This window comes from Lolium perenne, chromosome 5, assembly GCF_019359855.2.
Source record: "Lolium perenne isolate Kyuss_39 chromosome 5, Kyuss_2.0, whole genome shotgun sequence".
NCBI classification, from domain to species: domain Eukaryota; kingdom Viridiplantae; phylum Streptophyta; class Magnoliopsida; order Poales; family Poaceae; genus Lolium; species Lolium perenne.
In genome coordinates, this window is record NC_067248.2 from 9,595,423 (window position 1) to 9,667,511 (window position 72,089).

Sequence of the window (72,089 nt, forward strand, 5' to 3'; positions counted from 1 at the left end):
ATCAACCTCGTGTTGGTTTTTAGGCCTTGTCTAGGATCGGCTTACGATCACCGTGCGTGGCCGCGAGGCCCAATCGTGAGTAGGATGATCCGATTATGCGGTGAAAACCCTAAATCGTCGTAGGTCGTTTTAGCTTTATCTTGATCAAGCAGGACCACCATATATTCGTGCACCTCGTACGAATCATGGGTGGATCGGCTCCTTGAGCCGATTCACAGGATAACCTGAGAGCCGATCGAGGCTCGTATTTAATGTTTACGTGTATGCCATGCAGGAAACTAAGCGAGGCATCTCCATCACCTTCCTGACCAGGTATAGGTCAGGTGGCACGCCCTTGCATCAGCATCGGACGTGTGTACCAGAGGCTTTGCGGGCCGTCGCTCGGAGGGACCAGGGCCAGCCGCAGCCCTAAGTTGTTCCCGGCTCTACTGTGTTGCCCGTCGCTGCCCGCCGGTGGGTTTTGACCGCAACACATTTACAGCACGCCGGTGGGACACGCTTCGTCATCAACCACATCGCCATCTACATCCGGGATGGCGGACGGCACTCCGATCCACGTACGAGGATCTGACCGACGAGCTCAAGAAGAAGTATGACGAGGTCAAAGCCATCCTCGAAGCCGACCTCATCGGCTCTTTCCACAGAACCCGTTCACATGGCATCAGGTGGAAGGGGTTCTCGCCTGATGGTGCACTCGATGTGATAGACCTCTCTGCCCCGTCAGAAGAACGCACCAGGTCCCTACGTCAGGAGATCAACTACTTGGTGGCTCACTCGCTGCACCGCCACTCTGAGAACCTGGTGAACACTTTGGAGCGTGTCGCTCTCCGGGTGATCCAGGAGATCATGAGGCACCAGTACTCTCCGTCAGGACCGGCTCTCGGGACACACCAAGGAGAGATGCCACTCCAGTCCCGTCCACCGCTGCCATTTGCGTTGGCAGCACCAGAAGTGCCGAATTCACCGGCATTCGTCGTCTACAAGATCGGTGGTGACCCTAATGACTACCAGTTCTTGCATGAGGCGCCCAAGGAGATCCCTCACGGGTATATGTGCATATACGTGCCAGACTGCGGTAACTGGGCGCTCACAAACCAGGCCGCGACATCAGGGACTTCTGGGAAAGCAGGAGGAACGTCAGCAACAGATCTTGAGAAGCAGACGTGGCTAACTAAATATGCCACCCCGACGAACCTCCGAGCTCAGCTCCTGCGGTTGGCTCGGAAGCTGGAAAAGCAAGCATGGCTGGCTAAGTACGCCACCCCGGCGAATCTTTAGAGTTCAACTCCTGCGCAGCCACAAAGACGGATCGGATCAGTACCATACTGAGAGACCAGTTCGGCATGGTGCCGAAAAGGAGGGCAATCGGCTATTCCAAGCCGTACCCCGACGAGTACGAGTTGATCCCGCTACCACCTAAATATCGGCTCCCTGATTTCTCCAAATTCAGTGGATCAGATGGTTCCAGCTCCATCGAGCATGTGAGCCGATATTTGGCACAGCTAGGAACGGCCTCAGTGTCGGATCCACTACGCGTGAGGTTCTTCTCACAGTCCCTCACGGGATCGGCTTTCGGGTGGTACACCTCGTTGCCACCAGACTCGATCCGGACTTGGAAGCAGTTGGAAGAACAGTTCCATATGCAGTACCACTTAGAGGCTTCCGAGTCTGGCCTTGCCGATCTAGCACAAATACGTCAGAAGCGTGGAGAAACTGTAACAGAATACATCCAGCGCTTCAGGAATCTTAGGAACCGATGTTATTCGGTTCGTGTGACTGAAAAGGAAGCAGTCGAGTTGGCAGTGGCGGGCCTTGCAGCGCCGCTCAAGGACATGGCCTCCCAAGCAGACTACCCCTCACTGGCGCACATGGTTCGAAGCGTCGGCATATGAACAGCGCCACCCGGACTTGTACCAGGACAAATTCAAGCGTGCAGTAGTCCTGGTCGAGGCAGAGGAAGACGAAGTTTCTGCGGGAGATCAAGAGGTAGCAGTGGCTGAATGGACTCGGGGGGCAACCCCCGTGTCCTGCAAATGGGTTAAGCCACCAGGTCCGCCCAGGGGGTTTGATTTTGACGTGACCAAAACTGAGCAAATCTTCGACCTCCTACTCAAGGAGAAGCAGTTGAAGATACCCGAAGGTCTCAAATTCCCCACGCTACAGGAGCTGAACGGAAAGCCATACTGTAAATGGCCTAACTCGCTCTCCCATGCCACCAACGACTGCAGGGTGTGGCGTCAGCAGATCCAAATGGCGATAGAACAAGGACGTCTGATTTTCAACCAGTACGCCATGAAGGTCGACACCCACCCCTTCCCCGCCGTTAACATGGTGGAGTGCACTTACCCTGAAGGTTGCCAGCCAGGATCCTCGTTCAGCATCAACATGGTAGGGCCTGGGCACCACTGCAGCAAGGATGGAGACGAGGGCAGCTGCTCTCGTAGCAAGGACACAGAGGAGGCCGCTCCACGCGATCGGCTCCGTCATGATGGCAAGCGCTACGTCACAGAGGGAGAAGTTAAGAACATAAGATATGAGCGACCCCTCTCTGATCACCTCCTCGACAAGTATGTGAGTCAGTATGACCAACGCCGACGATCCAGTGACGAAGACGAAAGAGATCGTCTGGCTAGAGAAGCCAGAAGACATCGTCGGCATGATCGCGATGAGGAGGAGTGCGAGCGCCGTGCCAAAGAAAAATCAAGGGAGCAAGGCGACGAAGATATGCATTGGGACTGCCCCTTCTTCAGACACTGCTGGGATTCAGGAATGAGCCGATTGCCCACAATCGGCAATTGCCCAGAATGCAACCAGAAGAAGAAGGAGGCAGCCAACGTGTCCGTGTTCAAACGTCTAGGGCCCCTCCCGACACAAAGCAAACGCGCTGAGTCCCCTCGGCTGGAGGATCTCGAGGATTCAGAAGACGAGGGACAAGAAGAAGAAGACAGGTACCACCGGCCAAGGTGGTGCCCTGATGGACTCAGCCGTTCCCAAAAGCGCAGGGTTCAGCGATTGCGCGGCTTGGAGGAAGCCGAAAGGTTATACTTGCATACGCTAAGGAAGGCACGACCTGATCTGGCTGCGAAAGTTCAGCGGACCCTGGATGAAGAGGGTCGTCCACGGAAAATGGAGTGGCGCCCCAAGCAAAGGAGAGCCGATGATGATACATCGGCTGGCACAAACATGGTGCTCGTCCTTCCGACGAAGCTTAGTGCTCCAGGATTAAACGACACACTCAAGGTGGACGACAACGAGCGCATCAACATGACAAAGGATGAGGTTGGGCTGGTCCTATCCACTGGCTTGACCGAGTAGCAAAAGCAAACCGATGAGCAAATGCGGCGAGGCCGATCCTTGGGATCGGCCCCCAAAGGTATATGAAGGAAAAGCACAATGCCTTCATCGAACGCTTCAATCAATATGGAGGCCGATTCCAGCAATCGGCCAAAATTATCTTCACCACATGTTCTGCTTACATGCAATGTCGATCTACTGGGCAGTGGTTCACGTCGGTTGATGAGCCAGGGAAAATCAACATTGGTCCTACCAAAGCCGACGTACAAATACGGTGCCTTGGCTAGACTACAGAGCCGATATCTGCAGTTACCTGTCAGCTTCGGCTCGGGGGGCACCTAAACACGATGAATATGTGAACATGCACAGGAGAACATGTGTGCAGTAAAATATTGGGGCCGATAGGAAAAATCGGCCAGTAAAAAAAAATTTCAGCTGATGCAAGGGCATCGACTTTAGAACTAAGAAACGAAGCCGATGCGCAGCCATCGACTCTAGTACAGTTACACAAGACCTACCGGCTATGTGCTCAAGGCCCAGATTTTCGCCAAGATGGTTTTCAGTTCGGCTTCAAGAGCTTCTGTTTCCTTGAAGGGGATGTACGATGAGAGCAGCCTTGGCTGCAATGAGCCGACAACCCTTTGCGCCAAGGTCAGCAGTAACATCAGTTAGGCATGCAAGGCAGCCTCTTTCTCATTAAGCTGGTGGTGTTTCATCTACAACATCGGTGTTCAATAGAAGAAAGCTGGTCTGGGGGCAAGTTTGGCTGATCCTTCATGGTGACTATCTCGGATTACCAGATTACCTGAGGTTAGAGCCTTTTTGTTTGATCTGTGCATCCTTGCCGGTATTCTCGCCTTGATTGAGGCTCGGGGGGCAGCTCGCCCTGAAAAATCTTTGCTCTGGAGAGCCGATTTCGTTGGAATCGGCTGGTTCTGTATTATAACTTGGAAGCCAAGGGTAACACGTTTGGCTGATTCGTCACTGTTCTCGCCTTGGGTGAGGCTTGGGGGGCAACTCGCCCGAAAGTTTCTTGGTTCTGGAGAGCCAATTTGGTTGGAATCGGCTGGCTCTACATCGCAACTGTTCTGAAGAGGGGTGCTTTTGTTACAGAGGTATCAGCTTTAGCATCCAAGCTGATTCAGCGACAGTTCCAGGGTTCTTGTAAAGACACCTGCTCAAGACCAAACCTCCGGCTTACTGCAATCGGCTGTGCTATCGTCATCGGTAAGACTGGCTAATTTGGAGGGATGACTGAATTGGCCTGTCTCGCAGGTTATCGTGAGAGACCGATGCGTTGCCGTCAGTCATTGAACATTGGTTAGGCTAATGGTCGGCAAAGTCAGATGAGGAAAAATCGGCTGAATCAGCATACAGGACATCGGCAAAATCAAAGGAAGTTTTCATTGATAATAAAATTTCTTACAAAGAGAAGCCGATTGTTCAACAAAAGGGAACAGATTACTACTGCCAACCCTATTCTAGTAAATCCCTACTCTAAGGGCTGTTGCTGTCTTCGCCGTCGCTGGGGTAGCTGCCGTCATTGCTGCTGTCGACGAGTTCCTCGTTGCTGCTACTGTGACCTTCAGCAGAGGCTTCTTCCTCGTCATCATCATCGTCCTCGTCTGACCAAGCCCAGCCCCGGATGCGCTTTGGTGGTGGTTCGTCGGAGGAGGTGTCGTCCTCCTGTTCCTTCTTCAGGTCGGAGGAGACGTCTTCGTCTTCGTCATCCTCTTCTTCTTTGGTGACGGAGGTGAATTTACCCCGGAAGGGAGGGTCGTCGTCGTCGCTCTCCGCCTCCAGTGCTCCGTCAACCAGGTACTGGAGGTCATCTTCCCCGTCGGTTAGGGGCATGGCCCCATCTGACCAGACGAGGTCCTCACCCTCTGGCACGAAGTCGAAGTCCCACTCCCGCTTGTCCCAATGCTTGGGAGCACGATGGTTGTACGCCTCCATCTGGTCGTGCTCTGGAACCGCCTCGCTTGAGGAAGAGGATTGGAGAGAAACGGAAGAGGAGGAAGAAGACGACATGGCTATGGAAGAAGAGGATTTCTTGGTGCCGATGACTCGAACAGAGAAAGGGGATGAAGAGGGCTAATCAATCGGCACGGTTAAATAAAGAGGAGCCTAGTAGAGGTTTAATGCCGTTGCAGTTTCCGAGGGGATGGAGCCAGAATTGTCAAATCATACAGAGAAGGTGAGAAGGCAAGTCATCATGATGAAGAATACTGCGACGGTCTGCTCTGCCATGACATGACCCTTCGAAGAAAAAACAGAGTGGTTTTGAAATTATCATTACCAAAACCAGGGGGGCATGTGTTATCACCAGATTTTGGCCAAATCAGGAGGTGGGCCGTAAGGGAGATGGGCTTGGAAGATTACACGTGGAAGATCTCTGAAGCGGCCTTGCACGAAGAGTTTGGGCTAGTTTGCCCGTGTATCTGTATTATAGTAGATCGCATCTTAGATTAAAAGTTAGAGTTTGTCTCGTGCACGGTGGGGATTATTCCCCCGTTAGAAAGTCCCCTGGACTATAAATATGTATCTAGGGTTTATGGAATAAACAACAACCAACGTTCAACCACAAATCAATCTCGGCGCATCGCCAACTCCTTCGTCTCGAGGGTTTCTACCGGTAAGCATCATGCTGCCTAGATCGCATCTTGCGATCTAGGCAGCACAAGCTTTATGTTGTTCACGCGTTGCTCGTACTGAAGCCTTTTTGATGGCGAGCAACGTAGTTATCTTAGATATGTTAGGGTTAGCATTGTTCTTCGTATCATATGCTATCGTAGTGCAACCCTTGCATATCTAGCCGCCCTCACACCTATCTTAGGTGTGGGGGCGGCACCCCGCTTGATCATTATTTAGTAGATCCGATCCGTTACGGTTGCTCCTTGTTCTTCAAGGATTAGTTTAATATCTGCAATAGTTAGGCCTTACAAAGGGTTGGAGGATCCAGCGGCACGTAGGGTGTCGTTTGCTAGTCCTAGACAGGATGCTCCGGGGATCAACCTCGTGTTGGTTTTTAGGCTTTGTCTAGGATCGGCTTACGATCACCGTGTGTGGCCGCGAGGCCCAATCGTGAGTAGGATGATCCGATTATGCGGTGAAAACCCTAAATCGTCGTAGGTCGTTTTAGCTTTATCTTGATCAAGCAGGACCACCATATATTCGTGCACCTCGTACGAATCATGGGTGGATCGGCTCCTTGAGCCGATTCACAGGATAACCTGAGAGCCGATCGAGGCTCGTATTTAATGTTTACGTGTATGCCATGCAGGAAACTAAGCGAGGCATCTCCATCACCTTCCTGACCAGGTATAGGTCAGGTGGCACGCCCTTGCATCAGCATCGGACGTGTGTACCAGAGGCTTTGCGGGCCGTCGCTCGGAGGGACCAGGGCCAGCCGCAGCCCTAAGTTGTTCCCGGCTCTACTGTGTTGCCCGTCGCTGCCCGCCGGTGGGTTTTGACCGCAACAGTAAACAACAAGGAGTCCCTTGTAAGCCTCTTGTATAACTAGCTTGTTGATTAACAGATGATCATGGTTTCGTGATCATGAACATTGGATGGTGTTAATAACAAGGTTATGTCATTGGGTGAATGATATAATGGACATACACCCAAATAAGCGTAGCATGTGATCAAGTCATTAAGTTCAACTTGCTATAAGCTTTCGATACATAGTTACCTAGTCCTTCGACCATGAGATCATGTAAATCACTTACACCGGAAGGGTACTTTGATTACATCAAATGCCATTGCGTAAATGGGTGGTTATAAAGATGGGATTAAGTATTCGGAAAGTATGAGTTGAGGCATATGGATCAATAGTGGGATTTGTCCATCCTGATGACGGATAGATATACTCTGGGCCCTCTCGGTGGAATGTCGTCTGATTAGCTTGCAAGCATATGATTGGATCATAAGAGATGACATACCATGGTACGAGTAAAGAGTACTTGTCGGTAACGAGGTTGAACAAGGTATGGAGATACCGATGATCGAACCTCGGACAAGTAAAATATCGCGTGACAAAGGGAATCGGCATCGTATGTAAATGGTTCAATCGATCACTAAGTCATCGTTGAATATGTGGGAGCCATTATGGATCTCCAGATCCCGCTATTGGTTATTGGCTTGGAGAGGAGTCTCGACCATGTCTGCATAGTTCGCGAACCGTAGGGTGACGCGCTTAAGGTTCGATGTCGCATAAGTAGATTCGGAATATGAGATGGAGACCGAAGTTTGCTCGGAGTCTCGGATGGGATCCGGGGCATCACGAGGAGGTCCGGAATGGTCCGGAGAATAAGATTCATATATGGGAAGTCATTTTCAGGGTTACCGGAAAAGTTCAGTATTTTTCGGTATTGTACCGGAGGTTCTAGAAGGTTCCGGAGGGTACCATAGTGGGGCCCACCTATCCCGGATGACCAACATGGACCGGAGGGGTCGCATAGGCCCACATGGGCCATGCACACCAGCCCCCCAAGGCCCATGTGGCTGTACCAAGTGGATAAGATCAAATCCCATGAAAATAGGGACTTAACTTGGGGGGGAAGTCCCCCCCCTTGTTTTGGCCGACCCAAAGGCTTGGAGGAGGGGCCAAGGCAGCCCCCCACGCCTATATAAGAGGGAGGGGAGGGCTGGGGTGCAGCACATCATTTCCCCAAGCCCTAGCCGCCCCTCTCTCCCTCCTCCTTCTTCCTGCGCAGGCTTGGCGAAGCCCTGCAGGAATTTCTCCTCCACCTCCACCACCACGCCGTCGTGCTGCTGGGATTCCGAGGGGATCTACCACACCTCCGCTGCCCGCTGGAACGGGGAGAGGATGGGCTTCATCGACACCGTACGCGCGAACGAGTACGGAAGTGCTGCCGGATTGCAGCACCGGGGACGATCGTCTACACCAACAACGAGATTTAATCTCGTAGGCTTTGGAAATCTTCGAGGGTTAGTCTCATATCAATCTCGTTGCTTCGATCTTGTAGATTAGATCTTGGGTGTTCCATAGATTAGATCTTGGATTTATTCGTCTTGCGGTAGGAATTTTTTTGTTTTCTATGCTACGAACCCCATCACTATTAGGAAGTACTGGCCGGGGATCTACACTCCGGTCCTTGGGGGCGAGTCCAAGCTAGCCTACAGTTGGGAATACTTTGAGATAGCGCCTTACCCTGGCTTTACTTCCGCCGCCGACGCCGTGATCAAGAAGTTTTGGGTACGTAATGCATACTCTTTGGGTTTCGTTCATATGTAGTTGATAACCCCACCGTGATAACTAATGCCTCTCACACTTTCTGTTATGCTTGATTGCAGCGCAATTATAGGGTGGCGACTGAGCATAAGGAGAGGGCGGACGTGATCCTCCGTAACATGTGTCGGAAGTTGACACGGTAGCAGTGGTACAACCAGAGGATCACGTGCATCGACCACTTCTATGCTGAGCAGGGCGTAAGGTACACAAAGCCTGAGATTGTGCAGGGACTCGCCCCGGCTATGACGATAGAGGACTTCATGTCGGTAAGTAATTGTCAATGCGATTCTATGTACTGCGGCTAACTTGCAATTATATTGTTTGTTCTTCAAATGAGTTTTGATTTTGCAGGTTGTACCACATTGGGCTGATAATAATAAGAGGGCCGCCTTCATGGAGTTGGTCAAGAATTGGGTCGGCGAAAACCCCGATTTCAAGGCCGTGAGCGACCGAAACAAGGTCAACCGTGGGCATCAGGGAACACACAGTGCGGGGAGCAGCAGCACCGATCGCTATCGGGACCGTCTGGTACATATAAAAATGGAACAAGATGCATTTTTTTGATTTTCGATGATATGCATAACATTTGTTTTGTGATGCAGGGGGAGAAGCTCGGGAGGGAACTTGGTGAGATGGAAGCGTGGACGCACATGAAGCTGGTGACGCCCGGTCCGAACGAGCCTCGGCCCGCGCCTGAGATGTACTACGGCAAGGCCAAAGAGAGCAAGGAAAAATACTGCGAGGAGTACGCCAAGCTCCATCCAGAGGTGGAGGACCCTATGACCGAGCCGGTCGACGAGGTGGCGATGATGCTGGCGGGGTCCGGCCAGCCGCATGGACGTCCTGCCTGCCTTGTTGGGGGTTTCAAGCCTCAGAGGAACTTCACGCAGATCAAGGCTACCCTCCCCTCCGGCAGCTACGCTACCTCCTCGCGGACTACATGCCGTTCTCGGGTAGAGGTAGATGTAAGTCATCCACATTTTCATCCTCTGTTTTGACTCTTGTTCCTGAATGGCTATGTTGATGAGACACATTATTTCTGAAATTGTAGACTCAGCTCGAGGAGGCCTATGCAGTAGCTTACGAGGAGTATCTCGAGAAGATTAAGGAGCATGACCTTGTGAAAGATGCCTATGTCCAGTGGACGAGCAACCAGATGGCGGTAAGTTTCAATCTCTATGGTTGCAAAACATCATAAGTCCCCATGTTTGAATCTGAGCTATCTCTCCCGTTTCTTGCAGAGTTTCACTCGGTTCATGATGACTGGAGTGCGAGAGGAACCACTCCCAGAGCCACCTCATCCGGGGCCGACGCCAGTGTTCCCGTCCAAGGAGGAGTTCTATTGCACGTACAAGCGTCAGCGTCAATTGACCCCGGTAAGTTGCTAACTTGGCTAAGTTGCTAACTTGGTGTTACATGGCTAAGTTGATAACTCCCTCCAACATGTAGGGATTGGGAGAATCCGGGAACGACGCTCCTGATGGTACGCCGATGCACCCCGGTCGCTGTTCTCCTGGCATGGTTCTGCTTCCGGTGGCTCTCGTCGTGGTTCTACCTCCCCGAGCACCGTCGAAGTAGTGCGGCCTCGCTTCACCCACGCGGAGCTAGATCAGTACTCGGGTCCGCCGGGTGGTGCACCACCATAGTTTCTACATTGTACTAGCACATGATGACACGCTCCATCTTTGTAGTGGATCCCGTGTATGTACCATGGTCTTGTATGCTATATTTGTGCTATTTGTGAGATTTGATGCTATCTTTGTGAGATTTGGTGCTATACGGTGATATCTTTGTGCTCTATGGTGCTATATATGTTACTGGACATTCAATGTTATAATATGTGCATTTCGTGCGATTTTCTGAGCTAATTGAGCCAAAATGTCAAAAATCTGAAAAAAACTGGGCCGGCTGTGCCGACGGTGTCACCGTCGGCACAGATGGGCCTGTGCCGACGGTGACACCGTCGGCACAGCCGGCCCTGTTCGATTCCAGATCGAACAGCGACGTATTTGGCGCCAAATCTGGGAAAAAAATAAAGAAAAGGTGCCGACGGTGACACCGTCGGCACAGCGTGGCAGTTAACGGCCGGCGCGTCACGGCGAGATGGGCTGCGCCGACGGTGGTAACGGCCGACGGCCACCGTCCAGCCGTCCAGCCGTCAGTACACGCGTGTGCCGACGGTGCCATCCTGTGCCGACGGTGACTGCGCCGCCCCCGACGCGAGCTATGCCGACGCGCAGACGCCGACGGTCACCGTCGGCAGAGACGGTGCCGACGGTGGATTAACCTGTGCCGACGGTGCGGGGCCGTCGGTGCACGGCGTGCCTCCCGTAGTGAAATCATGATAAAAAAAACCTAATTAATATGCTTTCAAGGTGCTCATAAGTTGGGGTGCTTCTCAATAAGCAAAAACTAAGCTGTTTGGTATTTGGTTAGACTTTAGCTTATCTATATCTATATCTATACCTAATAATAAAGAAAATAAGGTTTCTTGCGGTCCAATATTTTTTTAGACAGATTTACCCTTCCTTGTTGTCCCTGGGATAGGTGAGGAAGCTGAATCCTCATCGAAATCCTTCATCGCCTGGCTGCACCCGATCGCTTGAATAAAAGTGGAATCCTTCCACCAATCTCCAGGCAGGGGGACGTAGTCCGGTAAAACGCTGCTATACGGGTACGCGCGGTCGGCCGGCGCCGCCACGGATGCTGTCGTTACGCCAGACCAAGTTTGTGCCTTCCGGCGTCGAAGAGAGAGGAGTGAAAGAGCAAGCTGGGAGAGGATGTCGTCCATGGACAACAAAGTTCCAGTCCCGAAAGGCGAGCTCCCTAATTTTTCCATCCTTTCACATGGCTTGGCGGGCGTTCATAGGACTCCGGTCGAGCTTGGAGAGGAAAACTCGACGACCGCGTTGTGGGGATGCAAGATACATGCTCAACGGAGAGGATCTCAGCGACGAGCGGCAAATCCTCGCCGGCCGAGCGACGACCCCCAATTTTTTCGCTTGGCCTAGAGGAAACCGCGATGGCCACGGCGCGCGAATAGGAGCGCTGCCATGGGAGAACACTTGCACGCTGCAGTGCGCCGCGCTGGGAGGCACCCGAAGCGTGCCACAACGACTACGGGGCCAAGCTGGGTTGTTGCAGCTCCTTTGACAGCATGTGACCTGTGGTTCCTTCGATCCTTTAGGTCTCAGCGTGGATGACTGCACTTTCAAGTCGAGCGGCCCTTTTCCTCGAGGATTGATTAGGTTAGCCTCAGCGCAACCCACCTTAAGACGCACGAGCAGAGTGTGATGGAGACATGGAGTCAAAACAGCAGCTAGCCAGGGCTCCCTTGTACACACGACCAAAGTCCGATCACAACTCTATAGCAAAAACATCCTAGCTAGCCAGGGTTCCTTAGTGATACGTCGCAACTCGGAAGGCGCGGCCACACAATTCTAGGTCGGTGCTTGGAAGACAGCAGTGATCTGATCCGCCCAGGCCATTGCTGGCTACTACTCTGTTTGTACCTGATTTGATTTTGAGCTGATCAACTTTCGTGAGCGATATCTTTCGTCGTGGATCAGATTAAGCTGAAGCAAAAATATAGCCAGGAAACCAAGCCCAACCAAGATCAGCACCGCCGCCCAACTCGCGTTCTTCGTGCCCAAAGCGATGCAGACGCCGGCGACCACGAAGACCTCTGCATTGTGCCGTACTCTCAGCCTGCCCCCGCACCCTCTAGCCTCTCTCCGAGTTTACAAAATTATTCAGTTTGTGCATACCTTCAGTCTTGGGCTCTTTGCTGGTATAATCCGTCTTTAGAGTGCACCGGTTCATTTTTTTCACAATTTCAATCTGGTTTCAGTACTAATAATTTTCACGGGACCTGCAAATCCGGATCGGGGTGTATTCAGTAATTCAATATTTTTTTTGTGTCATGCATTTGGATCTTTTTGCATGGATTTTGGATCGACAACTAACGCTGGGTCTTTTCTATAATTTTTTGTAGTTTCTATTCTAATTCAACATATCATGTATCTGAATAACTGAGGTTCAAAATTCAACATAAAATAGTGAAAATTCTCATACGGGTGTCCTGGTATAATGTCACATCACAATATGGCATCACAAGTTTTTTTCTCAAAAACTAACATCAAACAGACACCATGCATATGTACCTTGCCTACAACCCTAATGATATGTTTGTCTTCCTCTATGTGCGGAGGAGGCATTTGCGGCTTGTTGACAAGGATGCATAATTTTTTCCATCATTAAAATATTTAATAAAGAATAGCCCTTTGTACAAAAAAAGATTGTTTTTTCAAGATTTTTTTTAGGCTGTCAGAGATTCTCGATGAGTGGTATAATGGGAACAAAAAGAGAGCGATAAAGAAAGATACATGAGTGTCCCACATAGCTATGTAACCTTGCCTATGGGTTGTGGGTGCTATAAAAAGGATGGTGCTTCTGTCTTGGGCGACACCAACTGGGACAGACTTGCAATTTGCTCCGTAGCGAAGCACGGGCTTTGTCCTATCTATACCTAATAATAAAGGAGCTAACGTTTCCGTGGTTTGGTCCATCACGTTTTGGTCCGTCCGCGTGGGTTGTACGTCAAATTTTCGTCCGTCCGCTCCCTTCGATCCAACGTGGCCAGATTTCCTCCCGAAGATCACTGGATGCATATCCGTGTCGTGTACGGGCCGGCAAGGTGTATTATTGCCGTGTATGATTATACAGTATAAGGAATCGTGCGGCAACTACCAAGGTTCCGTGATTTCGTGAAGCAGCATAGAGGCGGCGATCGCGCGGCAACTATGAAGGATTCTTCCGCGATCTCGCGAGGCAGCGCAGAGGCGCGATTTCTTTGCCTGCGGAAACCGGAGTCGACGACGCTCGCCCATATTGGCATGGACGTGATCAAGCGCGCACACCGCCGCCGAGGCTGGTACGACGCAGCCATCACCCGCGATAACCATGACTCTCCAGTGTACTCCGCTGGTCTAGCCTCAACGTCAGCCCCGCCAGCCGCCGCCGTCATCCAGTCGGAGCGAAAAGTGGTGGCAGTGAAACGTTGGAGGTGGCGCCATCATGATTCGATGACCGTGGGCGTGCTTAGGTCAAGCTGGCACTCGCAAGCCCGTGGTAAAGGGGAACGGCGGAGGCAACGACGATAACAAGTGGTAGCGCAATCGATCTATCTTGGGCGTACCAAGCTGAATCTTGCCATCGTGATCGATCCAGTTTCCTTAACACAGTCAAGGAGTAATCTGCTATATGTACAATCATCAATGAGTCTTCCGCTGCATCGGCTCAGGCCAATTCTCCCGACACGCATCACACAAGCCGAGAGACTATAGCCTGCAACGTTCCTGCTCGCACCGCGAGGGTGTGTGGCGGCAGCGACCGTTGCCGTGTCGCGGGATGAGGATGACCGGAAAAAGAAAGCGGCGGTGGACGGCCGCACTGCCGCGGCCAGCAGATGGCCATGAGGATGAGCGCGGTGGAGAGAACTGCAGGCTGTCGCTGGCCACGTTGCATCGTTGTTGATCGAATTCGTGGAGAGGTTGCCCATGGTTGTTTCCACCCAGGTCGAGTAAGATGAAGAGATTGACGATGGCCCTGGTATTGATTGTCTGGGCTGACTGCGTTGATGTATCTTCCTCTGCATCCTGCTGCGTGCTGATCTGTGTCCTACTGTCATTGCAGCAGCGTTGGATGCTGTGATTGGATGTCATTGTTCGTAGAGAATAGAGATATTCAGGCATCAATTTGTGCACCATGTGAGGGAAACATCATTAGCAAAGGTTTGTAGGTTCAGAAAGCTTCCAGTCGTGTCTTTGCTGCTGTGGATGGATTGCCCTTGATTGCAGTAGATGACAGATGCCAATGGTAGTTGGATTCAGTACCAATCATATGCCTTCGGGGCATAGCATCTATAATTAATTGGTTAAGTTTCTTCACTACAACTCAAAAATCTCAAGCTGCATGATACCATGCTAAACTACAGATTACAAACAGTGAACTTGCATGGCTGAATTGCAAATATTGAATAGATCGATTTCCGGACATACTCTTCCATAGGAGAGTTGCTGAGTGAATTGAGAGGTCAAGTTTATCTGGAGCACCCATTCTATAGACTAGAAATTATCAGTACAAATCAGGAGCTGGGTGCAGGCATGTTTCAGGTTTGGTTCTATTCGGCAGTCATTGGCATATTTTCATCTGAGAAAACGCAAGGCGTAGGTACTACTTACTTGCTTTTGAATTGTTTGTCAGCTAAAGCAAATATTTTGAAAGCATTACTTCATGTGATCTTGAATATGTGATCCTTTTTTGGCTTTGGCTGCCTCTATCAAGATCAGGTTTTCGAGTATATATTAGACAAGTACACCGATGGGTATACTGCTGACTTCACTTAAAGAGACTCGAGTCCTTGCGTACCACCTTATGCATTTGTTGAAGGTAAATTTTGATGCCCCCTGCCGGTGTTGAAGCTTTTGATTTTTTATGAGAGGGTGTCAGGACTAAGGAGTACGCTTAGATTTTTCCATGGGTATCTATTGTCGGCCACCGGTATCTTATTTGTTGTGCGCTAAGGACTGTACTCACATTGTCTTGGCTCAATTATTGGTTCATGCTAGACCATTTGTTTTTTCTTTGAACATAATCTTTTTTGTTTACATTTTCCATCAGGCTATTTCTCCACCGTCGAGTACTAGCGAATGAACATTCCATGTTAGCCCATCATCACTTGAGAGTGTCATACGCGTTGTTCACACTCATCCATCCATCATCACTAGATTGGTCATCGTCTCCATCTACGTTTATCACACCGTGCTAGGAAGTGTGTGCGGCCTAGCCATCGCTCCTCCATGTTACAGTTGCGATCATGAACTGAGATGTAGTAGGTTTGTTGATTAAAATTTCAAGAAATAGTGCACAACTCTGTAACACATGTTTAGTGGATCAACCCGTAGCAACGCACGGGCACTTTTGCTAGTATATGAAAAAGAGAAAAAAAAACACACACATAATTGCTGGTTTTGAGCTTGTTGGTTCTTATATAGTCCAAAGGATATGTTTTTTTCTCAACCAACTGAGATTTTAATTAAACTGAATTGGTTGACTGAGAGTTTTTGACTTCAGAAAATATGGGTCGACCGCATAGGTTCCTAGCTAATAAACCGTAATCCAAGCTCCCAAGAAAAAATGAAATTTATTGCGAAACAAAAGGAGAAAAAAATGAAGTTGTAAACAATGATATGGAATCGCTAATCCTTAACTGGTCGTGTGGGAGTAGCTAATCGGAATTCAAACAATTAAATGATTTAATCGGTCTGGTACTAATCGGTGCAACCTATATAAATTAGCTCTGAAAACACGTATATATAAGAAATAAATAGTACATCATGCTCTATTTTCTCGGCCCTACATCTCGAGAACCCAAAAGCTCGTTAAAAACATGTAGGATTCTCCTCCCTAACCTAATCTTCTAGGTTACGAGTGAGTGAGGAGCCACCAGCTACCACAACGTTCCTTTTTTATTCCGCTTCTTCTACTTCTTCTACTCTGGTTTTTCAAGTTTCTTTTCTCCCACCACCTACCCAAAGTACCACCTCACTTGCAACTCAACCATGCACCTACCCTAATGAAGGCGGAATCAAGCACCTGGAGGAGCTTCTTAAGGCGGTTCAGCTCTTGGATCCAAGGTCTGGTGTCCAACAACGAGGAACTGGTCGGCGGTGGTGGGAATCAAGCTCATGGAGGCGGGAATCGAGTGGGAGTTTCACAAACCTACTTAATTTGAGCGGGGTAGCGGTTGGAAGGACGAAATGCATTGAAAATTTAGCAGCTTTCTTTTTAAAATGTAGTAGTTACTAGGTAACAAACCTAGTAATCGGGGCGTTAGAGCGATTAATCGGGCTAAACGATTAACACACCGATTAAAGGTATTCGACACGGGCTATTGTTTGAATAGTTATTGTAAGTAACAGTTACTCCGTTTTATTAAATAAGTCTTTTTTAGTTTAGCAAATGTAAAGTTTGACAAAGATTTTAGAACAAATTATTAACCTGTAAAGTCGAAATCAATATCCTTAGATACATCATGAAATGTATTTTCATATGATATCTATATGATATTATAGTTACACTTTTTTCTAAAACTTTCTAAAACTTTTCTCTTTTCAGAAAAGTATATGCCTTAATTACTCATTAAACAGAGGAAAACGCTCGAGGTGTTCCCCCGGAGGATCATGGCTTCGATCGTCCGCCTAGCTGGGTCGCAACGTGGGAGACCGAACGGTGGGTGGGGCCCACCACAATCTTCGACGGACCACCACGCGTCCAGGTGAGGCCAACCTTATCGTTTGAGGAGTATTTTCCTCCATTCGTTTCCCCACCTCCTCCCCATCGCACTCTTCTTCCCCGCACGAGCAGGACTGGAGCTCTGCGACGTCCCCCGCGCCGCTGGCCGGCCCAGCTCTCTTCCTCGCCGCCGGTAGGGCGACGCGCCACCACCGGGCTCATGGCCGGCCTCCGCGCCGCCGCCATCGGTGCGTTCCAAGCCGGCGCGCCTCCCTCTCAACCTCACCTCTGCTCGCCTAGCTCCGGCCACCCTCTCAACCTCGGAGGAATTCTATCTCCGCCGCCGGCTGCTACAAGCTGTCAGGCGGTGCTGCTACAATCGTCGTCTGTCTTGCTACAATTGCTTGTGTGCCCTGCTACAAATGGCCGGCGGCGCTGCTACAAGCTGCAGGTGGTGATGCTACGAGTGGCCGGCGGTGCTGCTACAATCGCCTGTCAAGGCTGCTACAAGCTGTCGGCGGCGCTGCTACAGTCGTCCGTCGAGGCTGCTACGAGTGGCCGGCGGCGCTGCTACAATCGGCCGTCGAGGCTGCTACGAGTGGCCGGCGGCGCTGCTACAAGCTGTCGGTGGCACTGCTACAAAAGTACGCTGGCTCTGCTACGGAAGGCCGCCATGGCTGCTACACCAGGTCGTCGTCGTTGCTACAAACGGCGTCGGCGTTGCTACAAGTGGTCTTCTCCGACGGTGTCCTTCCCGGTGGCGTCTACTCGGCTGCATCCACTCCGGCGGCGTCCTCTCCGGCGACGTTCTCCCCGGTGGTGTCTACTCCGACGGCGTCCACTTCGGCGGCGTACTCCCCGGCGGCGGTGAAGCCATGGCTTTCAGATGCGATGCAAATTTGGGCATGTGGATGGCGGGGACCACCCACGTGGTGGAGAAAAGCCTCCCGTGCATGATGGACATCGGACGGACGCGCGTGACGCGTTGACTTGATCAGACGGCTGGCGATCCGGGGGATCTGATTTCGGATCCCCCGGGAAACGCTCAGCACTGCCCTTAAACAGATGGAGTATTTTTTTCATGGACATACACCGGTCTAGAAGGAAAGAAAAATCAGTCAACGACTGTTATGTGGAGAAAGAAGGAAATAAATACAAAGAAACCCTAACGTACTTGATATAACCACGGATTCAAGTCCTGACAGTTGACTATTGAGGACGCAAGTCGTGCAACAGAAAACAAGCAATATCTATCTAGGGGATACGCGCGGTACCAAGTCGTCGGAGGGTCTCATGGCTGCATCGCATGGCGGCGGCGGCGGTCCGGTACGCCGGCAAAAGTTCTTCAAGGTCCTCCTCCCCGGCAGCCCATTCACGTCCACCTTGGTACGTACCACACCATGATCGCCACAAACATCCCCTGGACATGATCGATCTACAAACCGATTACTACTCTGCATGATCGATCCTGTGGATTGCAGAGCCTGCCGCCCAAGTTCGCGGCGCGCCTGGACATCCCGCCGGGCTTCGCCATGGCCACGCTGCGGGACCCCGCGGGGCGGTCGTGGCACGTGGACCTCGACCGGGACCGGCGCTGCTTCGTGGGCAGGGGGTGGCGCAGCTTCCTCGCCGGCACCGGCGCCTCCGCCGGCCACCTGCTCGTCTTCGAGCACCTCGGCGGCCTCTGCTTCGCCGTCGAGACGTTCGACGCCTCCGGATGCAGCCTCGATGCCCGGGTCGACACCACTGCTTCAAGGAGCCTTCGTGGCGATCACGATCAGGACGCCGACGTGGAGTCGCACAGCAACAACCGCTGGTCCCCGACGGCGCCAGACTCGCCCGTGACCAAGAAGAGGAAGCTTTCGCCGGCGCCGGCCACGGCATCGGCCGCCTGCTCCTGCGACCAGTCGTCGTCGCCCCAACGTGCCGGAGACGACGCGACGCTCCTGCAGTGCACCATCGAGAGGCCGTTCCACCTGCAGTACCTGAACCTGACAAAGGCCCTGTGCGACCGCATGGGGTGGACCACGTCGCGCGCCGCCGAGCTGAGCGTGGCAGGCGGCGGCGGCGGCGAGCGGCGGTGGGAGGTGCGCGTCAAGGTGGGCGACAAGGGCGGCATGATCATGGCAGGGTGGGCAGGGTTCGCGCACGACAACGGCCTCCGGGTCTCGGACGCCTGCGTCTTCAGGCCGCTCCTCCTAGCCGACGGTACCGGCGATCAGCTGGTGCAAGTCCAAGTGATCAGGGGCACCCACTGATTGTCATCTCTTGGAGCTAGGATGGTGTCATTGCTTAATTTGTAGGACCATCATCCAAGGCACAAGTTTGTTCAGCAAAGATCTGTGGTGTTACCATGTTTCACTTGTTTCATGAAATTTGACAACCCATACTGAATATAAGTTGTTTTGTTTGGATGCTTTCAACTGTTTGGAATTCAATAATTGCCTAGCTAACAAAATAGGGGGATTTCACAAGTAGGAAACCCATGTAAAATTAGAATTTTCAATCTTCAAATTAATTTTCACACACGGTTATATGGGCGCCAATTTTTGTCATGCACCTTGGTTGGGTGGCCTTATGCTTAAAGATATTATTGCCCCATCCATTTACAATCTTTTAGCCCACAAAAACTTCACGGCCCATAAGAGCATTACCAACAAACATTTGGATTGCCAAAATCAACACCTTCAATGGGTTGTCCTTGCATAACATCTTTGAGTTTGTAGACCTTTGGACACATATTGGTGTGGTGAATCTTGTTCAAGGCACGAATGATGACATCATTTGGAAATCAAAATCTTCAGGGATATACTCGGCGGCATCGGCGTACAAGGCACAATTCGAAGGCATGGCACGCTCTTATATGCCGGAGGCAGTTTGGAAGAATCGGGCTCCCACAAAATGCAAACTATTCGCTTGGCTTGTTGGGGATATGTCTAATAGCTATATACCCACGACATAGTCTCATTTCGACAAGTCCGAGTGGTCCACATATGACGGTTGGGCCTATATGGCCTTAACGGGCGGCCTAGTTACTGATTGACCTAGGTGGAGAGTCCAAACTAGATGAAGCTAGGCAGCTCCATATGATGTAGCCCATGCGGATTCCTCAACGTTCCCGACAAGAAGTATTCCACGTTAGGATGGAACTTGTAGAGTCCGGTTAGGACTCCTCCATGTAAACCCTAGATCATGGCGCACTTATAAGCCAGAAGCTGTGAGCCCTTGAGGTAGAACCACATTGTAATCGCACCCTTGTTGCTCTTGTAGTGAATTATAGCAGCAATAGGATCTCGTCGTCGTTGTGAGTTCGAAGCCGAGTAACTTGTCTCTCGTCGCCCCAGTAGCTTCCAGTTTTTTGCCCACCTCGCTCTCTACCCGCCGTGAGGTAACATAATATATGAAGTTCCAAATAAATTGAATATAATTGTAGGACACATATTTCCTACATCTCCCACTTGTCCAAAACGATTATTCAAAAATCTGTAAACCCATAGCCTTAACATGCTTACCAAACACCACCTGACTAAGAGGCTTAGTCAGGGGATCAGCAACCATATCAACACTAGGTAAAATTCTAAAGATACTAAAATAACATCACGTATATAATGATATCTTCCTTCAATATGTTTACTTTTGCTGTGAAACCTGGGATCTCTGGAAACCTTAATTGCCGCCTGATTATCGCAATACACCATAACTTGTTTGCGAGCACTATCAATAATCTTCAAAGTTGAAAGAAACTCCTTCAGCCACACCGCCTCCTTAGCAGCTTCCGCCCACCATGTGGTATTAGGTGCCTGTAGCGTGGATCCGGGTGGGATCTGCCTTCGCAGGCATCAACGATCCCACCGCCATCGGGCACATCTTATATGCCGAAAACATCCCCATCGTCCCAGGCAACGAAACTTGGATTCTGGCTAGGAGAAGCCCTATCCACTCCACCATTGTTTCAACAGGTGGCATTCACATCTTCATCGGCTAAACCGGCGATCAAGATGCCGACATGATGCCAAGACCGCACGAATCACCTCTCAGGCCCACCCAAACCGCCATATAGTAGGAGATACCAGGGAAAGACCGATGCAGATTTGCCTTGGCTTGTCAGGTGTTCGAGAAATGGAGGTACCACTTCATTGGTCAAATTATTTCTACTTCACCTTCTGACTCCAGTGAAGGCGGATGCAACAACGAATCTATCCTAGACTCTTGATCAAGGCTCAGATGACTAGGATGGGGACTTAATGACCGACGATGAACACGTTACAACAATCAAGTAGCAGAATTGGTATAAGACGATTACAGCACAAACTTTTTGGGAATTTAGACTAATAGAGTTGCTAACTAGCAGCATTAACCACCATAGGCAGATACGGAAGCATACATAGGAGTACCACAAATTTACCATCTCAATTACAGGAAGACATAGCAGACCAAAAAGCATAAGTATAACCAAATAAAACCAGTACCTTGGTGGTGCTCTCATAAGCTCATCATAGTGTTTAAGTGCATGTAAGCACTTGGCCACCAGACCACCACAATGCCTGACTCGCCCTGATTCTCCAGGTCACACTCAACCAAGTCCAGCCTCAAGAGAGTGACACTCCACCCTTTGCCAGCAACAGCCGCTCCATCCTCAGGACTATTCCCTGTCACATAAATGATATGGTCATAATGAAAACTTATGAAGACGGGTAGAAATTTATTACAAACCGGTACGATATAGCAGATACTCTCTATCACAATTGTGAACAAGATGACATGAATTAAATAACAATGTCATCTCAAAGTAACAAGCAAGATATAGCATATGAGTATTCACTTGAAATCATAACTCAAAATAAGGTCACCCTAAAAGTGAAAGAACAACCACAATGCTTGGCAAGTAGAAAACAAAAAAAAACTTAAAGCTAGTTGACTAGTGCATGAATCAATCATCAAGAAACAGGGACATAATAAATCCCTAATTTACACAAGATTAGAAGGCGGTTATGTTTTGGTGTGCCTAAAACCAAAAAGATGGACTAATATTAGCTGAGCATGCCTAATTGCACTAGATTTTTTAGAGATAAATCATGCTGCCAACACAAAATTAAAATGATGAAGAATCGCGACACGACACAAGATTCATTTTATACAGAAATAAAATTGCATGGAGCAAAAAGACGAACCCCTCCGCACATTGGCAGGGGACAGAAAAGCCGCGGCTCGATGCCCAATAAAGCAACAAAAGGATTACGAGGAGCTCACCGGAGAGGGGTGTAGGCAAGGCCAAGACAACACCACCACCACAGTAGCAACACAATGATTAGCTTAGTGAAGCCCAGAGCTAGCCAAGCCTACTACCGAACACGAAGCATGGTGGGCCACAGCCAGCCCAACAGCAATGCCGGATCCCCCGGTGGAAGACGCTGGCAGCAGCTCCATGCTGCGTGGACATGCATTGTCTGAGACCAACGCCCATTAACGACAACGTCGTTAGCGCAGGAGACCGGTGGTGGGTTCTATGGTGCTTCATTGACCTAAAAAATCACCAATAGGTGTTACGAATTTGAATTGGATCTTTGTGAAGGATCTAATTTCATAAGTATAAACTACTTGAGCATAAGCGCGAATAAAAGAGCATAAGTCAAAGGGGAATAAACCAACTACCTAGGTGGTCCTCTTGTGTAGGATCATTGTAGTATCTAAGCAGCCATGAGTACTTGGCTGCCACAATGCCCAACTAGCAGCATAAGCACCGTAGTGCAGATCTGGAAGCATACATAGGAGTACCACAAATTTACCATCTCAATTTCAGGGAAACATATACCATACCAAATAATCATAAGTACAACCAAATAAACCTAGTACCTTGGCGGTGCTCCTGTAAGCTCATCATAACGTTTAAGCGCAGGTAAGCACTTGGCCGCCACAATGCCAGACTTGCCCTGATTCTTCAGGTCACACTCAACCAAGTACAACCTCAAGACAGTGACGTTGCTCCCTTCGCCCAGCGATAGCCCCTCCGTGCTCATGACTACTCGCTGTCACAAAAATGAAATGGTCATAATAAGATCTTAAGAGGATGGGTAGCAATTTATCACAAACCAGTACGATATAAAGGATATTTCTATAAGTCTAGGACTAGCTCAATGGTGAAATGACAACATGAAATAAGTAACAATATTGTTTCTTAAAAACCAGCAAAATCTATAGCAAGATATTATCTCACTAGAAAGATGGATATTCTCTTAATTGAAAATCGTACCTCAAATACAAGTCATCCTAAAGATGAAAACGCAAGTGCTCAACCACAAGTCCATTTTATGTAATGTATATGCAAGTGCTAGTGGAGCAGTGCTACACTCAATCATCAAGAAACAGGGTACATAATTAATTTTGACATGATTAGAAGGTGATTCTGTTATGGTGTGAGAAAACCCTGAAACATGACAAACGAGTTGAGTATGCCCAGCTACACAAAATTCTACAGAGATAATGAAACCAAAAGAAAACTAAAATGCAGCCGAACAGATATTATGGTTTATTTTTTTACAGCATCAAAATAACCTGGGAGTAGAGTTGTGAACCACGCCGCACAAAGGCGTGGAAGAAAATTACCACAGCTCAAATGAGCACATGTGCGAAAAAAATGAGAACAAGTCACAGGGAAATAAGCCCAGTACATTTGAGGTACTCTCGTACGATCATTGTAGTATCTAATGGGCTGTAAGTACTTGGCCGCCACAATACAAAGTCGTTCAGCTTTTCCAGGTCGCACTCAACAAACATAATGGTGAAGTCTAGGACTACCACAATGGTGAAAAGGACACTATGGAATAAATAACAATGTTGTTTCTTAATAATCAACACTATATATAACATGGATATTCTCTCACTTGGGAAATCGTAGCTCAAATACATGTCATCTTAAAAATGAAGGCTCAACCACAAAGTTCATTTCATGGAATGTCGACAATTGAAACCTTGCTGCTAGTTGACTACTGCTACACTTAATCATCAAGAAAGAAGGTACATGATATTAATTTTCGCAAGATTAGAAGGTGTTTATGTTTTCTTTTGGCCAAAACTACCAACATGACAAACTAGTTGAGCATGCCCAGCTGAAGTAGATTGTTTCTTTAGAGATAACATTGCAGCCAACACGAAATTAAAATGGTGCAGAACATATCTCAGGATTCCATTTCTTACAACCTCAAAAACATATGCAACAAGAACGCTCTTTACACACTTGAGGGGAAAGAGATTGTAGCATCCAACACAATTACTCTCAATCTATTTCTTGCTAAAATTGCTCGCCAAAATTGTATACCAAAACCATACAGTCAACAGAACCTGCAAACAACAAGGTAAATTCACAACCAAACGATTGTGTTGCACAACATGCAACCAAGAAATAATCAATTAGTGCAAGGCAGGCAGCAGGAGGCACCTAGTGGTTCGTTCTTATCCCAGGCGGCGGCATGCGCTCTAGTAGAGGAGGAAGTTACCATCATGTACCCAGGCGCCCTACTGAACCTTCATGCACAACGCCATCAATGCTGCCGCCGACACTTGGGTCTACCAGCACAACTGCACCCAATCATGAACTTTCTACAGAGAGCAGACAACTGAAGCTAGGGTTAAATTTTGCCACAAAGAAAATGAAGAAGCCACAGCCTCTTAATCAGCAAAAGGGATCCGAACAGGTCTAGGAGGATGTGAGGCTCACCGCCATGTGCCGGCAGTCAGCAGTCTAAGCCCATCGTATGAGAGCCTAAGCAGCAATAGCAGCAGCCAAGCCACCCATTTTCCAGCTTCAAGGCACCATCCACATTCAGGATAAGTGGCGGCAAGAAAATCTGTAATCAGGAATGAAGAGAATAATTAGAAGAGAAAACTCGGAGTGTTGATGTATCTAGAAACACTCATGCTACTTCCTTGTGTTGCGGTTGAAACCATTTGATTCATGATAAACTAACAAAGAGTGTAGATATATTATCAACACGAGGACATCAATCTAGGTGCTGCCATTAATTGAGAAACCTAAGAATATAATCTACAAAATTACTACACGTTTATCAGTTTTTCCGGATCCTCGTATGCTAGTTAGATAATTTTTTGCTAAAGTAGCACATAAACCTAAGCAGAAACAGTCCCATTTATTCACCAAAAGAGATGAATGAACTCAAGAACACCTAAATCAAATACTCAACCTTGTGTGCTGTTTACAAGGTAAAAGGCAGGCAGGAGGCACTGGGTCGTTCTTGTCCCCAGCTGCATCCTAGTGAAGGAAGTCATCCTGAACCCACCTAGTTTGCACCTCCAAGGCACGCTCCAATAGTAAGGAAAAGTGGCCACAAGAAATTCTGTGATAAAAAACGAAGAGTATGATTAGAACTCAATACTACTAATTTAATCAAAGCGTTGAGAAACATTTGTTAAGATGTCATTCTCCATGAACAAAGAAGCCAAGAAATATACAAATTTGAGCAATCTTGTATATACTTCCAGATACTATGCATACAACATACTATACATTTAAAAATAAAAGGAGAGGAGAGGAATCATAAGAGCAGCCCTATGCATGCAGAAAAATCGGAGACCTGAAAGCACAAGTGGGGTACTGGTCCACCCTCCAACACCGCCTCCTGGTACGCTCGGCTTGGTGCTATTCAACCCCGGTATGATCTGAACCTGAAAGCAATAAAAGTTGTCAGTTATGTTGATTCATAAGCAGCACCAAAAAAATAACACAAGAGATGCTCATCCATTCCGTTTGGTCTATAATTGCAATATACAATGTAATTCAATTCTTATATGAGTTGCAATATATGCCAGCAAAGCTTAAATACAAACATCTCATGTCTCATCTATTTAAAATCAAGCGATCAGCATATGAATATGACATTTGTAGAACCCGCTTTATAAGAGTGTCATAAGACAGTTGTGAACTTGAGGTTACACCATTTTAGCAACTGTGCACTAAGCCAGAAAACTAAATTAGCAAAGGTCAGGTTGAAACTAGCTCGAACCTTTCTGCGCAGCAAAAATTGCATGGCAGCCAGAATATCACAGATTGATCGGAGAAGGCAGCGGGATGCACCTTACTACGAGTCGTTCTTGTCTCCGGCGTTGTCCAGGTCGCTCTCCTCAACCCGCAAGGCAATTATTCAGTTATAACTTATAAGGCACACCGCATATTCATCTGTGATGATAAACAAAGAGAGCCATTAGAAGAGAAGCAAGTAATTACAGAAAATCTAGAACGGGTCATGAATGAGTAGAGTGGCATATCAAACTCTACGTTTGAAGGTTAATTTAGTATCATATCAAATCAAATTTTTGTTGGGTGGGTAGCAAAAATAAAATATCGAATAATATCTGATGCAAGGCACGCTCCATATTGATCTGTGATGGCAAAGAAAGATAGAAATTATAAGAGAAGCAAGTAATTGCAGAAAATCTAGAGCGGCTAATTAATGAAAAGCGTTTAATTTACAATGATGCATGCAGAACACACTTGGATGATGGAACACCTTTACATCCCAACATTTGTAGTGAAGAAAACTGGAAAGTCGTATCCATGCAAGCATACATGTGACAGTCCAAAAAAAAAGAGATGCTAACTGAGAGAGAAAGAGAGACCTTTCGTATGGTGGTCGCGGTTCTAGTAGAATGATAAAACAGGTGCATCTCGGCATCACGGACGGTGCGGCCATCAGGAGGTCGGATGTACAGCAGCAGCACCACCACCACCACCACAAGTACCGCAGCAGGAACCTGAGACAAGTTGAGGCAATTGCGGTGTAAAGATATGAAGTGGAAGAGTAAAGTCTGTAATGAAGCTTAAATTCGTAAGAAAGCAGTAGGGTTGAAGAGAGTAGGACTACTTCATCCCCATAGTGTTGATGCCAAGCATCAGGACTCGGGGACGGGAGTGTTCTCTGTGCCAAGAGAGATCACCACCCAGCAGTCTACTTGGGCGTGACAGACAAGTGGAAGACTGGCTCCAGGGGTGCATCCAGCGCCAATGTCGATGCCAAGCCATTGAATTTTCTGGAAAAAGCTGGCTGCCCATGGTTAAAACGTTGTGGTTAGACAAGTAACCCATTCAACGAGGAACAAAAAAAAAAGGTCACAGATCTACTTCACTATAAGCAAAACAGGGTGCATACAATACAATCATCACTTTAAAAAGGGCCATTGGATGGATATTCATGGAGATGACAAGGCTTGAACTGCGATGGTAAGTTGAAATTCTAAAAAACTGTAGTGCTTCCTTTCGTGTTAACGTTGGAGATGGCTGGTTAAAATGATGTAAATTCATCTGCTAAATAAGGCCTTCCCCTTGCATAACCCGGGCGAGTGACATAGATGCATATTACTGGGTGCAGTGGGATGACTTGATAAAGATACAAGATTAGCGGTGCGAAACTATAGTCGTGAGGTACATGTACAAAAATTCAATAGAATATCTGTCGTTAATTTGGAGGATTGTTATGCATCTAGCCAAAAGCCAGGTCTGCTGTGGCATATATATCAGGTGAAGAATTAGATGGGCTGCTGATGAGAAATAGTGAGATAAATGCAAGATCGGCCATCCCAGCGTGAATCACAAGCAAGCAACTGTGCAGGATGTGTCCCCAAATCAGTTGTTGAACGTGCATGAAAGTGCAGAGATCAATTCAATTACCTCGCATGTTGTGAGGCGGATGTGAGTACATACATCCGTGGGAAGCAACGTGAGTAGAGACACAGAAAGAGTATTTTCAGTCAAGGTGATACTAGGTAGCGATGGGATTTTCACCTGGCGTGGTCGGGGCGGAGTGGCGTCAGGAGCATGCAGCAGGTCCAACCGTAAAGAGGAGAAGGTCGGTCGGGGAGGTGGTCGCCGGCTGCAGCATCGTGGTCAGGCCACCACCAGGTCGATCCCCCTGCCGGCGTTCCTGCGCGCGGCGCCGAGAGCTACGGTGTGCCCGCCCTTGTTGTCCCCGTTGCTGTGCTGTGGAGGGAGCACTACGGGAAAAATAGGCCTTGCCGTGCATCCTTTCTTTGCCGTGTGTTCCCGCACGGCAAAGATTTCTTTGCCGTGCGCACAGATAAAAACGCACGGCAAAGATCTTGGCCACGGGAAAGATAGACACGAGCGCACGGCAAAGATACGATTCACGGCAATGACGGAAGAAGCCGCACGGCAAAGAAATGTACACGGCAAAGGCCCAACACACCGCACGGCAAAGATTCGGTGCACGGTAAAGGCGTTAGGCATTGCCGTGTAACGTTGGCGCACGGCAAAGCAGCCTTTGCCTAGTGTTTTTAACAAACGCACGGCAAAGCAGCCTTTGCCTAGTGTAAGCGCACGGCAAAGATGTAAAAACTGGATTTCTTCTCATCTCAAAAGATGTGGCGTGGTATAGTTATCAACAAACAAACACTTAGCCCAGTGGCAAGGTCACATGCTTTCCCTACTATGCGTCCTAGGTTCGATTCCCGGATCGACCAACCAATTTGGGCCTTTTTTTAGATAAAACATGTTTGGCACACGGCAAAGAAGCGACCTTTGCCGTGCGGCATCGCACGGCAAAGCCTTTGCCGTGCAACGTTGGCGAGTCACACGGCAAAGAAGCCTTTGCCGTCGATGGCATTGCCGTGCGATCTTTGCCGTGTGTTCCCGCACGGCAAAGGCTTTGCCGTGCATATAGTGCCCTTTGCCGTGCAAATAGTTGCACGGCAAAGAAAGTTTTTCCCGTAGTGGAGGGCGGCCGGCGAGGGAGGGAGGGAGGGGCGAGATCGATCAGGGATAGCAGAAAGCAGAGGTGGTTGGGTTCAGCAACGCAATTAGTTTGAGGGTGGGGAATTGTGGGCGGCATATACTCCGTACTTAGCTGCTGCTTGGGTTCAGCAACGCAATTACTGTGACTCCTCGGGAGCTGGGCCTCTGCATGGCCGTTAGATTTAGATTTAGATTTAGCCCAGATGGATCTACGGCTCGAATCGAGTTTAACAGGGGGGCGATCCACGCAAACGCAATCAGTGGCATCTAATTGGCTCGACGGATTCGGGATGAGTGGCACCCTACCCTTGGGGCCAAATATTCGTCTACCACATTTGATCTCGTCCTCTACCTACCTACCACAACATCCAAGGTGAACACATGTCTATCGTAACCATGTGATGAATTGCAATGTGGCCATACATCCACCTGCGTCATCTATATTATGCGTGTCATTGGAGATAGCTTTAATCTTTAAAAGATTGTTCTCGGCAAGGTTCGTGGGGGGTAGATTCCGTCGAGGCGGCCACGAGTCTTGGGATGACAAGGATTTTACTGTAGGCATTGTGCATACCTCGAATGAAGCGACAGTGGCACATGCATGAGTGCTGCATCAATTTAGCCCGCCAACGGGCTATGCGGAGTCAAACGCGTCGCGCGAGCTCAGAAGGCAACGCCCATACCTAGCTAGAGAAACTTCCATCCCAAATGATAGAATCTAGCTAGCTAGGTGCATGTTCTGTGCACAACCTCTAGCGGCACCAAAGGCGGGAATACCGCCACCGCATGAACTTTGGGGGGGTACACAAACACCAAACGAAATAGTACCCCGTAGTGCCTATAGCACAATTCAAAGGCGTTTGTTTACTGTGTGAGAGTATACGTGGCATCACCGTGCATTGTCGGTGAAGCCGAAACACAACACATGACCGATACTATCAGGAGGCATCCAGGTGTCATCACCATGCATGGTCAGAAGCGGCAGGCGCCACCCGACCAACTTTGCATGGGACTACATAAAAAACACCTAGTAGAAGTAATATAGGGTTTCCAACATTTTTTCAACTTAGAGAGAGTTTTCTCGGATATGTCTAGCGGACGAGAATCTCGTCGTTGAGGCGTGACGAGTTCCGATATGACAAGGATTATAGTGTACCCGTGCGTTCCTTGACTGAAGCGGCAATGGGTTGACGATGGCTAGGGACCTACGGCGGCGGAGTCGAGACCACGACACATGCATCGGTGTGATGTAAATTTCGCGTCGCCGATAGGCTATCTGGAGTCAAACGCAAACCGAGACGGCGCCAATAGAAACGTCAAGCCAAGACGAAAGACTATAGCTAACCAGGTGCATGCTTCATTCGGAACCTCACGACGCCGAATTAATCGAGGGGGTATTACATACACCAAACACAATAACACCCGGTAGTGTCTCAAACACAATCAAAATGCATTCAATAGAAAAGAGCACTCATCGACATTTGTGTATTATCAGTGAAGCGTCTAAAGACAACACATGATCCATACCATGTGGCACCAAGGTGTCATCGCCACGGTCAGAAGCCGACGCCACCCCAAAGATGCGTGGCTAGCCAACTTTGTGTGGGGCAACGTTCGGCCAAGTGACGATCTCGGATTTTTAGCAGTTTTCGTCGTGATGCCATGTGTCCCCAATTCTCCGTGTTCAAGGGCTCGCGGGAAGATTTCGGACTTGCATTGCAAAACTCTCACTCGGAGGCAGGGAATGTTGGAAGTTTGGCAGCCCACCGTCATGTTCCGCCACTCGGAGATCGTGAGGTTGACCCAATGCGATGGGTTGAGGTCGGGTATTCCCAATCAATCCTTGACGGAGGTCCGCCAAGACATGCCGCGAAGCGGCAATGGATGAAGAGGTGATCGACGGTTTCGGTGCAGTGCTTGCATGCGTAGAGGGGCAAAGACCACAGTTTTTTCCATTTGGCGTGTCCGAGTATTGGCCATTTGGCATGAGCCTCTAAATGATATCATCTTCCACCCCGGATTCTAGGTGGATGTTCTTAATTAGGGTCCAAAGCTCAAAAAACTGCGAGGAAAGCGTCGTTGGGCTGCAGGGCGGGCAAAGCAGTAGATTCACAGCAAGTGTCGTGGTGTTTAGTTCATTTTCAGTAAAATTAGAAATAGATAATGGAATATATATATATTTATACGGTGTGTACGAAATACCACGTTTTGTTTATATTTTGCTCTAAAAGTTTGATCAAAAATTTCTTTCTTTTGGTTTCCTGTCAGCAGTCTGCACTAGCTAGAAAATAAATAAATGATGCCGTATGGAGCAGTACGTAGTAAGTAAAACCAAATGCATGGCTAGAAATATAATGAGGGGGGAAAAAGAGCACGTATTTAAAATCCATGGATTAATCCCTAGGGCGACGGGGGACGACGGATGGGTTTCCTTTTTTGATGAATGAATTAATCCATGGATGCATGCTGAATGAATTAGTGTTTGTTGTTAGGAATTGGGGTGGGTATGTAGGAAGCAACGCAATTATTGTGTGCGTCTCCTCTCCTCGGGAGCTGATATAAATCGGGGAACATCCAAATCCCAGACCAAAAGATAGAAACCGGAAGCACGAAATAAAAAAAATTCGGTGTACGATTATTATCAACATGTGCCAACATGGCCAGGTACATACCATATGCCCTACATGCATGCTACTCCTAGGAAACTATACTAGTAGCAATGATACTTGCATATTTCAACTAAAACACTTTAGCTCGAGTTCTAGCTTCTTATCCTAAGACGAATTTTTTCATAGAAATTTGTACTTGGACAATACATAAAAGAGTGGACCATATTTACATTCTATGGAAAATATATTTGTAGAGACACTAAGGTGAACCTAGCCCGTTAGTCGTGGTATCTCGGTGCAAAATGTCACCGCTAGCAAGTCTTGACTTGTTTTGGTATGCAACGGCTACAGTTGGAACTAGAACCCCCGCACGTACAATTCGCTGGGTTGTCGCGACGCGATGCGGTTGGAACATGTCAATACTAGAGGGTTCATGCAATCCTTCATAAAACCCTAGATATGGTCATTATTTATCCTAGTAAACTCCCTAGAAGCTAGCAATTTATGTGTTAATAAACAAAGCTATGTACGCATAGAGTCGAACAACTCGTCGCTCCCTAGATGATGCTTGGGGTGAACCCTAGCATCATCGCTAGCATCTGTCCCGCGTCACCCCTTACCGCCATTCTCGTCGCCCTCTAGTGCATTCTCATTATGCGTGGATTTCCGAAGGTGTACGTGTGAGGGTCGTCCATGCTTGATGTTGGTGGTGGCCGGTTCGTCTGGATCATGATCAAGGTTCATGCAATCCTTCATGAAATAGATGTGGCCCTCGACTATCCGATCCACCTTAATGTTGTTTAATAGCAAGACTCCGTGCCTTGGCATATTCTTTTCTAGCCGGCACTGATTCACCTCCCGCCTCCTCGCCTTGATTCCCCCCACCTCCATGAGCATCGAGGAGGTCAGTCTCCACCATGAGAAACTAGATCCTCATCGAAGAATCGGACCATGCATAGTGCAACCACAAACACGGTCTTGGGCTAGGTCCACCACTAGTTGGATCGATAATAAACCACATGGCAACTAGACGCGGTTGAGGACGAGTGGACGACCTAGATTTGCTCTGGTTCCTAGCTGTTAGCACACAACCTAGATTTAGTGGTCGACCTAAATTAGTAGTGGATGTCGAGTTCCATCGGAGTACAACAATGAGCTTGGTACGGCTACATTCAACATACTGGTGCATCACGTTGCATGCAATTATGTGAAATGAGTGGGAAACATATATGTATCAGAAATTGAAAATAAAAGGAAAATCGCAGCCTGAGGCGAAATTGGGTGCGACCCATAGCAAAATTGGCCCAACCTGCTGCACCTAGGCCCTTTATGCTCGACGAAACAAAACTAGCCGCACCCAGTCCAGTCCCAAACCCTAACTACCCATTTTTCCTCTCCCCTCCCCGTTGTGTTCGCTCCCACCGACGAGACAGGCGGCGCCCCACCACGATGGCCGGAACCGGCCATATCGGCGCGGTCGGACTGTTAGCCAGCGCGCACGTGCAGCGATGTGCGGCACTCCGCGAGCTCGCCGGACCGCGTCGGGCACGTAGCCGAGGCGAGGGCATGCCGGACATCATAGCTACAATGCATCTCCTTCCACAAGTTTCATAAGTTTCTACGATTGATTATAGCGTGAAGTACCGGGAGGTGGTGGCGAATGCCATCGACTTCTTCCACAAGTGCACCGCAGAGGTTCTCGTGGCTGCGGACCGGGTCTGCAATTGGGAGGTCTAAACCCTTCATCCACTCCGACATCGCCTCGGCGAAGCCCGTGGGGTCGATGGGGTCGTCGTCGCTTCGCATCATCGCCTGGTGGAGGACCGCGGCGGCGCTGGGTCGAGCTTCATGTGTTCGAAGGAGCCCCTACTGCCGCCCCTAGATCCGCGTGATGATGAGGACCGCGATGGCGCTAGATTGAGCTTCATGTGGGCGAAGGAGCCCCTACTGTCGCCCTTGGATTTGCGTGACGACCAGGATTGCGATGACGATGGATCGAGCTTCATGGCGACAAAGGAGCTCCTGCGGCCACCGCCCCGATCAGCGCGAGGACGAGGCGGTACGCGCCGGCCTCAGAGCGTCTGGGTGAGTGACTGACTGGGAGATGTAGAACGCCCACCGCGACTCCAGGGGACGCGTTGCCGGGCCTGTAGCTGAGCCCGGCCAGGACCGCGAACGAACAACGGCGCCCAGAATGCGTGTCTTCCACGTAGCTAGGGTCCGCTGCCAGCGCACATACTCTGCGTGGTGGCACGACGTACGTACCCGCTATGCGAGACCTTCCACCCCGACGTGAGGCGCCATGCCCGTCTCGCAGAGCACGCGTGCCTCCGCGATGGTGATGTTGCGGGTGCGCTCCTCATCCTCGTCGCGCATGCCTCGTCTCCCTTTGGCGACGCTCCCGCCTGCTTTATAATTGTTGGCTATATATGGATATGGATTGCGGTGGCTAGGGTTTTCCGACTGGAGTAGAGGGGAAATGTGGTGCGTAATAGTGGATGAGGGGGGGTGAGAGGGGTGATGGAGTGTAGATCATTTTTCCCGCTCGAATGAAATCTTGAGATGGTTTACTCGTGCTGGACCTTGATGGATGAGCATACGTATACCCGTCATATTTTCCTGATCCAACTCCTTAAAGAAAACGAAGCTACTTGAGTAGCAAAGACAACTAGCCAAAACTGGAAAACACACCCAAAACGACGCGTGTTGCTTGGGAACACCCAATTCGCGTCGAAAACGCGCGATGGCTGCGAACGAAGCGTCGCGGCGAAATGGGTTCCCGCGTCAGGTGACAGCCAATTACTTACTTAATAAGTTGAAAAGGAAAATAAATATACTACTATTGAGAATTGAGATGGTCCGTCTCGCTTTTTCTCCGAGCGAGCGAAACGGGAGTCCAACTGACCTTTCACGTGCCGGCGGCGGGAGATCAAGTGGGGGAACCGAAGCACCTACGGAGCTAGCGCGCGCGACCAGCTGACATCCGACCGGGACCGCGCTGCGGGACCCCGCGGGTCGGTCGTGGCACGTTGCTGCTTCGTGGCTTCCTCGCCGGCCACCTGCTCGTCTTCGAGCGCCTCGGCGACCTTCGACGCGTCCGGGTGCAGCCTCGATGCCCGCGTCGACACCACTGCTTCAAGGAGCCTTCGTGACGATCACGACAACGACGCCGACGTCGAGTCGCGCAGCAACAACCGCTGGTCCCCGACGGCGCCAGACTCGCCCGTGACCAAGAAGAGGAAGCCCTCGCCGGCGCCGGCGTCGGCATCGGCTGCCTGCTCCTGCGACCAGTCGTCGTCGCCCCAACGTGCCGGCGACGACGCGACGCTCCTGCAGTGCACCATCGAGAGGCCGTTCCACCTGCAGTACCTGAACCTGACAAAGGCCCTGTGCGACCGCATGGGGTGGACCACGTCGCGCGCCGCCGAGCTGAGCGTGGCAGGCGGCGGCGGCGGCGAGCGGCGGTGGGAGGTGCGCGTCAAGGTGGGCGACAAGGGCGGCATGATCATGGCAGGGTGGGCAGGGTTCGCGCACGACAACGGCCTCCGGGTCTCGGACGCCTGCGTCTTCAGGCCGCTCCTCCTAGCCGACGGTACCGGCCATCAGCTGGTGCAAGTCCAAGTGATCAGGGGCACCCACTGATTGTCATCTCTTGGAGCTAGGATGGTGTCATTGCTTAATTTGTATGACGATCATCCAAGGCACAAGTTTGTTCAGCAAAGATCTGTGGTGTTACCATGTTTCGCTTGTTTCATGAAATTTGACAACCCATACTAGCTGAATATAAGTTGTTTTGTTTGGATGCTTTCAACTGTTTGGAATTCAATAATTGCCTAGCTAACAAAATAGGGGGATTTCACAAGTAGGAAACCCATGTAAAATTAGAATTTTCAATCTTCAAATTAATTTTCACACACGGTTATATGGGCGCCAATTTTTGTCATGCACCTTCGTTGGGTGGCCTTATGCTTAAAGATAGTGCCCCATCCATTTACAATCTTTTAGCCCACAAAAACTTCACGGCCCATAAGAGCATTACCAACAAACATTTGGATTGCCAAAATCAACACCTTCAATGGGTTGTCCTTGCAAAACATCTTTGAGTTTGTAGACCTTTGGACACATATTGGTGCGGTGAATCTTGTTCAAGGCACGAATGATGACATCATTTGGAAATCAAACTCTTCTGGGATATACTCGGCGGCATCGGCGTACAAGGCACAATTCGAAGGCATGGCACGCTCTTATATGCCGGAGGCAGTTTGGAAGAATCGGGCTCCCACAAAATGCAAACTATTCGCTTGGCTTGTTGGGGATATGTCTAATCGCTATATACCCACGACATAGTCTCATTTCGACAAGTCCGAGTGGTCCACATATGATGGTTGGGCCTATATGGCCTTAACGGGCGGCCTAGTTACTGATTGACCTAGGTGGAGAGTCCAAACTAGATGAAGCTAGGCGGCTCCATATGATGTAACCCATGCGGATTCCTCTACGTTTCGCGACAAGAAGTATTCCACGTTAGGATGGAACTTGTAGAGTCCGGTTAGAACTCCTCCATGTAAACCCTAGATCATGGCGCACTTATAAGCCAGAAGCTATGAGCCCTTGAGGTAGAACCACATTGTAATCGCACCCTTGTTGCCCTTGTAGTGAATTATAGCAGCAATAGGATCTCGTCGTCGTTGTGAGATCCGAAGCCGAGTAACTTGTCTCTCGTCGCCCAGTAGCTTCCAGTTTTTTGCCCACCTCGCTCTCTACCCGCCGTGAGGTAACATAATATATGAAGTTCCAAATAAATTGAATATAGTTGTAGGACACATATTTCCTACATCTCCCACTTGTCCAAAACGATTATTCAAAAATCTGTAAACCCATAGCCTTAACATGCTTACCAAACACCACCTGACTAAGAGGCTTAGTCAGGGGATCAACAACCATATCAACACTAGGTAAAAATTCTAAAGATACTAATTTAAGTCTATTAATAACATCACGTATATAATGATATCTTCCCTCAATATGTTTACTTTTGCTGTGAAACCTGGGATCTCTGGAAACCTTAATTGCCGCCTGATTATCGCAATAAACCATAACTGGTTTGCGAGCACTGTCAATAATCTTCAAAGTTGAAAGAAACTCCTTCAGCCACACCGCCTCCTTAGCAGCTTCCGCCCACCATGTGCTATTAGGTGCCTGTAGCGTGGATCCGGGTGGGATCTGCCTTCGCAGGCATCAACGATCCCACCGCCATCGGGCACATCTTATATGCCGAAAACATCCCCATCGTCCCAGGCAACGAAACTTGGATTCTGGCTAGGAGAAACCCTATCCACTCCACCATCGTTCCAACAGGTGGAATTCACATCTTCATCGGCTAAACCGGCGATCAAGATGCCGACATGATGCCAAGACCGCACGAATCACCTCTCAGGCCCACCCAAACCGCCCTATAGTAGGAGATACCAGGGAAAGACCGATGCAGACTCGCCTTGGCTTGTCAGGTGTTCGAGAAATGGAGGTACCACTTCATTGGTCAAATCATTTCTACTTCACCTTCTAATTCCAGTGAAGGCGGATGCAACAACGAATCTATCCTAGACTCTTGATCAAGGCTCGGATGACTAGGATGGGGACTTAATGACCGACGATGAACACGTTACAACAATCAAGTAGCTCGATGTTGAGGACAAAGGTTGATCTCCCACCCACCGCCCAAAATGTGTTTCCTACCATGACGGAGCTTGAAGTGGAAGTCACGAATCACATGAAAGCGGCAAAAACACAAAAGCAGCAGTAGGCCAGGAGGTTTAAAATCCGGCATACATGGCTAGGGTTACCCCACCACCACCACCAATTTAGCCTACCAGGTTGCAGGAGGAGGTTCCGTCGGGACCCTCGGCCATTCCAAATGCGTTCACCGCTCCCAAGGATCATATGTATGCCATCCTAATTGCAACTCCTATCACATTGGAGAGTGTTAAGGAAGTCATGAGACTCAGCGGGATGCAGAAGGAACTCCTTGAGGAGGCTAAATTTATCGTGAAAGCAAGCTCCTATATTATTCAACAGAAGGCGGAAACTGAGGCCACACTCAAGTGAGTCCAGAACCTCAAATCAGAGTATAAGGATATGATCTTCGAGAAGAAGGGCGGCTTTCCCAAGGCCCCAAATTTACCCGGAGCATCAACTTAAATGCGGTCGTGGATGATGCGCCTCCGACCAATGTCCATGTGTACAATCCGCCATACGTTGACATATCTGGCAAGTAGGTCATGGCGACACCCAAGGACAATATCTCGTTCGCAAAGAAGATACCCAACTAAAACCGAACTCCAGAAGCAATTGACCATGTTTACAACCTTTTGGGCAAGGCACTAGACCAACAACAAAACCACTTCTCTAACCTCTGATGCAAAAGCCTGCCAATCAAGCACTAGGAAGGAAAAATCCCCCACTCCAAGGATCCACCATGAGCAGCGAGATCCCCAGTCCCAAAGTGCGCATCAGAGTGCCAGAGGGAGGTTGCCCCTAACTGGAAGAACACCACCACATATCTTCCGACAAGAAGGAGAAAGATCAAGGAAAACGCCTTACTCACCTCCAACATGCATGGGTGCGTAATCTACACGGATTGGCGCCTTAATAGTCTGTGACACAACATGAAACATGTTAGTTGCCATTTTTATTTGAAGGGAGTATCAAGATAAAAATTGCCAATGTTTCAATCACATTTTAGCTTTGTTTGGTGTAGTAGCGTTGCATGAAATTCAATTCGAGAATCCTATTTTTGCTACATTCTTTTTCTGATTGATGTTGGTTGTTTTGATGCATCATGAATGGAAGGAAGCTCCATGATCAGATCAGTCGCATGCACACATGTAACTGCTTTTTTTATGTGTACTCTCACAATATTCGAGTTTAGAATTAGCATTCCAATACATGCCTTGTAATACACTATTTATATAGATGGAACTTTCAGTTCCTGATATGTATGTAGCTTTTTTTTTTTACCTTGTGGATAGCACAATTCTTTCTATTTTGACATGCTGGTCTGTGAAACCATCAAGGCATATTTGCACTGCTGTTTTGCAATTCCGGTGATATTTTTTCTATGTATGCTCAATTCAAATGTGTGGCTAGGCTTTTCAATTGTCTCGCTGCCATTTTTACCTATGTAGTTGTTGTTATGTGCAGCCTAATGCATTATTTGGAACCTGTACGATTTCAATGTCTCAGCAGCCAATGTTACAGATTTGGTGAAATATTGTATTGTAGCGCAGCATGCATGTGTTTCATGTAAACGTCCCTAGACTCAGTGGCGGAGCTAGAGTATTTGGCTACCGGGTGTCTAGGGTGTCACATGAGATAAAAAATAGTCTTTTCCAGGGTTCAAATGTAGCACCCTACCTTTTAAATAAAGGCAAGATACCTGTGTATAGTGCTATTCCCGGGATCACTGATAGCACACACATTTCAAATGTAGTAATCATAGCAATAGTATCAAATTTATTACAACGCAGATCCTCAGGAGATAAAAATAAAGTCTTGCAAATTGCATAGTCAATATAGACTAGCTCAAATATAATGTTCAAAGCAAACACAACGGAAAATAACTGCAGTGAGCCTCCATTGTCTTCATGCGCCACAGGCAGACATGTTGGAATGTAGTCTCGAGATCCTACCTAGTAATCCTCCTCAGACGAGCCTGCACGTTTGAATATGCAGCCCCACGAATGGAGGTCAGTACAATGATGTACTGGCAAATGACACTTATATGGTGGATGTTTTTATGCATGACTATCTACATGATATTGGGCAAGTGGAGTTTAGGCAAATTTTGCATAAAGCCAATTTTATCCTACATTTTATTTAAAACAAAACATTTTATAACTCTTGAAAAGATTTTTACAAAAAGGGCACAAAGTCAAGAGTACTCCCAGGTCACCACCACATACCATGGTTTTCACTTCCAGGTACGTAGCCCTGGGGCCACTCAACTAGGATAAACCTCAGGTCACCACCATATACCATGGTTTTCACTGCCATGTATGTAGCCCTAGGAAAACCCAGTCTACACAAAATTTTAATCATTCAGAAAAGGTGATGAGATTATTCCGTACTTCCTTGTCTAGAGACTCAAATTGTCCATAACCGGGGACACGGCTAAGATCTTAGTTTTTAACTCTGCAGAGGTTGTGCACTTTCACCTTACGACCCATTCTACCCAGAGAGAAGAATGAGAAGAGATCTTTCAGAAGGAGAGAGCAACCATACCCGCAAGACCCGTTCCCACCTATAATTCTACTACTAGCCAATGTCTTGCAACAAGTTGAACCCTCGCATCTTACTCAATCAAGACAGAGCCCATAATATCATAAGGCTGCACTGGAAGTACACTAAACACGGAAGACATAGCAATCTCTTTGTTCCTGGGTGGCAACCCACAAGTGCACTCACCCCCCAGGTCACCACCACATACTATGGTTCACTCCCATGTATGTAGCCCCGGATAGCCACTCAACATAATCCAAAGCCACACCAATTCCACCCAGGTGTTTCATTACGGTTATTAACTTTAAATTTTTCAAACAACACTTTAACCAACATATGAAACAAAGCATTGGCATCATTTTTAAATCACTTCTGACAATCCTAGCAAGTTGTGTTTAAGGGGTGGCTACACACTACTAGGATCTAAGCATAGCATAATACTTTTATTTTGAAAACAAAATCCCTACCATGCATACTAACTGAAAACACTAATGCATAATTATAAAATAGGTAGGATTTGAGTGTCACTTGCCTTGATCAAAGCAACCCGCACAAACACAACAATCACAAGAGTAACCTTGACCTCCTCCACAATCTATTCGGACGAACACAACAAAAATAAACAAACACTCGATATGAACAATCATAGACATGTATGCATGCATGCTATGCAACAATTTAACTTCACAAGAGGGGTGGTGTGTAAGTGTTGCATTATGCGCTCTCTGATATGTGTCATGTTAATAAAATATTCTGGACATTTAATTTGATTGAGAAAACCATTAATCGAGTATCTACTTAACATATACAATCTTAATAATTAGCTACTGCAAGCATTATGTGTTGTAAAAATATGAATTTGACCTCCCTGGATAGGTTACAGTAATACAAGATTAAAGCAATTGGAATTACTCAAAAATGATTTATAGAATTTGAATTATCCTCGAATTACTGATTCGGATAGATTTTACTAAAGCAAGTTTGTGCACGTATCAAAGTTGTACAACTCCTATGCCAAGTTGAAGTACATGTTCTGAGGATTCCAGAAAGTACAAAATCATAAAATTTGGCCCAGTAGATTATTTTATACAAATTTTATAGTGTAATCTGGTCTATTTCTCTACTTGAAATTTAACACGAGATCTATCACAGTACCTATGTCATATTATTACATAAACGTGTAGTACATACTGTAAGCTTTCCAAAACTACAAAGTTTACAAAATTTGGCCCTACGGTTGATTTTATATCGAATTTACAAGTTTGGACAATAATCTGGAATTCAAAACCGAGTTTAAAAACTATTTGACCTGGTTTGACTGGCGCGCGCTGACTGGGCTGCCACGCGGCGCGCTCTGATTGGCCGCGGGGGGAGTCACGCGGATCGCCCTCCCCTGGGCTGGCCGTGGCCGTTAGATCTAATCTACGGCTCAGATCTAAACGCTAAAGAAAAGAAAAAAAAAGGGAAAAGGGGAGATGCTCACCTTGGCCGGCCGGGGTTGGGGAAGACGGCGGCGGCGGCTTGGGCGGACGGGGCGGCGGCGTTACGGCGAACTTTGGCGGCGGCGGAAGCGGCTACGGGGAGCGGCGGCGCGTGGCGGTGCGGTTGGTGGTGGCGGCGCGGCAGATGGCGGCCTAGGGCGGTCGCGGCGGCCGGCTGGAGGTGGCAGCGGCTTCGTCGACTTCGGCGAGGAATCGCCGGCGGCTGGCGGCGCGATTTGGGTGGCGGCTTGAGGGAAAAGGACCAGGGGGTCGCGGGCTTTAAATAGGCGGGGGCACGGACGTCGAGGGCGGCTCGGACGGCGCAGATGAGTCCGCTCCCATCTAGGGTCGGGGCGACGGTGGAGGCAGAGTCCTCCTCGAACACGAGGTGGAAGAAGGCGCTGACGAGCGGGCCCCGCTGACGGGCGGGCCCCATTTGGCAGCGAGAGAAAACGAAAAAGAAAAAAAAACGGGGCAGGGGAGAGGCGGTGCGGTGCGGGCCGCGTTTCCAGGCCGCTTTGGGCCGCCGCGGTCGGGCTGGCCCATTCGGCCGGTCCGAACCGTTTTCTCTTTTTTTTTTGTTCTCTTGTTTTTTTTTCTTTTTTCTTTTTACTGTTTTTGACATAACTTTAGTTTTGGGTATCCAAATTGACCCAAACCAAATTCTAAAATTTTGTAAAATTCAAGGCTTTGTTTTAAACAATAGAGAGCAAAGTCTTGACACAAATTAGCATGGTAGGAAAATTAAGAGTTTTGCACTAGGATTTTTAAAGCTATAGTTGTTTCATATTGTGCTTATTATTTTATGTGAACAAACAAATGCAAAAATGACATGAATGCATGCAAGTTTTTAATTTTGAAAAACCTGGGATGTTACATCAAAGAAGGTGAAAAAAATGCTCATTTAGGCAGTAAAAAATTCTACCCGGTATCCTTGCACCCATCTAGCTACAAGTAGATCCGCCTATACCTGGACTGATTGTGAAACAATTGAACTGTGCACCAGCTTCCATTAATTTTGGTTGCCTATTAGTGCGTGATTTCTGTTTTGTTTGACCTTTGGTATGGTCGAATGGCACTTGAGATGTGCTGTTTGCACTTTGGGGACGCAGTGATTCCACCACAGGTTATTAGGCGTCCATGTCTTATCCATCGGTTCTAGGAACTTCAAGATTCAGGTACAATATATTTACATCCACAACTTTAAATTTGTATATCTGTTTCCAGTATAGGAGCCAAAATGTACATGTCTACCTTATCTCTTTCTCTCTTACACAGACCTTGCCGGTTTAGCTAAGCCACCTGCACGTAGCTGTGTTATGGCACGCAAATAGGCCGTGGGAGCTAGGTCGCGTCGAGCCAGGCCAGTTCAGGGCCACGATTGGTAGCCTTAAGCTCTACGAGCCTAGACACCGTCCGATCCGGTCATGCCTAGACGTTAAGATCTTGATTTATAACATTTGCCCATTTCTCAATTCCTTTGCTCAGCTCTGGTTGTAATTTGCTTCCTGATCTTTCTTTGTTAGTAATTGCTGCCCAATGATTTTGAGATGTAATTCTGTCAGTGGTGTTGTTGCTATGCACAATAATTCCTAGTTCATTCTATTCATTTTTTGTTCATTATCTGAACTATTCTCACACGTTCAGATTCTATAAAACTCACGAAACATACTCATTTTTTTCTGGTTGGAGAATGGTTCAACCCTTCAGACACCTGGAACATATTTGATTAGTCTCTTCCTTGAAAACATTTCCACTAATTGCTTTCATATAATATTGATAATCTCTTCCTGGGACATATTTCTCACGAACCCAAATATTGGTAACGTCTAACTAGAACATGGAGAAAACCTTTGCAGGCAGGGGCGGAGCCAGGATTTAAAGATAGGGGGGGGGGGGCGAAGAGTTGAAGCATCAAATTAATAAAATTTTCTTATCACAAAACACAAATATTATAAGGTATAGATTATGAAAATATGCCCGTTATTTGTGCTATATGAGTGAAGTTACACTATCAATATGAATTCGTCTTGACGACCACAGAGATCAAATGTCTCAATAATTCTTCAACACTAAACTTCTGTGCTATTTCTCTCTTATGTAGATCCTATTTGATTTATCTCTCGTCCCGCGTTCAATATCTCTATCAATTTCAATGGTCTGATTATCTAGTAGCTCATCATTGTGTTTGGGAAATGTACTAACAGTATTTACAGTAAAAAATACATTTTGGAAGAAGTTGTGGACTTTATGTACATTCCTTGAAGCATCAACAAGAGCCAATTAGGGTGTGTTTGGTATCCCGGGGCTACTCAGAATAACCATCTCCCTTCATACATGGTGACCTCATACATGCTCAACTGAGATTTTATTGCTTGTTTGGTAGCCTGTATCAGGTGAGAGATGCTGAGTTTAGATGTTGTTTGGTACAGGTTGTATAGGGTGAGATGTGTTGGTCCAGTTTTTTACACAAAGGTCCTCAAGTAGAAAAAGGAAAAGGAATCCGGTCCTTCAATAAAAAAATAAAAAAGCAATCAAGTCCCTTGGCTGGTGGATCCCGTGCAGTAGTTGGCCACCGGTCGAGCAAGCACAAGCCGGCCGCCGGCCGAGCACGCACAATCCATCGTCGGGAGAGCTGCTTCCGCCGGACGGAGGAGGAGCGGCTGGCGGATCCGGACGGAGGAGGAGCGGTGGCGGACGCCGGCCTTCATGTCCACCATGCGCAGCCAGAGAAGGCAGCCCTTGGTCTTGCTCTTCGTAGCGGACGGCGGACGCCGGCCTTCCTGTCCACCACGCGCAGGGAGGCAGCCCTTGGTCTTGCTCTGCTCGGCCGACGGGAGATAATGATGGGAGGGAGGCGGCGGCGCGGTCCCTGCTCGGCCGACGGGAGAGGAGGAGGCTGGCGGCCATGGCAGCGCTAGTGGCGTCGAGGATAAGAGAGAGAGAGGACTAGCGGAGGAGACGCGGCGTGGGGGGAAATGACGTGCGGGGCGGGGGTCTTGGGGGGCTGCAGGCCGCTGCTACAGTACTGTGCGGGATTAGCTCATCCCGGATGAGCAGCGAAGCTCGATTTGAGCTTCGCTCCTCGTCCCGGCTCTGGGCCGTTTTTCGTATTCACTCAGCAGTGTGGAGGTGGGAGGAGCCGGTCTAACAAACACCGGATTCGCTCAAAATCTCGGTTGGGAGGAGAGTTTCTGAGTAGCCCCGGGCTACCAAACACACCCTTAAAGTTCATGAATTACAGGTCACTTCCTCTTCATGTCTAGTATTGTGCATCATTGCGTTCTCTTCACTTCATATAATTTTGAATTACATGTGTATTAACATTTCAAAAAAAAGAATTTTGAATTACATGTCTCTTCCTCTTCATGTCTACTGTGTCCATGTGACCTCAACGGTGTGGTAATTGGCCTGGGCCTAGTGGATGTTGTATGTATCATACATAGCCTAATCACCTAGGCCTAATATTGATTAACTTGGGCAGTTGGGCTTAAGAAATAGCAACTGAGATTGGCCGTTTGGGCCATAGAGGCTGCTTTATTATATTTGTAACACAAGGATATGTATCATAGGGGGGGGTGGGGGGGGGGGGGGGGGGTTGCTTTACACCGACCTGGTTGGTGGCGAGCGACGAGCTGAACACCCTCCCGGCCGTTGTCTAAGTCATAGTCACACGCGCAATCCACACGCGGTGGCTGACAATGGACTTGTATTTATAGAGAGGGAAGATAGGTTGGAGGGAATAGAGAATAGCAAGCGGGAAATTTTCAAAGCCACCCAGATTGTTGCTTCTTGGGAGATGATGGATTGGATGAGAACCACAGACGGTCAAGATGATAAGCGACACGGATCGATGCATGCATAGTGGAGGCAGGAAAAATGAACCCATCCCACTGCAATGATTTTTTATAGCTATAATAACTGCAAGGTCCAGACTTCAAGGAATGGGTAGCACTGCTTTTCCCCTCTCTCATAACTCCCTTGCGTCTCTCCATATTTTGAGGAATCTAGCAGCAGGAGAACGATCCAGTGGACTATCGCACATTTATTTCCAATGGAAACTAAAATAATCCATCGTTGGATTTCGTTTTCTATTGCCCTGGATGACGATAGGTATACCTCTTTATTTGTTTTCTGCAACGACGACAGACGTTTTTTCTACCTCTCAAATAACAGTGGGACAAGACAATTGTGGGCATCCCAAAGGGAGGCTAGCGGCGCATTCACGTATGCTATGTGGGGAAAATGAAAGGAGCAGAATCGAAATGTAACTTTGCTTTCTGATGCACTGCCAAACTTGGTCAGGAAAGAGATCGCCTAGCAAGCATACACCCATACTCAGGACCCATGGGATGTGGTTTAGATGCTACGAGTTCGGACACTTCGTTTTTGGTTGGTCGGTGTTGTAATAACCCGTTGCTGACTTTATATATATATTGACCTTTATTCTATCTAGTCAGATGGCAGCTTGACTATCTTTGAACTAAAAAAACAAAGGCTGCCAAGATGGAGACAATATTTCCATGACGGTTTTGTGCAAGGATTGAAATTTTGAAAGTGGAAGCAGCTAGAGAACGTCTCCAATTAGCAAAAGGTTTTGCACCTGCTACATTTTACAGAATAATGGTGACACCATCATTCCATCAGTTATACAATGGTATAGCACACAACCTTAAATTATGAATAATTGAGTTTACACAGCTCCTGATATATAATTGTAACTGGTTGAGAGAGTCTAGATAAAATTTAGGCTATATTTTGCAAAATCTGCGACAAGTATATAAGGCTAGAGGTAGTAGTAATATGGATATAAAAACATGACAACACGCAGCACCAGCTAGCGCAAGAAGCCAGCATACATATGATTGCTTGAAAATCTACAATGCTCAGCTTCCATGATTCTTGGGATACACCAACGGTTAATTAGATGGAGCACCAGATTTTTTTGCGTCAACTCAAACTCGTTTTCTCAACATCTACAACACAGATCAAATTATCAACAGTAGTCTAACCACACTACAAAAAATAAATAGACGATGCAAGGTCAAAATTACAAGCAAATTCAATAATAAATCACACAAGGGCCAGGCCAGCACTGTAGCAGCACCACAGGAGCAGAGATGCATAGCCGGTATCAGCCATCTAGTCCTCTAGAATATCCTGGAACAGAAACATGATGGTCAGCAGACCAGTTTTGGGAACAACATCACCAGGACTTATGCAGGCCACCACACAATCAAAAAGAGCATGCATATAAACAAAGCAAGTGGTTGATCTGATATGCAAAAATAAGCAAGCATGAGCCAACACAGAAATCGTGGATAGCTACTAATGCGCCTATGAAGGATTAAAAGCTAGGATGCAATTTCATCTTAGGCAACATTAATTGTTTTGTATCAGTCACACACAGGTGCTAAAACATGACACTTTACAGATCTGCTCCAGATCAGCTACAACAAGCTACAGATCAAGCCCACATGAAAAAACACCACTATACTAATGTAAAACACCATGGTCACTATGTACAATTGTAGCTTACAACAGTTCAGGCAAGCATCTACTAGATAGCGAGTATTAGACAGCAGCTACCATTATAATATTCAGAATGAGAGATGTCACTATAATCTCCTAGCAAAGCTTCAGCAACATTGCAAAATTGCATCACATGCGAGTGTGAGGCGTTGGATTTGGGTTTTCTCACCCAACTGATTTGAGGCAACCACTTTTACTTGGCCCACTTCTATGGTACCCGCTATCTCTCTAAATTATTTTGGTTCTTTTTTCTTGCGAGTTAATATTATTTCTGTTCCCATACATATACTACTCTCCCATATGGCTGCCCAACTTGTTCCGCGAATCTTCTCTCCTAAATCTACCCAAATTCTAAATTGGACACCAATTTATTGTAGAATCTATCAAATATGCAAATCAGAAGCATAAATCCACCATTCCATCCCGTTCCCTTGGTTGGATTTTGAGTACAAGCTCATCAGTTGGAGATCGGGCACGAGCAGGACAGTGCTCGTCCACTTTCAGCACGAGCCCAATGGGCATATAAGGCCTTTTTCTTTTTAGTGTTGCGTGGTCTGCCCTAAAAAAAGGCTACCTCAATCCGTCCCTAAGGCCCACCGACCAGACGCAGTTGCGCCAGCACCATGCATGGCCGCGCCGCCATGTGGCAAATAAATTTGTACCTCAGAACAGAAACTGTGGTCTTGGCACTGTAACTCAAAAGGAGGATATGATGTGTTCAAGCGTTCAAGCTTCCAATGTTCTTCCCAAACAAATCCACGAAAAGCTACCGAACATCACTAATTTCCAATGCTACCCAAAATTACAGGATAAAAGAGTGGATAAATTCTCGATATCAACAATGGTATGGTTCCACAAATAAACGCATCCCTGGTTTGAAGTTTTACTTCACCATTAACATGAGTATATCAAAGGTTCAAGCTAGTTTGTAATTGGAACAAGCTAGTTTACATGGTAGATGATAGAGCACAACAGAAACACGAAAAAAAGGCCATCTTGAAATGGAGATGGAGGCAAGCTACCTTCTGGTCGGGCTGGATGTCACAGTGCAGCTGAGCTCGGTTCGGACCCAATGACATCGTCGAGCTGCGAGATGAATCCAGCTGCAGATGCCATCATCTAGTCCTTCTACCCGACATCCATACACAAGAATAACACAAATGATGTCAGTTCTAAATGATACTTTGCAAGAATAAATTCGGAGGAGACTTAACCCACATGAGACGCACCCATGTATCTACTACAGGATAGCAGGTTTGTTTTCTCAAAAACAGCACCCATGTGTTAAGTAAACATCACGGTTTTCTACTCCCAGGAGAGGATCAAGAAACTCACCAAAAACGTAGAGGTGGAGAATAAGGCCACCGCTGCCCCTTTTGGGTCGCAGCAGCAGGAGTCGAAGAGGAAGTACACGAGGTAATGGAACACAAATGCCATACAGGATTAAAACCGTGCATTATGCGCAGGAGGCGACGGCAACCACCACTGTACAACATGCAACTGCACTCCTTCCTGCACAAGTAGATTACACAGATATGATTTTAACTGAAATCTGATTAAAAAGCAAGGTATACTGGAGCTGAAGCAAGATAAGACAAAAAGACTAAACAACTAAATCCTAAGTTCATCTAGGCCCATCCATTAGTTTGACTACAACAGCTATCCTCGAACAAAAACATGATGGCAGCAGATTAGTTTTAGCAACAACAAATTCGAAAGACGGTTTCGACTTAAATCCAAAATACACGGCAGCACCAGGACCTCTACAGGTCCCCCACACAATCAAAAGAGCATGTATTTTCCAGTTCAAAAATATTAGACAAAGAAAAAGGAAACCCCGTTTCTTTCTTCTTAACAGTTAGCCATAATTTCAGGTACAGTGAGTGCATAATTTGTACCATAAAATAATATCCAAGAAGCCAAATCTCCGGTATTGTCACTCATTCCTGGAATAAATTTGAGCACTTAGGGATACTATACATAGGCACATTACTCGTTTTCCAGTTCAAGTACTGTATATAGACAATATAAGGACGTTGTACGTGCAGCCAAAGCATACAACATAGAATTCTAGATGTCTGTATAGTATCCCCACTTACCTCAGTAGCAAGCAATTTTACTAAAAAGAGTAACAATACCAAGCAAGTATCAGTATTTTTTTTTATTCCAGACCGCGCCAGTTCTAGCACTGGATTTGGCTAGGTTGCAAGTAATGATTCTAAGCCAACTTTGAATGTGACCTGCTTCCTGAAATTTGGCCAGGTTGCAAGGAAACTGTCGATTGTGCACTTGATGTACATTATTGGGCATGCATGCTTTAAGTGGCCGTTAGAATTATCTGGCATTTTTCAATCTTGGATAGCAAGAAGGATATCTGTGATAGGATAATTCATTATTTTTTTAGTTTTATACGGGTAGTCACACGTCTTTTACTGACCACTACCGAGCATATGTGGAATTTGAAGCCTTATGTTTGACACCAGCTTTCACTTAGAGTAATTTTCTTCAGTTCTACTTGTGTAGAGTAGCAAATATAACAACAGTTGGAGAGGGCAGCTGCAGGTGCATTCGGTCGGCCATGATCATATCATGCAAATGGTAAAAAGGAAACACGTACACGTAAGGGAATGCACAAATTCATGAAGCGCATCAGAAGTGAAGCCGATCTCATCATGAAGAACATGGTAATGTGTTGGCCTTGAGGTTCCCTGGCACACACAACAAACACAAAGAAATTAGCCCGACGTAAATTGCAAGGTAACCTAAGAGACCTGCAAACTACCACCAACCTATTGGTATGTGGTAACGATAAACAGAGGAGAAAGCAGCGATTGCTTACAATCATGTTATCATGTACAAGTCGAAATTCTTGGGATGGCCGACTTGCTTAGCCGCCACAGTACCTACAGAATGACATTAACACCCGTTTTTACCTCATTTCACAACAATTACATGACAAGGGCGATGTTTCACTCTATAAGGAAAGTAGGATCAAAATAGAGTTTACCTAGAGGAACATTCTCTGGAGATCCAGTCGGAAAGGATCTGGTATGATGGTTTTTCTTGAAAAAAAATAATGTAATCCATTGAAGGTCTCGGCCAAGACCTCGAACATCACACCGTGCAGAGAAATTAACCGACCACCTCTTGACAAAACAGGTCCGAAAAAAATTCTGAAACAAGAAAGAATCATCAAATTAACAGAAGCTCCATTGATGATCAAGAAGTAATAAAGAAATGCTAGAAAGAGAAAACATGGTAACCTTGTTCACAAGATTCACATTGGCAAACGTTTACGTTTATGTTTACGTTAATACATTTACCAATAAGGCAGGACTTGATATGTTAGAAACTTCGCTTATTGCCTTACAACACCTCACATTGGACAAGATCTTTGATGAGTCTGGAAGAAAAGCTCTGTTCTTAGAGATCTAAAAACTGATGGAAGTGGTACAACTACTTTCTCATCCTTTTTGCACAACTTTTTTTTGCATCAACTGCCACCCTAAATCACTAAATCTTGCACTGGCTAAAATAGTGTCCACCAAATTTTCTCTACTAAGGACTGTACTGTTGGCTACTCAACATTCCCGAGAATTTCCATAAACTTGCACACAACACATACTGTATTTTCGCGTGTTCACTGTCCTCTGAAATTTTCATACCAAGAAATACAATGCCTTCCACCGATTATCCTTCAGTTTCAACTCTCTATATTCTAGGCTGCTAGCCATTGTGCTATTTGGGGTGTGTTCAGGGCCATGTTTACCTGCCGTCAGGCATGTGCATGTCGGGGATGTCAGGCATGTCTCCTTCGACCAAGCCGTAGCGTGGAAGGTGCTTGGCGAGGATAGAATATGTACACCACGCCTATGAAATAGCAGCATGAGGACAGTCCTGATGATTCTCTTCTCCCTGCAATACACACACATTTCTTAAACGTAGGGACCCAACTTAGCAAGTAAACCTTACTAGTACAATACAATACACTTGTAACTACTTGGATAGAATTATAAATTGATAACAGAGAAAATGCTTTAATTTTTTCCCTAAATAGAACAATTTGAAAACACTGCACATGGAATGAAACATAAATCGAGTCATTATGCTTCCAGATAACACCACAGCATAACAGACTGCACAATGCATGATTCTAAAAAGAAACATCGTCACATTGTACAGTCCTGGTAATCAATCATGATAGCAAGTAGAAATAAGAAATAGCTACAAGACGCAACTAACCGGCTACATTTGCAAGAAACATCCATAAAACAAGCAGTCAATTGTCTTTGTAAACATAAAAGGGCTCTCAATTATGTTGAGATTGCACATAATTGTGTAAGCAGGTGAAAATTTATGGTAGAGATTCAGGGGCTCGAAACTGCACTTTCAGCTATACGAAAATTCAAGATAGCTAAACCTATCAGACTTATGCAAATGCAGGATCTCATCTAGTAAGACAAACAACTTAACTAGCATAGAAGCAAATTTGACAGTCCCAACATCATGCAGTACCACTCGGCAACTGGGCATTTCTTTGTTATATGGAGCAATCATAAATCACGTAGAGGATACAAGGGGAGAAACAAATACTCACCAAAACAATGAAGTGAGGGCGAAGGCAAAGCAGGAAGTAGTCGAAATGCAACTAGAAGAAAATGGGAAGAAGCTATCAATGGGGACAGCAATGTCCTATGCTCACAGGCTTCTAAAACCTGCAATTAAAAAAACATCGAAATCAGTAAAGGAAATGTTGTGGAGTTGCAAATTAGATCAATGTTACAAGTAGAATTGGGTTCCAAGCAAGAAAAATGAGTTGACAATAGTATAGCTCTAGTTACAACCTTGAGATGATAGTTCTAATCAAGATTTTAAGAATAAGGAGCCTCCTGTAGGCTAGCTCGCTATTCTTCTGAAGTAGAATGCAAAAACAGGGGAGGAGTCACATATGCATCCAGTCATAAGAAATAGGCCACACTAACAAACCGTCACGTACATAACCCGAGGTACAATTGTTTACACTGGGTATTCGAGCACATAGAAAATAGCATGGTTAAACAGACGAAAAATCACATAGAGCTTACGTAAACAATAAACAAACATGATTCACACCAGTCGATCAAATAACTCCCAAAAAAATATGTTTGCACAATGGAGCAAAAAGTTAACTCACTCATCTTGGCATGAGCAAAATAGACATTAGTTGAACATTTTTCTAAATTAGAATCACCAGAGCAGCATATTATGCGCTCTTAGCATCTAGAAGTATCAGAATTCAGAACAGATCAAGGAGAACAGTTTGGTATCCTATGCACAAACAAAAATATATCCCAGATATATGTTACATCCAAAGCTTTGATTGCAAAACAAGGACAGCGGAGTCTTGGTGGACCCACAGAACAAATGACTTGCCTAAACACATCCGTTTCAATAATAAGCACAGATTTAAATAGACAGACAACATCAACTGATTCATGTTGAACCAATAGAATCATCCCTCCAAAAGCTATCAAAATCAGAATTAACATACAACCCTTTCAAACCAACCCGGCAATGGTGGTTACCTCTATCCAGCCCCGGCGATGTCTCCCAGAGCAGATCTCCCTCTCACTCATTATATTTGACTTCCTTTACTGAAACTGCTAGTCAAACTAGGGAGATCCTACAAGGAAATATGTGCATCATAAGGATATCCAGTTGGCAGTAATTAATCAATAAAAATATTGTGTATCACAAGATTGCCCACATGTTCCTACAGAGTTAACATAATGCATTACGAAAAGAAGATTCGAATATTCAGAAAATGGTGGCATTTTGTCAAGCTCACCTAGTCACATATTTTTACATACTTATCAAGGTTAATTCTACAGCAAGGAATTACCATAACAAGTACGGAAAATTGCACATCATTTAACATAGTGTTCCAACAAGTATATAAAGTAAGGTTGTTATACCAGGCACTTAACATGGAAAAAGTACTAGCTAATGGTCTAAATAGATTATGGTGGGCTTCACGTTGGTCTGCGTGCAAACCACCATCCCCGGGACTCAGCAAGAATGAAATGCCTCACATTCTTCAAACAAAGGTCCTTCTCTCTAGCTAGAGATAAAACCTTACAGGTGTGTCCACTACAATATGAGGGCAGCCAATAAATCCATGTGTTTCTTTATGTAAAAGTAGAAGAGCCTTCAATTCATAACACAAAAGCACTGAGCAAATCAAGACCAGAATAAAGCAAATTCTTGCAATCACACGACCTGTTACGCAATAATCCAAATCAGAATTATCAAGAAAATATATGGTTGGGTAACTTTTCACGCAATATTATGAAGAACAAATGCAACTTACCTTTTGCCAGTCAACCCTGTCAGGGCGATCAACTTTCTGGTTAGCAAGAATAAAATTGGTAACATGACCAGGTTTAGCAATCCTTGTAACTGAGACATCTGCAAGTTAAAAATAAGTTAAGAACATGAACATCTGCAGGCTAGCAAGATTCTTGTGGAAAGATGACTAACGAATCAAAAGGATGCCCCTATGTATAGTCAGGAGAATCAACCACACTCGTGACATGCAAGTCATATAGAATCCAAAGCACAGGGGAGTGCTTTGGAAGTTCAGTAAGACATTCACAAAGATACATACCGTTTTGCAGAATGTTGCCTCAGTATGATATCAATAACTTGGAGGGCTTCATGGAGTTTTCTGATTCTTGACCTCTAATGGCATGCGCAATGGCAGCCACTGAGATTTTCACCGAAAAGCACAACTGCACTTTGAAAGCAAGGGGTAAAAGAGAAGAAGATTAGTAGAAAACAGAAAACAAGATAAATTTCATAATAACAAACAAGAGTCATGGATCATATATATTACTTTGTTTAAATGAAAGATGGAGGATAATGTATGCACTACGCAAATGCAGTATACCTTAGCAACTAAGGATGGAATATTTGTATTTTGATCAGAATAATGAAATATGTGAATACTTACTCTAGCTTGAAACAAGGTTATACATTTTTCTTACCCTTGACCAAAATGTTAGGATATCTGGTATAAATCATATTAAAAAGTGTGCAAATTAGTATAAATTAATAATGTTGCTTCCAATAATATAATGCAAATATGAAGCAAATAAAATGCATCATTAAGTATAACAAAAGCACAGACAGCAGGTGTGGTGCTCGCTTTGTCACAAACTAATAACACTGCCTAGTCTAGAGCATTTTTTCCATGTTTCTATTTGTTCTATAAAAACAGAGATTCAAAGATTTATGCGCGCGACCAGCTGACATCCTGCCATAACCACGCTGCGGGTCGGTCGTGGCACGTTGCTGCTTCGTGGGCAGGGGGTGGCGCGGCTTCCTCCGGGTGCAGCCTCGATGCCCGGGTCGACACCACTGCTTCAAGGAGCCTTCGTGACGACCACGACCACGACGCCGACGTCGAGTCCCACAGCAACAACCGCTGGTCCCCGACGGCGCCAGACTCGCCCGTGACCAAGAAGAGGAAGCCCTCGCCGGCGCCGGCCACGGCATCGGCCGCCTGCTCCTGCGACCAGTCGTCGTCGCCCCAACGTGCCGGCGACGACGCGACGCTCCTGCAGTGCACCATCGAGAGGCCGTTCCACCTGCAGTACCTGAACCTGACAAAGGCCCTGTGCGACCGCATGGGGTGGACCACGTCGCGCGCCGCCGAGCTGAGCGTGGCAGGCGGCGGCGGCGAGCGGCGGTGGGAGGTGCGCGTCAAGGTGGGCGACAAGGGCGGCATGATCATGGCAGGGTGGGCAGGGTTCGCGCAGGACAACGGCCTCCGGGTCTCGGACGCCTGCGTCTTCAGGCCGCTCCTCCTAGCCGACGGTACCGGCGATCAGCTGGTGCAAGTCCAAGTGATCAGGGGCACCCAGTGATTGTCATCTCTCTGAGCTAGGATGGTGTCATTGCTTAATTTGTAGGACGATCATCCAAGGCACAAGTTTGTTCAGCAAATATCTGTGGTGTCACCATGTTTCGCTTGTTTCATGAAATTTGACAAACCATACTAGCTGAATATAAGTTGTTTTGTTTGGATGCTTTCAACTGTTTGGAATTCAATAATTGCCTAGCTAACAAAATAGGGGCATTTCACAAGTAGGAAACCCATGTAAATTTAGAATTTTCAATGGTGCCACATCTTCAAATTAATTTTCACACACGGTTATATGGGCGCCAATTTTTGTCATGCACCTTGGTTGGGTGGCCTTATGCTTAAAGATATTGCCCCATCCATTTACAATCTTTTAGCCCACAAAAACTTCACGGCCCATAAGAGCATTACCAACAAACATTTGGATTGCCAAAATCAACACCTTCAATGGGTTGTCCTTGCAAAACATCTTTGAGTTTGTAGACCTTTGGACACATATTGGTGTGGTGAATCTTGTTCAAGGCACGAATGATGACATCATTTGGAAATCAAAATCTTCAGGGATATACTCGGCGGCATCGGCGTACAAGGCACAATTCGAAGGCATGGCACGCTCTTATATGCCGGAGGCAGTTTGGAAGAATCGGGCTCCCACCTCGCTCTCTACCCGCCGTGAGGTAACATAATATATGAAGTTCCAAATAAATTGAATATAGTTGTAGGACACATATTTCCTACATCTCCCACTTGTCCAAAACGATTATTCAAAAATCTGTAAACCCATAGCCTTAACATGCTTACCAAACACCACCTGACTAAGAGGCTTAGTCAGGGGATCAGCAACCATATCAAAACTAGGTAGAAATTCTAAAGATACTAATTTAAGTATATTAATAACATCACGTATATAATGATATCTTCCCTCAATATGTTTACTGCCGAAGTTCACCGCCTCCCGCCAAGGTCCCCACACCCCCAGCGCCGCCACGGGTAAGGTCGATCCCGCCGCCGCCGGCACCACCCAGGCAAGGCCCGGCGGCTCCCGCCAACGGCAGCGGCAAGGGGACACGCCGGGCGCCCAATTTCTTCAGCCAGGTAAACCTCAAGTCCTCAACCATGTGATGCAAGGACGTAGTAGTCTGTGGTCAATGTCATCACTCCTCAAGGCATTAACGCTAGCTGTGGGTAGCAGGCACCAACAGAACACGAAGCAAGATATGAGCATTGAGCAGTAGCCTGTAGGGAAAATCAATCAAGCAGTACCGGAGAAAAAACATTGCCTTCTCGTGGTCGCTACGGAGGTTCACGGCTACAGCTTGGCGACGAACGTAGTCAGCTGGTCGCAGCTTCTCATCCACCAGGCTCGGCCATGTGGTATGTGTCGAGCAACCCGGCGTGGCGTGGTGCTCGGTAGAGGGTAGACAGGGGATTCATTGGGTTGCGACTCATGACGTCGGCCCCTCGCTCCCCACCAGGGGCAGCCACTGCGCTCGCGACGCCCATTCTCCTGCCTCCCGCCGCACGGTCCCCGCAGCGGCCGTGAGCCCGCCGCCACCGCTACTCCGAACGGGCGGCGCCGGCCATACGGTGCAGGCCCGTTCTGGGTTATGCTGGATGCGCACGGCGGCACGGGACGGAGGTGCGCGCCGCGTAAAACGGAGTCGAGCGAGGACCTTGCGCGCGGAGGCGGCCGTAGCGATGGGAGGGCTCCGCGTCTTCGTCCTCCATCGTTGACGCTGCCCTTGAGCTCACACATCATCCCATCGCCTTCACAGGTTTCGCCTCTGGAACACCATGGCCAAGCCCTCGCCCAGCATGCTGCCGTCGCCACCGCCCGGAAACCGCGCCCGCCTCCAACCAAGTCGCCATGGCGGCCTCCACCAGAGCATCATGGCAGCGCCCCTCTCCTCTCCTCTCCGAGCAAGAGTCAAAGTCTAAGTCACTTGTCACGCGCTAGCCGACGCGCGGCTGGGCAACCATCGTCTTGTACTTATAGTTAGAGGAGGCAAGGTATGGCTGGAGTGAGTCCGGGAAATTCTACTCTCCAAAGCTGCAACTTGCTGTTGGGAGATGACCATGAAGATGTGGGGCTGAGATGAAAAGAAGCACGGATCGCTGACATGGCAATCCTAGGGAAACCAAACGAGCAGGGATACACAATCGAGGAGGAGGCATGACTAATGAGCCTATGTGACTTCTGATTTTCTTCTGCTATTGGTAAGGAGTAGTACTATTCGCCTCTCTCTCTCTTTCTCTCATAAATGAGCTGTCATCCTGAAAACTATTCATGTCTCAAGGAAACTCGTAAATGCAACAAAACGATCCAGAACCTCTCCCATGGTTTGTTTCCAATGCTAGCAGCTTCCAACGATGGATGCTCCACAGGATCATGTAATGGATCGCTCCCGCATAAACGAGACAACTTTTATTTGATTGCCACATCTAATCTAAGCGCTATATAGAAAGCAAAACTTCCATCAACTTTCAATACTCCCACCGGCGCCGCCATCTTCCCCTAGCCTCCAACCTATCTGCATCTTATCTGGGACACGAGCGACAACATCGATGACAAAACACGTTAGGAGTCTTTATTGTTGTCAAAGGTCTCGCTCGCACGATCAAATCAACTCGCCAAAATATACATTACCTTAGTCGCCCCTTCCATCAAGTCGGTGCTAAGTAGCCAATGAGAAAACCAACCTATGTACAAGCTAGACCACTACGTGTGAGATCAATGGATTAGTATTAGCTAGCTGCAAACACACAATCTAGTGCTCCCTTGCTAGCCATTTTGTAGCATGACACTAGTGTTACAGAATTTTGACAACAAGCTTCTTATATTTCTGGACATTTTGATAAATACAGAAAAAATAATAATGGATGATAAAAAGAAGAATAAAGTGCGAACAACACAAGTATTCATCAGCGCATTGGGCCTCCCCAGTTAAAACAAGAGAGGCTATAAAAACATGATCGAGTAGAAATCTTTGTAGTCTCGTGGAATTGATGAAACAATTGTAAGAAACCAGAGGAACAAGACTTCCTATGACCACGGAGCAGGTATTCCGACGATCTGCATGTCAGGTTGCAGAATAATTGCCGACAGTGGGCTTTTCGAAGCTGACTTGTGATGCTGCTGATCTGCTGACTTGTGATGCTGCATGAAGGCTGTACGCCACACGAGACTCACGCAATCTTGGGTGTGGCCGTTAGAGATAACCATGGTGATCTACTGATCTTTTGGTTGGCGATTTGCCCCAGTATATGCATGGATTCATGTTTCCCGTTATGGAGTAGCCGCGGCGGCGCTACGCAGAGCTCGTCGATCCAGACGCGGCCAATGGTGGAGTACCGCTAGTCCTTGACACACGACCACGGGAAGCCTGCTGCGTACGCAGGGAATACCACGACCAAGGGAGCCGTGTGGTGCTCCATGCCTAGCCGTGGCTGATCGCCGGGGAGACCGCCGATCCGTTCTCCTTCATTTTGTATGAAACAGGTTATGCACATTTCGTTATCAGTGCATCGGCAGGCTCGTATGAGTTGCAGTTCATCATGAGTGGGCCAGTGTAAGCGACAGTGCTAGTCGATCAAGGTCCTGGTCAACTACGTACATGGATCTCAATCCTGGCCCAAACCGCCGGTCCTGGTCAGCTCCGAGAGAAATCAAGACAGCCTTGTACCCCTCGTTGGAAACTAGTACTGTAGACGAGATGGATCTATCTATAACTAAAACACTTCTAAAGATACAATACTTATTTTAGAACAAGGTAGTAGTAGTAAGACCCATCGTCTTTTCCTTCTAATCAAATAATTTTCATCAGCAATCTGCTACTACAAACTTCCAAATCAAAGAATAATTTCTACCACATGACAACGCAGTAACTCGTCATAAGAGTCAATCAGTTGGGTTCTAGTTTTCCAACTTATAACCATCACTCATACAAGTTTAATAAAGAAAACACTAAGAATGATTTAAATGGATGAATCTGCTCAGATACAAGCCTCTGATGTTCACCTCGAAAATTCGGCATGACATCCACAAATTTTTCGGACATCCAGAACACACAGCAGGATTATATACATCAAAATAGACTCGAGACCACATGACACAACTCATTTGACATTCAAATTTACAATAAACAACCGCAACCAATGTCTAATCAAACTGATAGACCAAAATATCAAACAACAAACTTCAATGGAAGTTAGTTTCCGCAAACAATCCTCGAATAGTTACATAAAAAACATTAAGGCGGCGTCACAAGATGCTCTCGAATCTGAATCCTGTGCTGGCCACATATACTAAGGTGCTATAAAGGTCACTGCTGCCATGGCATAGATATTGCACAGCGAACAAGGGTATATATGATGTGTTCCCCCTTGGTCTTCCAGCCTCCTTCCAAGATGCATCAGGCTTCATGAGCTAAGGTTCCAACTGCACAAGAACAAAACATCATTATTCACTGGTTTCTGACCATCTTAAAAAGAAGAAAAACAACAGTAGCAAATATCAATTCTTGGGTTTAGGCCATACGTCACTTCATGTTGTTGCAAGGTATAGGATGATGGAGAAGAAACAACATTCCTATTAACCAATTTTTATCACTTCTATTTACTATATCCTATTGAGAACATGCATCAGTACCATGTGACTGGCAAGGATTGATTCATCTTGCGGCACCTTCTGCCTTGGAAAGGATTGATTCAATGGCACCTACTATCATATTCAAAAAACCAGCATGAGATGATGCAACCAATGCTTTCATTTAGGAGAATAACAATTACAACTTGTGGATAGTAGAAGTGGACTGGTTTTATGCATCTCAGGCAAGCTAAAGCCGCAATTCAGTGTACACCAACAAACCAAACCCACCACAACAGCAGCGCAGGATGGCCACGCACCACAAACATTGCAGTTAGCATATGGATGACAAAAAGTTGGGTCATGCCAATATAAGATGAGAATTAAACAACGCCCTGATGTGAGTTCTGTAAGAAAAACAACCAGTCTGGAGCTTGGTGCTCATCAGAAAAAAAGCAGTGAGATGGCCTATACACTTTGCACAACCATGCAAAAAAGAAGAAATCCTATTCTATGTGGACATGGCCTAGCAAATGGAGAAAAGCTTACCAAGCCATAGTTTTAGTATGTGCATTCTCATCCAGGATATCTGCAGATCAACACACACTTTGACCTTTCTAAAATGAAACTTGTCACATGAGTATATGAACAGATTGAAGTTATTAGCTAAACATCCAAGCCCAAAAATTCTGAAGCGAGACATGGATAAACCTAGGAGTGACTGGGCAGCTGCACTTCCACATTCTGGACATCCACTTCGCGCCGATGCCTCTGTAGGTGGCAAAGCTAGCGGCTTCTGTCAACGAACACGGTAGCAACAATAGCATGGACTTGGGACGCCATGTATCTTGCTTCTTAGCTTCGGCAGGATCCTATCACATAGGTGAAGATGATCATTCTAGGGTACTTCTAGTGAGGTGCAGTATTTAAGTAAGATGGGCTGCAAAGTGATCTTGAGTGACAAACATGTCGTATGAACAAAATAATATAAGTACTTATTTTATCTGAAATCTGAATGGAAAATCAGCAATGTGATAAAGCAACGATATATCAAACTTTTTGAAACTTAGTCATGTTTCTAAGAACTGGAATAAGTTTATTTTTCATGACAGCTGAATGCAAAATGAGTAATATGTTATTCCTGATTTACCAAAGTGTACCCTGAGAATTTCATCTCAAAGCCTTGTACTTCACTGGCCCATGTTTCAAAATTTAGGTACAGCACACATACGCACCAAATCTCAACTTCAACTTATACCACCAGAACCGTGTACTGGTATCTACCGTAAATTATACATTGGCAGTTGCTTATTGTTATTGCAGGATTGCACAAACTGCAATACACAAGATGAAGAGTATTATAGATTATGAAACTGTTGATATTATCACTCGCAACTTAGAACTTCATCAGTTCATTACACCAGTATGCTGGCACTGCTAGACCAACAGTAAGAGAGAACTCATTGTTCTATATTTCTGTACATCCTTCGACGCAGCTCTGTTTTTTTTTCCAATGTCATATAAAATGGCGAGTACAACTATCAGAAAACATGAGGAAAATATAGCATCTTTGTCTATGATAATATGATTATATCGTACAACACTCTCAGTAATATAGTACACAATGGGCCTCTATATGAACTGATAGTAGAAACCAAATTAAGATTTGTCGATTGATATGAAAGCTTACAGTTTTGTATGGTCGAGTCCTTGTTCTTAAAAGTCATGCATTGGATTGATGCTTCAAGCCAACTGCACTGCAGAGTTGAGCCAATCGCAACCTTGCTACTAGTTCCTATTTCTACTGCCCAATGATTTGAACAACATCAGTAACTCAAGATGCAATAGTTCAACTTAAAGATACCGAGTCAGCACTTCATACACAACAACTTACAAACCAATATCAAAGTCAGCCACCAATTAATGATAGCCGCAGCTAAACCATTCAAGTAGTTTGGACTAATACAAACTCATCTAGTTTCAAAACAAGAAAAAAATATTGTCATTCTAATTTGTCAAAACATGCAAGTGAAAGGGTACCCAAACCCAACTGTTCATACACCCAAGGGCCAGATCTATTTAGGTGACAACACAAACAAATCGTTCGTCACAAACAAGATGGTAGGCAATTATGGAAGTTCTATTCCTTTGGCATAAACTTGATCAAAGGAAAGTACCAAATCAGAAATAACTACCACTAGCAAAGTCTAAACCTCATAGGAAACATGCAAACCATAAGTCACAGGGGAAGGGAAACATGCCCAGAAGGACGTCATGACCAACAATGGACAGCACAAAACGTACACACATCCGTGGCACGATCGACACAACTTATCCCCAACTAAAGACAAACTCATCCCCAACTTATTCCTCGTATTGAGCAAGAGCATAATGCACAGAGATCAACAACATGGCAAATATAAGCAATTCCCCAACTGCAGCTACTACAAAATGAACAATACATGATTCTTTACTAGGAGTAAGATCCTAAACACCATATCGATAACTAGCCAAACAAGAACACAAGTTTAACCTACTTGCAAAGATTAGAAGGTGATTGTGTTTCGGTGTGACCGAGTTAGCATGCCCACTAGTAATAGATAAGAGATACCATTGTAGCCAGCACCAACACAACAATGACATGGATATTTCTTTAACACCAAAATAACCACTTATTTGCCAAACAAATGAACATCTCTAGGAGTAGGAAATTGTACCTCTTCATTCATAAGTTGGAAATCCTACACCAACATGATAATCTTGTACTGTTCGTGCACTATAATTGATCAATGCTTCCTCAATCCTATTAAGAAAGAATTGAAAATAGAAAGTTACAGGCAGCGCAAGAATATTATGATCTTCAACAGTAGGGATACATAGCTAGGAACGAATTGTTCCACCAAACTAGTAAGAAGATTAACCTTCAGACTGAAGCAACAAAGCAAACTAGTAAGATGGTTTTCCTATTAGAGTTTCAATGCCAATACTCTGAAATGTAAGTATAGGAAGATTCAGACTTTCATGACCCTACTGGAGATAGTATTGAACATGACTAGCCGAGGAAGAAAACTGAAGGAACTACCAGAGCAAAACATGTTGCTATTTCATCTGCATTTTATCTAAGAATTATATTTTCCATATTTTGGTTTTGCAGTTAAACATGGAAATATTTTCCATCTTTTGTTGACTCAGATCATTTAGCAACAAATGATGAACCCGTATGGTTGTGTACATAAATACAAAGGAGGAGACAAGTAGATCGCCCAAGAGAGATTTTTCCATTCTACCTCTACTCTGCTCTTCCATTGTTGGGTCCATGGAGCTCATCACCACGGCACTGTTGCTTCAGAGAATGAGTAGGAGGTGGTGGTGTAGTGACATGTGCACCACAACACTGGTAGAGCCCCTAGTGCCCCTTTTTCCTCACCTCGTCTTCTGATCGTGTTCCTAGCAACATACCATTGTCTGGTTGTTACATGCTATAGCTCCTCCCAGTCTATTAAGCGCAGAGGACCGTTCAGGCAAGTGACCCGGTGAAAACCAGCAGAACCGCGGTTCGACCGGTGGTTTAAGGAGAAAACCAGCTTGCCAGATAGCCGGTCGAACCGCTGGAAATATTCGCGCGAAAAATGAAATGATGGTACCAAGAATCGAACGTGCGTCTCCTGCTGTCGCGCACTCCTACCAATTCAGCTACCATTTTGTCATGTACAGACCTGACACAGGATGGTTTTGTACATAATCAACACGCTAGCACCAAAAAAAATGACACAAGTTTGTTTTGTACATGACCGGTACACGTGATGGGCTTCGTGTTCCAGCTTTGCACTCCATGGCATACATTGTGTGTTAGCTGTTTCCTTGCTTCCCCTCAAAAACGAAAATAAGCTGTTTACTACTTACTATGTTTTGCTTTGCATGCAAAATTGCATACATGTGTGTATATACTTGGCTGCCTCGGACATGGTAAAGTCAAAAAATAGGTGCTCAGCTGCTCACTAATTTATCATGTTATTATGTGAATTATTATGGAAAACTGCAATTCTAAAATATTTTTGCATAAACTTTTTGGGAATTATACCAAGAGATCACATAGTACCAGAATTGGTATAAGACGATTGCAACACAAACTTTTTGGGAATTTAGACTAATAGAGTTGCTAACTAGCAGCATTAACCACCATAGGCAGATATGGAAGCATACATAGGAGTACCACAAATTTACCATCTCAATTACAGGAACACATAGCAGACCAAAAAGCATAAGTATAACCAAATAAAACCAGTACCTTGGTGGTGCTCTCATAAGCTCATCATAGTGTCTAAGTGCATGTAAGCACTTGGCCATCAACCCACCACAATGCCTGACGCGCCCTGATTCTCCAGGTCACACTCAACCAAGTCCAGCCTCAAGAGAGTGACACTCCACCCTTTGCCAGCAACAGCCGCTCCATCCTCAGGACTATTCCCTGTCACATAAATGATATGGTCATAATGAAAACTTATGAAGACGGGTAGAAATTTATCACAAACCGGTACGATATAGCAGATACTCTCTATCACAATTGTGAACAAGACAACATGAATTAAATAACAATGTCATCTCAAAGTAACAAGCAAGATATAGCATATGAGTATTCACTTGAAATCATAACTCAAAATAAGGTCACCCTAAAAGTGAAAGAACAACCACAATGCTTGGCAAGTAGAAAACAAAAAAAACTTAAAGCTAGTTGACTAGTGCATGAATCAATCATCAAGAAACAGGGACATAATAAATCCCTAATTTACACAAGATTAGAAGGCGGTTATGTTTTGGTGTGCCTAAAACCAAAAAGATGGACTAATATTAGCTGAGCATGCCTAATTGCACTAGATTTTTTAGAGATAAATCATGCTGCCAACACAAAATTAAAATGATGAAGAATCGCGACACGACACAAGATTCATTTTATACAGAAATAAAATTGCATGGAGCAAAAAGACGAACCCCTCCGCACATTGGCAGGGGACAGAATAGCCGCGGCTCGATGCCCAATAAAGCAACAAAAGGATTACGAGGAGCTCACCGGAGAGGGGTGTAGGCAAGGCCAAGACAACACCACCACCACAGTAGCAACACAATGATTAGCTTAGTGAAGCCCAGAGCTAGCCAAGCCTACTACCGAACACGAAGCATGGTGGGCCACAGCCAGCCCAACAGCAATGCCGGATCCCCCGGTGGAAGACGCTGGCAGCAGCTCCATGCTGCGTGGACATGCATTGTCTGAGACCAACGCCCATTAACGACAACGTCGTTAGCGCAGGAGACCGGTGGTGGGTTCTATGGTGCTTCATTGACCTAAAAAATCACCAATAGGTGTTACGAATTTGAATTGGATCTTTGTAAAGGATCTAATTTCATAAGTATAAACTACTTGAGCATAAGCGCGAATAAAAGAGCATAAGTCAAAGGGGAATAAACCAACTACCTAGGTGGTCCTCTTGTGTAGGATCATTGTAGTATCTAAGCAGCCATGAGTACTTGGCTGCCACAATGCCCAACTAGCAGCATAAGCACCGCAGTGCAGATCTAGAAGCATACATAGGAGTACCACAAATTTACCATCTCAATTTCAGGGAAACATATACCATACCAATTAATCATAAGTACAACCAAATAAACCTAGTACCTTGGCGGTGCTCCTGTAAGCTCATCATAACGTTTAAGCGCAGGTAAGCACTTGGCCGCCACAATGCCAGACTTGCCCTGATTTTTCAGGTCACACTCAACCAAGTACAGCCTCAAGACAGTGACGTTGCTCCCTTCGCCCAGCTATAGCCCCTCCGTGCTCATGACTACTCGCTGTCACAAAAATGAAATGGTCATAATAAGATCTTAAGAGGATGGGTAGCAATTTATCACAAACCAGTACGATATAAAGGATATTTCTATCAGTCTAGGACTAGCTCAATGGTGAAATGACAACATGAAATAAGTAACAATATTGTTTCTTAAAAACCAGCAAAATCTATAGCAAGATATTATCTCACTAGAAAGATGGATATTCTCTTAATTGAAAATCGTACCTCAAATACAAGTCCTCCTAAAGATGAAAGCGCAAGTGCTCAACCACAAGTCCATTTTATGTAATGTATATGCAAGTGCTAGTGGAGCAGTGCTACACTCAATCATCAAGAAACAAGGTACATAATTAATTTTGACATGATTAGAAGGTGATTCTGTTATGGTGTGACCAAACCCAGAAACATGACAAACGAGTTGAGCATGCCCAGCTACACAAAATTCTACAGAGATAATAAAACCAAAAGAAAACTAAAATGCAGCCGAACAGATATTATGGTTTAATTTTTTACAGCATCAAAATAACCTGGGAGTAGAGTTGTGAACCACGCCGCACAAAGGCGTGGAAGAAAATTACCACAGCTCAAATGAGCACATGTACGAAAAAAATGAGAACAAGTCACAGGGAAATAAGCCCAGTACATTTGAGGTACTCTCGTACGATCATTGTAGTATCTAATGGGCTGTAAGTACTTGGCCGCCACAATACAAAGTCGTTCAGCTTCTCCAGGTCGCACTCAACAAACATAATGGTGAAGTCTAGGACTACCACAATGGTGAAAAGGACACTATGAAATAAAATAACAATGTTGTTTCTTAATAATCAACACTAAATATAACATGGATATTGTCTCACTTGGGAATCGTAGCTCAAATACACGTCATCTTAAAAACGAAGGCTCAACCACAAAGTTCATTTCATGGAATGTCGACAATTGAAACCTTGCTGCTAGTTGACTACTGCTACACTCAATCATCAAGAAAGAAGGTACATGATATTAATTTTCGCAAGATTAGAAGGTGTTTATGTTTTCTTTTGGCCAAAACTACCAACATGACAAACTAGTTGAGCATGCCCAGCTGAAGTAGATTGTTTCTTTAGAGATAATATTGCAGCCAACACGAAATTAAAATGGTGCAGAACATATCTCAGGATTCCATTTCTTACAACCTCAAAAACATATGCAACAAGAACGCTCTTTACACACTTGAGGGGAAAGAGATTGTAGCATCCAACACAATTACTCTCAATCTACTTCTTGCTAAAATTGCTCGCCAAAACTGTATACCAAAACCATACAGTCAACAGAACCTGCAAACAACAAGGTAAATTCACAACCAAACGATTGTGTTGCACAACATGCAACCAAGGAATAATCAATTAGTGCAAGGCAGGCAGCAGGAGGCACCTAGTGGTTCGTTCTTATCCCAGGCGGCGGCATGCGGTCTAGTAGAGGAGGAAGTTACCATCATGTACCCAGGCGCCCTACTGAACCTTCATGCACGGCGCCATCAATGCTGCCGCCGACACTTGGGTCTACCAGCACAACTGCACCCAATCATGAACTTTCTACAGAGAGCAGACAAGTGAAGCTAGGGTTAAATTTCGCCACAAAGAAAATGAAGAAGCCACAGCCTCTTAATCAGCAAAAGGGATCCGAACAGGTCTAGGAGGATGTGAGGCTCACCGCCATGTGCCGGCAGTCAGCAGTCTAAGTCCATCGTATGAGAGCCTAAGCAGCAATAGCAGCAGCCAAGCCACCCATTTTCCAGCTTCAAGGCACCATCCACATTCAGGATAAGTGGCGGCAAGAAAATCTGTAATCATGAATGAAGAGAATAATTAGAAGAGAAAACTCGGAGTGTTGATGTATCTAGAAACACTCATGCTACTTCCTTGTGTTGCGGTTGAAACCATTTGATTCATGATAAACTAACAAAGAGTGTAGATATATTATCAACACGAGGACATCAATCTAGGTGTTTCCATTAATTCAGAAACCTAAGAATATAATCTACAAAATTACTACACGTTTATCAGTTTTTCCGGATCCTCGTTTGCTAGTTAGATAATTTTTTGCTAAAGTAGCACATAAACCTAAGCAGAAACAGTCCCATTTATTCACCAAAAGAGATGAATGAACTCAAGAACACCTAAATCAAATACTCAACCTTGTGTGCTGTTTACAAGGTAAAAGGCAGGCAGGAGGCACTGGGTCGTTCTTGTCCCCAGCTGCATCCTAGTGAAGGAAGTCATCCTGAACCCACCTAGTTTGCACCTCCAAGGCACGCTCCAATAGTAAGGAAAAGTGGCCACAAGAAATTCTGTGATAAAAAACGAAGAGGATGATTAGAACTCAATACTACTAATTTAATCAAAGCGTCGAGAAACATTTGTTAAGATGTCATTCTCCATGAACAAAGAAGCCAAGAAATATACAAATTTGAGCAATCTTGTATATACTTCCAGAGACTATGCATACAACAGACTATACATTTAAAAATAAAAGGAGAGGAGAGGAATCATAAGAGCAGCCCTATGCATGCAGAAAAATCGGAGACCTGAAAGCACAAGTGGGGTACTGGTCCACCCTCCAACACCGCCTCCTGGTACGCTCGGCTTGGTGCTATTCAACCCCGGTATGATCTGAACCTGAAAGCAATAAAAGTTGTCAGTTATGTTGATTCATAAGCAGCACCAAAAAAATAACACAAGAGATGCTCATCCATTCCGTTTGGTCTATAATTGCAATATACAATGTAATTCAATTCTTATATGAGTTGCAATATATGCCAGCAAAGCTTAAATACAAACATCTCATGTCTCATCTATTTAAAATCAGGCCATCAGCATATGAATATGACATTTGTAGAACCCGCTTTATAAGAGTGTCATAAGACAGTTGTGAACTTGAGGTTACACCATTTTAGCAACTGTGCACTAAGCCAGAAAACTAAATTAGCAATGGTCAGGTTGAAACTAGCTCGAACCTTTCTGTGCAGCAACAATTGCGTGGCAGCCAGAATATCACAGATTGATCAGAGAAGGCAGCGGGATGCACCTTACTACGAGTCGTTCTTGTCTCCGGCGTTGTCCAGGTCACTCTCCTCAACCCGCAAGGCAATTATTCAGTTATAACTTATAAGGCACACCGCATATTCATCTGTGATGATAAACAAAGAGAGCCATTAGAAGAGAAGCAAGTAATTACAGAAAATCTAGAACGGGTCATGAATGAGTAGAGTGGCCTATCAAACTCTACGTTTGAAGGTTAATTTAGTATCATATCAAATCAACTTTTTGTTGGGTGGGTAGCAAAAATAAAATATCGAATAATATCTGATGCAAGGCATGCTCCATATTGATCTGTGATGTCAAAGAAAGATAGAAATTATAAGAGAAGCAAGTAATTGCAGAAAATCTAGAGCGGCTAATTAATGAAAAACGTTTAATTTACAATGATGCATGCAGAACACACTTGGATGATGGAACACCTTTACATCCCAGCATTTGTAGTGAAGAAAACTGGAAACTCGTATCCATGCAAGCATACATGTGACAGTCCAAAAAAAAAGAGATGCTAACTGAGAGAGAAAGAGAGACCTTTCGTATGGTGGTCATGGTTCTAGTAGAATAATAAAACAGGTGCATCTCGGCCCCACGGACGGTGCGGCCATCAGGAGGTCGGATGTACAGCAGCAGCACCACCACAAGTACCGCAGCAGGAACCTGAGACAAGTTGAGGCAATTGCGGTGTAAAGATATGAAGTGGAAGAGTAAAGTCTGTAATGAAGCTTAAATTCGTAAGAAAGCAGTAGGGTTGAAGAGAGTAGGACTACCTCATCCCCATAGTGTTGATGCCAAGCATCAGGACTCGGGGACGGGAGTGTTCTCTGTGCCAAGAGAGATCACCACCCAGCGGTCTACTTGGGCGTGACAGACAAGTGGAAGACTGGCTCCAGGGGTGCATCCAGCGCCAATGTCGATGTTGAGCCATTGAATTTTCTGGAAAAATCTCGCTGCCCATGGTTAAAACGTTGTGGTTAGACAAGTAACCCATTCGACGAGGAACAAAAAAAAAAAGGTCACAGATCTACTTCATTATAAGCAAAACAGGGTGCATACAATACAATCATCACTATTAAAAAGGCCATTGGATGGATATTCATGGAGATGACAAGGCTTGAACTGCGATGGTAAGTTGAAATTCTAAAAAACTGTAGTGCTTCCTTTGCTGTTAACGTTGGAGATGGCTGGTTAAAATGATGTAAATTCATCTGCTAAATAAGGCCTTCCCCTTGCATAACCCGGGCGAGTGACATAGATGCATATTACTGGGTGCAGTGGGATGACTTGATAAAGATACAAGATTAGCGGTGCGAAACTATAGTCGTGAGGTACATGTACAAAAATTCAATAGAATATCTGTCGTTAATTTGGAGGATTGTTATGCATCTAGCCAAAAGCCGGGTCTGCTGTGGCATATATATCAGGTGAAGAATTAGATGGGCTGCTGATGAGAAATAGTGAGATAAATGCAAGATCGTCCATCCCAGCGTGAATCACAAGCAAGCAACTGTGCAGGATGTGTCCCCAAATCAGTTGTTGAGCGTGCATGAAAGTGCAGAGATCAATTACCTCGCATGTTGTGAGGCGGATGTGAGTACATACATCCGTGGGAAGCAACGTGAGTAGAGACACACACAGAAAGAGTATTTTCAGTCAAGGTGATACTAGACCTTCTGCTTTTGTAGCCGGAGTGGGTACTTATGAGACTTTTTTCACCACCTTGCCGGATAGTGTGGTAAAGGATGATCTTGTCCCAAATTCGTCCCCGGTGGCTAGAGTTGTTGTTACTGGTGAGGCGGTTACTACAGTTGTTATTCAGAAGCAAATGGCGCGGAGGTGCCCGGCCAAGCCTCAGTGGAAGTGGGAGGCTGTCCCGCATGGAGATAATGTTTTTCTCATTAGTTTCCCATCCTTTGAGGACCTTGATGTGGTGGATGGAATCCAGATGGCGGTTCCAGGTTTTAACTCCCAGATGTCTGTCTCTGTTTGGAAGCCTACGGATGTGCCACACAAGTTTGAGCTTGAACAGGTTTGGCTGCATGTGGAGGGAGTGCCGCATAATGTTCGCCATTTTTGGGGTTTGTGGGCTGTTGGATCGCTGATGGGGAAGACTCTGGATGTTGATCTCCTCAGTTTGAGGCGCAGAGGAGTCGTTCGGGTTCTGGTCGCCATGTTTGACACTACTAAATTCGGTAAAAAGGATGCGGCGACCTTTGTGAAATCTGATGTGGTAGTGAAACTAAAGGGCTACGAGTTCCGTTTCAGTCGTGAGTCACCTTCTTATGTTCCTGAGGCAGATTTTGTTCCTTTTGTTTGGAGGAAGAAGGATGGCGATGGAGATGGAGGAAAAGGGAAGGAGCATGAGGATGCGATGGATACATCTGAGTTCGCGCAGGGCACATCAGATACAGTAATGCACCAGGCTCAGGGTTCTAGTTCCTCGACAGTGGCACCAGTTGGGTCTTCTCAGGTTGCTGCGGTCCTTCATGCAGTCACGCCTTTTAACTCCGATCCGAAGACTCCCCGGGGTATTGCTCTTGTGGCGGCTTTGCGTAAGTCGCATCCGTCGTTGGAGCGACGGTCGCCGACGGCTCTTGTGGGCTCGGACATGCAGCCACCTTTATCTTTGGTGGACGGACATTTTTCTTCGAAGGCGGTCACCGCGGAGGAGCTGAGTGTGGCGCTTTCCTCAGTGTCTTCTCCTTCGCAGCGATTGGTGGTGCAGGATGTGGCGTCGGAGGCTCTCGCCAAGAAGGTCCAAGTGACGCCGTCTACATCACGCGGGCGGCGAAACGTTCTTGGTCGGACCAGGCCTTCTCCGCCGCCAGGGGATGCTGCTCTTGCTTCCCACCCTGCTCACGGGCCGGGTGGAGGGCAGCTGTTACCGGCGCATGCAGGCGTGGATGGTGGTGAGCAGCAGATCCCGGCCGTTGGTGAGCAGCAGCTCACAGTCGTTGGGGAGCAGCGGCTCAAGTCTGTAAGTGAGCAAAAGCATACATACGTTCGTGAGCAGCAGCTCACATGCGCTGGGGAGCAGCAGCTCACGTCCATGTGTGAGCATGCACTCAAGTACGTTGGGGAGAAGCAGTTTACTTCCGCTCCTCTTGAGCACGGTCAGCGCGTGGCCGGGGCTGCACCTGCAGGTCGCGATGGAGAGCAGCAGCTCCTCCTTGCTGCTGACCAGACAGAGCGCCATGGGCCGGCGCGAGGCTGCGTTGGGGAGCAGCAGCTCCCCCTTACGGCTGACCAGCCAGTGTCACGTGGGCCGGCGAGTGGCGTCTCCCTGCCTGGGGCCGTCGCCGATAGGGTGCTTCGGCTGGAGATGGTGGTGCCACGCGAGGGGAAGGGCGGGAGCTCGGAGGCGGTAGCTACGGTGGGGTCGGAGCCCACCGTCGCTGCTATAGCTCCAAGCTCGCCCCCCCTAGCCACGACGCCAAGGTCTCCGACGGTGACCACTGGGAGGGTGTCTACTCCGACCTCGCCTTCCCCGGTGGTCACTCCTCTTCGTCAACCGCTACACGCCACGCCGTCTCGCCGCAGCATGCGGCAAGTGACGGCTACAGATGGGGCGTTGGCCTCAGACGAGGATTCGTTGTCCAGGGCAATGAGGCGCAAGGCGGCCTCTAACTTGGACTCGACAGGTTCAGAACCATCCTCCAAGTCTTTTCTTAATTTTTCTACACAATCTATATCTGCGAAGTTGAATAGTGTAGGTGTTTCTTTGGGTTCTTCTGTGGGTACGGTCAATGTGTCGGCTAATGCTTTGAGACATATGGAGTTTGATCGATTAAAAGTCACTCCTAAGGTTTCTAGTAAGCCGGATATCTCACCTGTAGATGAGGATGAGCTGTATTCCGATACAGATGGTCAGCTCCTTTCTCATCTAGTTGGAGAGGTATCTGAGGTGGGTTTGGATGAGGCGGTGCTTAACTCAGTCTATGATCTGAAAGCTTCCAGCCGAAAATCTAAATCTTCCTCCACAAAAAAGACTGCTAGACCCTCTAAGAAGGCTAAGGTGTCAAAATCAACTGTTGTTTCCTAATGAATGGCATGTTTAAAAACAGCAGAGGTCTTCGAGACTTGGCTAAACACTTGCACATTGCAGAATGCATTAGTGATCATTCTTTAGATTTTATTGCTATCTCAGAGACCGGTAGAAGGGATTTCTCAAGAAGTTTGCTCCAACG

At 46.5% G+C, this 72,089-nt stretch overlaps 5 long non-coding RNA genes across 14 annotated transcripts; all 5 read right to left on the bottom strand.

The window, feature by feature from the left end:
* Positions 1–21,337: 21,337 nt before the first annotated feature.
* LOC127299003 (uncharacterized) lies at positions 21,338–22,583 on the bottom strand. The gene is made up of 3 exons (XR_007850265.2): positions 22,496–22,583; positions 22,094–22,365; positions 21,338–21,492 (listed from the first exon to the last, which is right to left on the bottom strand). It is a non-coding gene; the product is annotated as an uncharacterized lncRNA (long non-coding RNA).
* A 1,046-nt stretch (positions 22,584–23,629) lies between these two features.
* On the bottom strand, positions 23,630–26,895 carry LOC127299002 (uncharacterized). The gene is made up of 8 exons (XR_007850263.2): positions 26,719–26,895; positions 26,474–26,608; positions 25,932–26,033; positions 25,432–25,522; positions 25,042–25,194; positions 24,558–24,687; positions 24,279–24,439; positions 23,630–24,181 (listed from the first exon to the last, which is right to left on the bottom strand). It is a non-coding gene; the product is annotated as an uncharacterized lncRNA (long non-coding RNA).
* An 18,727-nt stretch (positions 26,896–45,622) lies between these two features.
* LOC127298999 (uncharacterized) lies at positions 45,623–53,771 on the bottom strand. Of its 7 annotated transcripts, none has more exons than XR_007850258.1 (10): positions 53,147–53,771; positions 52,850–52,947; positions 52,065–52,758; positions 51,098–51,215; positions 50,270–50,415; positions 49,508–49,673; positions 49,118–49,403; positions 47,836–48,012; positions 47,523–47,628; positions 45,623–46,128 (listed from the first exon to the last, which is right to left on the bottom strand). It is a non-coding gene; the product is annotated as an uncharacterized lncRNA (long non-coding RNA). The 7 variants fall into 7 exon arrangements; XR_007850260.1 differs by having other exon boundaries at positions 49,118–49,208; positions 49,290–49,673; XR_007850257.2 differs by having other exon boundaries at positions 49,118–49,673; positions 52,065–52,162; positions 52,572–52,758; positions 53,147–53,767.
* A 6,002-nt stretch (positions 53,772–59,773) lies between these two features.
* LOC127299006 (uncharacterized) lies at positions 59,774–62,477 on the bottom strand. Of its 2 annotated transcripts, none has more exons than XR_007850271.2 (4): positions 62,276–62,477; positions 61,706–61,791; positions 60,679–60,789; positions 59,774–59,860 (listed from the first exon to the last, which is right to left on the bottom strand). It is a non-coding gene; the product is annotated as an uncharacterized lncRNA (long non-coding RNA). The 2 variants fall into 2 exon arrangements; XR_007850270.2 differs by having other exon boundaries at positions 60,679–60,792.
* An 886-nt stretch (positions 62,478–63,363) lies between these two features.
* On the bottom strand, positions 63,364–67,976 carry LOC127298998 (uncharacterized). 3 transcript variants are annotated; one of them, XR_007850253.2, is made up of 9 exons: positions 67,895–67,976; positions 67,395–67,485; positions 67,101–67,157; positions 66,521–66,650; positions 66,242–66,402; positions 64,660–64,832; positions 64,459–64,559; positions 64,057–64,328; positions 63,364–63,456 (listed from the first exon to the last, which is right to left on the bottom strand). It is a non-coding gene; the product is annotated as an uncharacterized lncRNA (long non-coding RNA). The 3 variants fall into 3 exon arrangements; XR_011744544.1 differs by having other exon boundaries at positions 67,824–67,952; XR_011744545.1 differs by lacking the exon at positions 67,101–67,157.
* Between the last annotated feature and the right edge of the window lie 4,113 nt (positions 67,977–72,089).